The sequence below is a fragment of the Calypte anna genome, chromosome 3, assembly GCF_003957555.1.
Source record: "Calypte anna isolate BGI_N300 chromosome 3, bCalAnn1_v1.p, whole genome shotgun sequence".
Classification (NCBI taxonomy): domain Eukaryota; kingdom Metazoa; phylum Chordata; class Aves; order Apodiformes; family Trochilidae; genus Calypte; species Calypte anna.
The window spans coordinates 51,177,634-51,248,750 of NC_044246.1; the positions used below are offsets into that span (position 1 = coordinate 51,177,634).

Below are 71,117 nucleotides of genomic sequence, written 5' to 3' on the forward strand. Positions count from 1 at the left end.
GAGAGGAAGCAGTAAGACACAGATAAGGAAACATTCTGAAGCAGCAAGGTATGCAAACCAGAAGTGAGAAGTATTAAAAAATTATAAGGCACATAAAATCCAAGACATATTTTGTTGTAGATAATAGGGTGCAGGCAGCTGAACTGGGGTACAAAATTTGTGACTTGGAACTGACTGGAAAGAAGGAAAGTGGTGTAAGCCAAGAGAAGTCTCCATGAATTTGAATCAGCATGATTTAGCTGATGAAACTTGGGATTTCCTATTTTTCCTAAACAGCTGTGGTTATTGAATGAAATATTGTCAGCTATACCGTTCCTATTCCTTTGTGTCTTCACATGAGAAGGAAAAACAAAACAAAACAAATGCTTAGGACTGTGCAAGGAAAAGATCACACACACACACACACACACAAACCAACCCAAAAAAACAAAAGAACAAAAAAAACCAAAAACAAACCAAACCAAAAACGGAAACCACTCTGGGTGTGGGGACCAGCATATAACCCAGGTCAGGATTGCTCTGAGCACTGTCTGTGCCCATTCTGTCCATGAACGCTTGAGTGAGGCAGGAGTGAGCCCCTTATGCAAGGCAGGTGAGAGTTGCCTTCTCTGTGCTTGAGGAGGCACACGGGGTCTCTGGACACTACTTCCCCTCTGTAAGCAGAGAAGGGCTGTTACCCTCCACTCTTCTTGTTCCTGGTAAAGTGACAGCCCTGCTCTCAGGCCGTGTTACAGCATTTGCCTTCCGGCAGTCTCTGAAGATCCTCAGGTCGCTGAGCCCTAAAGGCCTCCACGCTCCACAGGACACCCTCCTAACGAAGAAAGCGGAGTGACCTGGGTAGCTGGAGCTCCCTTCCTGCTCAGGAAAGGCATTGGTCGCGCGATGAGACCTGCACACTGCGGTTTTGACATGAGGTTGTGCACAAACACGCAACTCTGATCACCGCACGGGGCTCGGCGCTGAGGTTACGGCAGCACCGACCCCTGGCGATGCGCAACGCCGTCCACCGAGAGGCCTCAGCTAGGCCCGGGCAGAGGCAGTTGCCATGGCAACGTACGGTACGCAGCAAGACCCAACCCTCCCCCCCGCCCCATCCCGCCCCTCAACGGACGCGGACGCCCTCCAGGGGCGGTGCAGTGCGTGCGTGCGTGACGTGCTGCGCCACTCCAGGCAGGGATTGGGCGCTGAGCGCGCACGCGCAGCGGCGCTTGGCGGGAGTCGGCAGCATGGCGGTGGAGCCGCCGCGGGATGCGGTGTGGCCGGAGGGCGCGGGGACCGAGGCGGGATTCGTGCGCGCCGTCCTCTCGCTGCCCGAGAAGCCCGACACCACCGTGCGCTTCTTCGAGCGTGGCGACTACTACACAGTGCACGGACCCGACGCGCTTCTGGCTGCCCGCGAGCTTTTCCGCACCCGCGCCGTCATCCGCCAGCTGGCGGGAGCACCGGGTGGGTTGCGGGGCCCTGAGGGGCGGCGGGGGATAGCGCTGCCGGAGCGGGCGGCGGGTTGGACTCGCCCTCCCCACCCTGCCGGAGCCGCGCTGAGGATGGAAGGGCTGTGTTGGGCCTCCGGTGTGCGGAGGGGAGCGGGGGAAGGCGGGAGCGGGAGGGGCGGGTGGCGGTGAACAGCAGTGGCGTCTGTAGCGGCGAGGCGCTTGCTTCCAGGGGGTCATTGGGGTCGGGAGGCTGAGTGCTTCCGCGGTCAGTCGTGGCGTTGCTTTACATCGGCTCCCCGCAGCGTATTTTTCAGCGCTGGGGATCTCGTCAGGGCGAGAGAGTGTGAGGGGGGCTCTAGGGCACGGTGTGAGTCCGGGCAGGGCACTAGGCTGCTGGAGCCGGCAGACTAAGGGTGAAGGCAGGGATTAGGGGTTGCTTTTCCCTGCATTGGTGAGTGTGGGAAGCGGGGCAAGAAGAGGTCTTCGGGTTTAATGCTTGCTCTGCTTCATTGCTTCGAAGCAAAGCACAATTGAATGCAAATCGTTATTTTTCAGCCTCTTGCAGCTCTGCAGAGATAATTGGCAGCCATGCTGAGTATGATGCATGTGACAGATGTAGGTGTACAAATGTAGGAACGTATCTACTGGCATGGAGCTGAGTGTACACATAAGCTGTGACTTTACATAAGTTCTTACTGCAGGACTGTCAGATGTGGATAGGTATTTGAGCCCAACATGCTGCAGAAGCTAACAACACTTAATGATTTTCCAGAGTACTAGCAGATTTCCCTTTGTGAAAATGATTGCATGACATCTGTGACAACTGAGGGTTGGGCTCATACAATTCTGTAGTGCGGGCACTAATAACTTAATGCTTGACTACTGATGGCCTGCAGAAATAAATAATATTGAGTTATATATTGCTTAAGGTTTCTCTTCTGTCCACCCCCTGTTGCTTCTTATTTATCTCTTGGTATGATATGGTGGAGCTTGCAGATGCTGATTTGTGAAGAGGAGAGAAAATGAAAAAATCCTATTTAATGTAAACCCATAAGATCTTATGGATATAAAAGTTTGCTGTTTGACATCTTTAATGTAAAGGGAGGAAGAGATTCAAATGTCATCAAGGTGTGCTACTGAAAGGAGGGATGTCATAATCCCTGTCTATTGCTTGTGACTTATATGTCATCCAGCTCTCATGTATCTGACACCAGTGTGGGTTAATTTGACTTGTCAGTCTGGCAGAGAGCTTGATATACTCACCCAACACCTCAATTTGTTCAGTAGTGGAATTACCTTATTCTGTGAATAGGTTGGTGCAAAGGGTGGCACAGGAGGTGGGGAGATAAACATGGTATTATTCCTCTTAGCAGCTGCATGGAATTACGTTTGTTCAACTGCCTGCACTCTTGCAGGAACAGAAGCAAGAAATACTAGGAAGGTTCTAAGGCTTTAATGTGAACTTTCCAACTTTTTTTGAGAATGTTTTTTTTTATAGCATATATTGGGTAAGAGAGAAATGTCTTGGCGGGTGTGTCATGTCATCTTGTGAGTGCAAATAGGAGGACAGTCTGTTCTGTCAACAGGCCTTCTTGAAGGCTGTTCCTGGGGATTTTGATGACAGAAAATAAACTTCATGAACAGTACCTCGTAATTTTCTTTCTTTTTTTGTAGGAGCTCAGAAGCTTGAGAGTGTTGTGCTTAGTAAAATGAACTTTGAGTCTTTTGTGAGAGATCTGCTTCTGGTTCGTCATTACAGAGTTGAAGTTTACAAGAACAAAGCAGGGAGTAAATCTATCAAAGAAAATGACTGGTATTTAGCATACAAGGTACACTTTTCAACCTTTTTCTGTAATTATGACATTGCAGTAAGGAAAAAAAAAACAATAAAACCCCAAACTATAAATCTTTCTTGAGACCCTCAGGTAGAAGTTGTGGGATTTTCGAGGACTGACATTGGTGGTAAATTGTAAATCTATGGTAAATCAATTGATGATGGTAAATTATGCAGTGCAGTCTGTTGTATATCTCTGTATTTTCAACTGCTCTAAGGCTGGAAGAGTGTGTTCCGTATCTTTGCCATATGCTGAGAAATAAAGGAAACCTGAAGTAGTTCCCTTTGTGAGATGATTTGTAAATTTTAATGGTTAAAAAAATAGAATACCTGTATGTTTCATAGTAATGGACTGTTCAATACTTTATTTTATCTGTTGTTGTCCTCTTTAAAGACAAAAAAAGTATGTGTGTATGCAGGTTTTTTAATATTTCTTTTCTAAATAGGGTTCTCCAGGAAATCTTGCCCAGTTTGAGGAAGTCCTCTTTGCCAACAGTGATATGTCAACAGCCATTGGGGTTGTGGGAATTAAGCTCTCTACTGCTAATGGACAAAGAGTAGTAGGTGTGGGGTATGTCGACACTACTCTGAGAAAACTGGGTGTCTGTGAGTTTCCAGATAATGATCAGTTCTCAAACCTTGAAGCTCTACTGGTTCAGCTGGGACCGAAGGAGTGCGTGCTACCAGGAGGAGAGACTGCAGGAGAGATGGGAAAATTACGACAAGTAAGGGAACCATTGTGACTTACAGTTGGACAAAACTGTCTAAAAAGCTGTGGTCTCGTTTATTAGCTAAACCCCATATTTTATGGAAAAATGGAGGAGTGATACATTAGCCATTTACTCAAGTTTTGATTTACACATACAAAATGTATTGTCCGATGACTCGTTTGCATGTTAATCAGCAAAAGTAGTTCTAAGAGTAAAATCTTGTCTGACATTCTTTACTCTGTAAGCTAGCAATAAATAAATATCTCTTCAGGGTTTATTTCTGCATGTTGAACATCTTCCCCTGGATACTGAAAGGAATTGATACCTGTGTGTGTTTATGGACAACAGGTTATTCAGAGGAGTGGAATCCTGATTACAGACAGGAAGAAGGCAGATTTCACAACAAAAGATATTGTTCAGGATCTCAATCACTTGTTAAAATCAAAAAAAGAAGAAATGAATAGTGCAGCATTACCAGAGATGGAAAAGCAGGTGAGCACAGAGCAGTGTAATGTGCTTCTATGTTTTTTGGAGTGATATTAGTACCTGTTGTGAACTGATGTCCTCTACCCTTGCTTGTTCTGTTTTATGCTGGATTTCCACACTTAGGGAAAAATATATTTTACAACCCATGGTATATTAAGCTACATTCCTGCTGAAGTGTTTAGCAGTTCTGCTTAGCTTGAGTTGGTGTTAAAATTGGATTCCAGGGGTCCTAGAAAGAAATGAGAAAACCTTTTACTTACCTCTTTTAAAGTACTAAACTCTGGTAAGATAACAGATTGTGGAAAAGGAGTTCTTCCAGTTCATAGTCTTATCTAGCCTGAGGGCTGAAATACAATACTTTGATTATTTTGCATTACAAGAGAATTAGTATTTGAAAACTTACGTAATGTTTATGATATTTTTGTGGTTTATATGGTCTTATGGCTCAAGCATATGATTTAGTGCCTTTGTGTGAACAGAGCATGTTTCTTCTTAGCTGCAGATAAGGGTCATTTTCTTGAGATAAACATGTTTTAATTTTTTTTTTTAATGCCCTTCACTGCTGATGCTCACTGCATTTGTAAGGTACAGAGTTATTCTCCCTTAATGCCTGATTTCATAACAGGTTAAAGTTGTTTGAAATGTGTAGCAGCTGAACAAGTCTGTCATGTCTCTTCCTCTCCTGTGTTGGCACTAGTATTTATAAGGCCATGCAGTGAGTCAGATCAGATCCTTGTTCTGGCTGAAAACTAACCCTGAAACCATGCCCTGAGATGATCCATGATATCTCAATTTTTTTGCAATAACATGTTTGTGTTCCTAAGCCAGAAACATCCTGATAACAGCTTTAGAAAACTAGCAAGCCATGTACTTTAAATTTTGTTTATGGGATTATGCAAATGTTCAATTAGTTGTTCTTGCACCTACCTAGAAAGATGTGGCAGTGTTATCGAGTGTCCCTATGAAAATGGAGTCTTGTCAAACAGAATGAATTTCTCATAGCCTGTCTGGAGTAGGTGTGGCTCAGTGTCTTCCTTGATAGTGATTTTTTAGGGGCATTTATCAAATACTCCTGAATTCAGAAGTGTTTCTAACTAGAATGTGGTGTGTGTTACTTTTTTTTTAATTTCAGGTTGCTGTTTCATCTTTGTCAGCCATTATCAAATTTTTAGAGTTGCTTTCAGATGAGTCTAATTTTGGACAATTTGAACTGACTACTTTTGATCTTAGTCAATACATGGTTCTTGATAATGCAGCTGTTCAAGCCCTCAATCTCTTTCAGGTAAGTATTTTGCAATATACTTAGCTGCTTGATAAGTAGTCTGACCAGTCACAACTCCCCAGATCCTAATTAGTGACAGGGAATGAAGCAAATAGTGTATGTCTTCTCAGGCTTCATGGAGATACTCTAGGAAGTTCAACACTGTCTTAGCTACATCCCTTTAGAAGTCCTTGCAGGTGTTAAATGCTTTGTGATATGAAAGCTGTCACAAAGCTGTTTTGAGCTTTGGAATAAGGGGTTTGCCTTGTAGGAGGAAGCTGTTTTGTAGCCTGCATGGTGAGCTGTCTGTGGGGAGGCTTTAGGGCAGGCACTAAAGCAAAGGTAAAATATTTTTTTGATTTGATATGCTCTCTGAGATATGTAGGTAAAGTTCTTCTAGTGCAGCAGATGAAGTTGACTGTATGAAGCTGTAGGCTTCCAAGTTAGGTGTGCTGATGTCGGTTGTTTGTGTATAATGTACTTACTCTGACACTTTTTAGGATTCAGAAGTTTTTCATATCTCAGATTGTTCAGAACACTGAAAATAGGCACATCCGCTTTTTAGAGATGAGGTTTTCCAGGCATTAAATGTGGCACTGTACCTTCTCACTGCATTAATTTCCCTGTTGTGGTGGTGCTACTTCTACATCCCAGTGTTTACAGGCATTCAAACTTGCTCCTGGTTGAATGCTTGCCTGCTGTTATAATTGCTGGTGTTCTTGGCTAGAGAGGGTTGAGATTTTTATTTCAAAGGTAAGAGTTGGACCAAACTTTTTTGCTGTATTTCAGTTTAAGCAAGGTCTTTCCTTCCGTGCTGTTTGTGCAAAAACCAAAAAACCTAAGAAAAATGCCCAAAAGGCTGTCTTAAGTCCAGTTAATATTAAACCTGACAATTGCAGATAGTAAGCTATGATCTGAACAAAGTTTAGAAATATTTCTAGTACTCCAGGGATGATCTGGGCAAGCTTGAGAGAATTTGGAGAACTGTTCTCTCCAATTACCTCATTCTTTTGTGTTCACATCCCTTCCCCACAGCACTCCCCAAAGATCTCCAGCCCTTGAACCCAAGTCCTATTTCTTACTGCTTCTTTTGGTGGACAGGACCTCTATTTTTGACCTTTAAAAGGGTGAACTAGCAAATATCTATGTATATATTAACTTTCCCTAGTCAAAGGGCAGCCTGCCCAGTGACTAGGTGCATTTCTAATTTTTCTGTTCAGTCAGGAGTAGTTCCAAAATAGCCATACCTGTCCTTGTTTGTCATATTCCAGAAACTAGAATGTAACTGCTTTAATACTGTGCTGTTTAATTTGCTTTTTTTGATGGGTGCCAAGTTGAATACAGGAAAAAATACCAACCTTTCCTTGGTAGCAAAGTTGAGTGCCATTCAATGGGTGTCTTTAAACCTCACAAACTTTTCCTCTTTTTTCTTTTTCTCTCCAGAGTTCAGTGGAAAATGCTAATGCTGCACAGTCTCTAGCTGGTTTATTAAATAAATGCAGAACCCCTCAAGGGCAAAGACTAGTTAATCAGTGGATCAAACAACCACTTATGGACAAAAATAGAATTGAAGAAAGGTAAGTGTTACTTGTGTAATAGATGTACACAAGTTGGTAGCTATTTTATAGAAGGCTTCTTCTCAAGCACAATATATCACAGTCAAGAAATAAGGGTAGTGATCTTTTGCTATCCTGTAGCAAATTGTAGTTAGTGCAGAAAGTGTTTTAGATAAAATTTGACTGATTACTATTGGATTTAATGCTTTTTACAGTTATGACATTATAAAGGGGGGGTATGATATGTTTAGATGGTCAAAGGATTGATGCTAGAGGCCAAGGCAGCGTAGCAGCAACTTAACTATTACACTGTAGACGCTCAAGCTGTATAATATTTTTGTCACTTTGTTTACCCATGCCAAAAGAACCTTTACGAAATCCCATAACAACAACAAAAAGCCCTCCAGATAATCAATCAGTACTGACCTTTTCATATTTCAAGAAAAAATTATCTTTGGTTGCAGTGGGGCACTCTTACTATGCCTTGTCGAGATACTGTGGTCCAAATATGCGTGGTCTTTCCTACTACTTCCTGTTACCATGCATCTATCCTGCTGATAAACAGCAGCACTGGTTGATACGAAACCTTAGAGAAACTGGCAGATCTTTGCTGAGGACATACTGCTAAGTCATTCAGAAAGGAAAACTGCAAAGTCTATATGCCTACAGAGTGCCTGTGTATCTCTTGATTATGTTCACTGTGCAAACAAAACTCAGGCTAAATGTAGCTCTTTTCAAATAATCTAAAAACAAACTTCATGCAGCTCAAGTGTATGGCATTGCAAAATGTTATGTTAAAATGTGTATTAAAGTTCAGAAAACTGAATTTAACTTTGATACCTTCTTTATGGCTCGTATTTTAAATAAAGCATTGCAGGTATGTCTTATCTGCTGTTGGGCTTTAGCACAGATCACTGCTACTAACAAAAAAGAAATTTTGGCTTGGGCAAATTGGTGTTCAAAGAAATTATGCAAACAGTAGTTCACTCTATAGATTTCTGGAGAATTACTTCCTCTGCTTCTCCAATAAAATTTTCTATTCTATACATTTGCAAAATGGTGCCTAGTAACTTGATAACCTAGAAATGTTATTACTGTTACACTTAAATATTTGTCCCCAGCTTTATTGAGTACTTAATGTTACTGTTATGTTAGTTTTAAAATTTTGAAACTTAATACTCCCGTTTTTAGTTTTCTTTTGTCAAAGTGAACACTGGAAATTTTAACTTTTGTATCAGACTTACTTGCTCATTATTTTACATTAGAATTCCTGTAAGTTTGGAGGAGGGACAGTGTTTTAGTTCTAATGATGCAGGTAAATTATAAGCAGAAAATGTAACTTGACCTGTTTTGTAAAGCCTTATGATCATCACTGCATTTTGTGTTGCAATTCTGAATGGCTAATGTCGATAGCATTTTGGAAAAGCTGTGTTTAAATGAGGAGGAGTATAATACAATGGAGTTAAGCTCTTAGTGAAGCTTGTAAAGGTCGGTGTAGCCAAGTGATACAAGGTTGAAAGTGGTCCATTGGTAAGCTCCTGTGTCTTGCCCAGCCACAGAATCATCAGGGTTGCAATTTGTTAACAGTAGCTTGTTTTAATCTGTACTTACAGACACTGAAATACTAGTAATGCTTTTCAGTTTATTTGGCAGTGCGCATCTTGCTTTCTCGTACTGCTTTGGTGAATATAATCCTTTGGTTTTGGAATAAAAGCAAGGTATGTTACTAGTATACTGGTGGTGTGCCATCTTCCCCATCTTAAAGCTCTGCAGAGTGTGTAGGACTGCCCTTTTAAAATCCAGTGGAACAAGCATAATTAGGGAAGCTGTTAGAGAGACTGATGAGACATACTGACAAATTCAAGTATCTTTGGAAAGATGTGCTGTTGCCAAGTTTTCTATAAGCTCAACTATATATTGTGGCTGTTTAAGAATTACTAATTACAATTTAGAGCATATAGATTGAGAAGGAAATATCTAGACTTACTTTATTTTACTGTTCATAGAATAGCAGAGCTTCCATTGTTAATATGGGTTACTGATTATTTCTAAGTTTGAAGTATTTAACACTAAGCAGTGCTAACTTCTTGCCAAACTAGGCTAAACTAACCAGGTTGGACTGATGTTAGATGACAGTATTTTAGAGTAAGCCTGCTGTTTTGCTTATTCACGAGGTATTTAACTTTTATTCCCACAGTGTTGAATTGGGTGTCAGTTTATTTAAAAAAACTTTCAAATTAGACTCTTGCAAGCCTCAGCTAAGACCTGTAGGTGGTGCAAATCATCTTCTGGAACTAAATGGATCATCTTGCACTAGTGTGTAATCTGCACTGTGTTAACATGTATGGATAAATAGAACACTGTGTTATGTCACTAGTCCATGTTAACCATAGATACAGTAACAACCAAATTAATTTACATGGTATATGTGCTTCAGATAAAATAATGTTAGCATACTGGAACAGCTCCTAGTGAAATCTAAGAAGACAGGGGTTCCTGATACTTGTCTATCTTGAAAGATATGGGGTTCTGCCCACGTCTGGCTGGTTTTCCATCATTAAAAAGGTAATTATTAGTCATAAGTATAAAAGATACAGCCTTACTTCTCCCATGTGGTGTGTACAGAAGTCACCTACAGAAGGTTCTTGCTCCTTGCCTTATAGTCAGCAAGCTTTTGAAATGAAAATGAAGTTGCAGAGACACGAAGTGCAAATCTATTATGTGACATAATTGACTGTAATACGTCAAGCAACTTCAGTTTGTAGTGTTTGTTTTTGAGATACTGAAAAGTCTGAGAAATGTGGCAGAATATACTATAGTGCTTGTTACAACCTGAGAAGGGAACACATGCTGAATATGTTTAATTTTTTTCAGTTTTGGGGGAAAGCTCTATCTGACACTTGTGCATAGCACTAATAGAAAATTCCGGTTGACTTTTTTTAGTCCTTTGTGCATTCTGTGGCCAAGCCCCTCAGACTTCTCTGTCCTATAATAGTAAAGGTGCAGGGGTCTCGGAGTACAGGGACAGCAAGGTGGAGGGGGCTTACAGTGGACACCTGCAGCACACCTGCCCAGTCAAGATGAAGAGGTGGACAAAGCCACCCTGAGACTGCAGGAAGAAACATAATTGTAGGCCCTGGCTCTTGGAAGATTCGAGCCACCCTGGCACCTGCTGGAGTGAAGCATGGTACTTGCTTTTAGCATGTTCTGGCAGATAAGTCAGATAAATGGGAGTCAGCAGTGTGATTTTGACAGCAGCAAAGACAGACCACACACTGGGCTCCAGCTGTAAGAATAGTTTGAGGAACATGATTTTTCACATCTGCTTGGTAGTGATGTGGCTCTGTCTTGGGTACTTCAATCCAGTGTGGGTCTGTGGGTCTTTGTGTTACAGGCAGATGGAAAAAACAGGAATCAGTCCAGTGGAAAGGCACAGAGCAGGATTGTGGGCTGCAGCACATGGAGTATGAGGAGACATGGAGGGAGCTGAGTTTGTAGCCTGGAGAAGATTACTGATGGGCAGACCTCACTGCTGGTTTCATCAGCCACATGGGTGGGAGCTATAGGGAAGGTGAAGTTGAGTGCTTTCTTGCAGAGGCACAGCAAAAAACCAGACACAAGCTGCAACAAAGGCCTTTGTAATGGTCATACTGTGGAATGTGTGCTCAGAGAAATAGAGGGTTCTCTGTTCTTTTTCAGTATTAGATGGAAATTAGCCCTGTTTTGAGTGAGGGCTGGAACTAGAGGCTTTGAGTTCCCTTCCACCAGAAGTTGTTTTATGGCAGAGTTCTAATCTTTTTCCTTTTTTCCTAACTTGCAGCTGTCCCTTCAAAGCATTGCAGATAGGCTCTGTTGTTTCTGTCATTGTGGTTACCAGCTCTGGAAAAACTTTCTGTACTTCTCCAAGTTCAGGTCAGAACTTCTCCACAGCAACTAACTGATACCAGGCAGTTAAATTAGTAGGTGGTAACCTGCATCCTCAGTAAGGGAGAGGAAAATGTGGCCATCTTGGCTTTATCAAAATGCACTTTAAAGGCTGAGAGTGCCCCTGATGCCTGTAAAGAAGCTTCTGCAATACCAGTTGAATCTGAAGACAGAAATGTGATTCCTTATTGTCATGCAGATTATGATGCAATAAATATTTCTTGTGATAGAAGTTGTCATTCCAGTGACATGAAAGTAGTGTTGGATTCCCAGTAAGCCTTTACAAATGTTAGAAGAATGTGGCCTTTGTCCCCTAGAGAATGTTTGGAGCTTGAAGCTGTCAATGCTGCTGTAACCCTTTCCCTGCCCTTCACCTATGCTTTCTATCTTCAGATCTATAGATCCCCTGTATTTTCATTTGGTATTACTTGTAAAACTGAAGTTGATAGTGCTGTCTAGAAACCTTAAACAAAAACAAAAGCTTTACTAAGTCTAGCACATATTACACAAGTCATCCTTAGGAGGGATCCCAGGTGCTTGAAACCCATTACAAAGTTTAGATTCTTGTGTTGCAAGAGACCTATTTTGAGTTTTCTTATTCAAAGAGAGAACAGGGGGATGTAAATAAGAACTGAAAAACATAACCCTGAAAAAAAGCTCCTTTCATGACATCTTCAGGTGCAGGAAAGACAATGTTGCTGTTAGAGCTAGAGAAGTGCCTAAAAGCTGTGTGTATTCTGCCATTTAGCTAAGTAATTTGTCTTAAAGGTCAAGAATCAGCAATCAGCATTGCAAATCTATAAATTGTAGGTGGCAGTCAGTGGTGCAGCACTGGAGCAGATATTGATAGTATCTTCTGGATATATCTCACTACATACTGATAAGTCCTCACTTGGTGCAAAATAAAGAGCATTAAGATTTTAATCAGTTTCTTAATCTGAATTTTGAGGTTTAAGTGAAATAAAAATTAAACTAAAATTTGGTTGGAGCTGTCAAGCCAGTTTTTAGATTTTTATATTACAAATAATCAAATTGCTCTTTGCTGAGCAATACATGAGCATACATGAATATGTAGCTGCCATACTGCTCTTTTGCACTCAGCCTGCCAAAAGGAGGTGGATGGCAATTGCTGCAGTAGTTAAATTTTATGTAGAATCTGTGCTTAATTATTCAGGATTTTTAAAAAATCACAACTATAAGCTACTGAAGTTTCCAGTCAAAGAGTGAATGATATACTTTGTGACCACATGAAAACTTTCACTGTGTGCAAAGCTCTCTGTGTTGTCACAGTGTCCTTCATGGTTACTGTTTTGAACGTTGTATACAAGAATATGGTATATTTTTAATGCAAGAACAGTGACCATACTATTTCAAGTCAGTTTAATTTATAATCACAAACACTGGAAAGGTGTCATATTAGAAAACTGCTAAGGAAGCTCTTTCAAGATACTTTCGTCTTGACATGTAATTTAATTTTATTTAGCATGTATAAGGGTTGTGAAAGTATTTTGTTTCATTTACATGCAGATTTGAGTTTCTTCTTTGTACAGACTGGATGCAAATAAAGAAATATTTTTGTACAGTAGAGAAATAGAACTTGTTCAGTATGCTCTTAGTCTTCACAAGTTTAAGGAAATACACAGGTTAGCAATTTAAAAGAATATTAATGTTGGAGTGTAACGAACATCTTTATTTTAATGTGTGGAAACTTAGAAGGAATAAAACACTTCAAAAATATAAATAATGTAAATATCTTTTCTCAGCTGTCTTTTGTCTTTGAAGGCCATGCAGTAGATTTTGTTTTATCACTGGATCCCAAAATGCAATATTTAACTAAAAATGAAGATTGGCACAAAACCTCAGCATTATGCTGAGAAGGAGTTTGAGCTGCTTTCCATCTTTGGTTTCTCTGGAAGATTTTGGATTGGGGCAGTTTCACTGTATCTAGTTTATAAACTTGCCCATGACTGCACAGTACTTGATGAGCTCTTGCTCTGTTGTCTCTGTTCTTTTTTAAAACATGAAAAATGGGTGTTTATTAGCTCTTCTTAAAAAGTGGGCATTTGTCTTCCAGAAGCCTGAATACTGTGTTGATAGAATGACAATATTCAGACAAAGTATTGTGAAACTGGTTGTTCTTGTCTTTATTTAAATTAGGTTATTTTTTCCTCCATGTCACTGCCACTTGCTCATACTAGCTGCTTTGTAGGTAGGATTTCCTTGGTCTTCAGCAATTGGAATTCAGTATGGACGTTTTTGTTTGTTTTGGACTCTTAGGCATTGTGCAGCAGGCTGTGACACCAAGTTCTTTCATAATTGGGTAGCACAATAACAGGATAGAAGTGTAGTCATGCTTCCCTGACTGATTTGTCACCAGCTCCATTGTTAATGGCACTAGCACTAGTGTTTGTTGTAGCTACTTTGTTCATATTTTGTTGGGGAATTTAGTTTGCTAAAATAATCAAGGGTGTAATGTTGTGTAGCATCCAATCCAGTAAAACTAGGCAGTTGCCAAAAGAAGCAATCCCAATGTTCAGCTGTTGCTGCTCCTTTTTTTCTGTCGCATAGCTACAGAAGGATTTCATTTGGCTTGTTTATCTGATGAAAACTAATCCATGAAAAAGATAGGATAATTGGCATCTGAAAAGAATCCTTTTGCTCCTCTGCAGCTGATCCATGACCTTCTATCTTAATAAATTATGATAAAATGAGAAGATTAACATTTTCCTAGGTGCATATCAAGTAATATCAAAAGTTGGTTCTTCAGATTTAATGATCTCACTTGTCAGAGGATTTTTTTCTCTTGGTATCTGGACATTTTAAAAATTTAAGCTAATTAATTTGTCTTCTGAGTTGGTTTACCAAAAATACTTACAGGAGGGTGAATTTGATATCTGCCTATCCTCTAATTGGAAAAGTGTCTAAAGCTGTGCAATGGAACTGCTCACTACTATTGCTCAATAAACCCACTGCCTTTCTGACAAATTCACTACAAAGATGCAAATTCACTGTGAAGATGAGTGTTTTTAGCAGACCATGGAAATTTGATGAAAAATACCGTATGCACGAAAAAAAATTAATAAAGTCTCTTGTAACACTGAGGAGACCAAAAACATGTCTGTGATGAAGTGCTTAGGATATACTTATAGAATTTTATTCTGTGAAATATCCTCTTATTACTTGAGTTTTCCTTGAGGGTAAGAAACTGTTTAGTCCAGCAAGATTGTGGAGGTTTCTGAGGTGGGAGAGAACTTGCTGTGTTAAACATACTACTTTGAAAAACAAACTTTGCTGATGGATCTTTGGTATATTTTCTCTTCAGTGAGCATGCATGTTTAAAAGTTTGGAACAGTTTTTATCATTTTGTGAAGCAGCAGGTTGCTATAAGGTTTTTTTCCCCTTTTTTCTTTCCCAGCCTTTTCTGTGAAGCTGATTGATTTTTTTAAGGGTGATATTTTTGTTACTGCTTAACTGATAATGAGGAGGAAGGATGAACGAAATATAAATAGTGCTGTTATGTAAAACTCTAGCCTGAATGACAGTTCTCAGTAATAATTAAAAAGTAAACTTTATACTCTTCTTTGGGAAACATAGCTTTTGAGACACATAAGTGAAGTTCTATTTTACTTTTCTATACTTTGCACAGCTGACTGTAACTATAAGTGATAACGTATTATACCCAGGGTGTGGAATTAAAAGCTAGTGGGTTTTAGTTTTGACTGTAATTGGGTTTATCATATCTGTGTATGAAAGTTTCTGTAGTACAAATATAAGACAGGACAATACTTTTTGCTTTAAGTATTTTAATATTTTCAGGACCCAAGCCTTGTAGAGCAGAGCTGGTTTGCCATGGGACTGTGGAGTTTTCCCTGCTAAAAGTGAGCCATCAGCAGGAACCAGTAAAAGGGGGATTATGGTAGGCCTGTTTGGGTCGCTGCTGCAGGGCATGGGTGGACTTCAGTCCTATATGAAGGGAAGCAGTGGGGCTCTCTACAAGGTGTAGTCATCCACTGCCTGTAGAAATGCTACAGAAGTTTCCTCTCCTTATTGCTCTGTGGCTCTTGGCTGTGTGAAGAGAGCCCTGTGGTTCTTTGCTTTGATGTACTTTTTAGTTAGAGGAGGGAAAGCAGAGCACTGCTTGTGTGTTGCTGCTTTTATTGCATATGCTTCAGAATTATGTCAGGTACTCTCTGTTCCTCAGGGAATAAAAACTGCTGTTTCAGCAGTCTGCTTCAGGAGCAAGATCCTAAGTGGTATCTCACTGGTGAGGATAAGACCTAAGATTTTATTTTTCTGCTGAAGTATTGTTTTCTTACTTACCTTGCCTAATCTACTTGGGTTGGAAAATGTTTAAACACTTGTACAAATTATTTGTAACCTATTTCAGAATATATGAGACTGCAGTATCTCTGGGAAAAAACCCAACACATTATATTGGAGTCAGTGGTGCTTTTTCTGATTATCTTGTTTTGTTTTTTATTCTGACCTCATTAGCTTGCAGCCTCACAGTCTGTACTAACTGTTCCAATGTTACATGATTGCTATAGAAAATACTATTTTGTACCCAGTACCCTGCTATAATCTCAGGACTTTAATTTACTGTCTCTAGGCTTTGACAAAAGACTGAAATGGTAAATACACCTAAGGCTGGGAAAAAGACTGTTACTTCCCTGATACATACTAACTATGTATTATGTAAATGTAACTGATGTAGGGGAGTAAATGCTGATTATTTGGAAGAATGCATTTATTGAATTTAAACATTTGTAAGTGAATTGTTCAGAGGTTGCAAATCTCTAGTATTGTTTTCATGGTAGGACAGTTTGGGGACTAACCAGGAAAATTAGAAAAGGCAGGTGACATGTTTGAGTATGTCTTTCTCTTACCTTGCTTTATCTTCCAGTTTAAACAGCAGGGAGCCTGATGTGGAACACCTTTGTCCAGCTGCTTAATGGCACCCTTTGTGTACCCACTGCTCTGAAAGTATATGCAATGTGATTCCTGTGGCTCCTCTAGGCTCTAAACTGCCCTTCAAGCCTAATGCTTTGTGTTACAAGAGACTACATCAATAGAGGTGCAAGAAATAGTCAGCATCCTTTTGGCTGCTTCAAGTTATACATTTGAGATTAGAAGACAGTAGTAGTCAGTTCAGTCAAAAAACCTGCCCTGTAATGGTGGAATGAAGGCCAGTTTCTAGTGCTGAGTATATCCAAAGGCATCAGATACTTGCCTGGAGATCCCTTGATTTAGTTCACTTCTGTCTTGAAAGAGAAAGTATGGTAGGGTGGAGAAGCAATACTACCTCACAGCTTTTGTAGTGCCAGTTTCTGCCATTTTCTGTCTTTGTGGAATTGTGGCTGTAGGGCATGATTTTCCTAGGCAGCATAAGCTAACATTAAGATACAGCTCATCTTGTTCACAGCTGGAAGAGCCACCCCAAAGGGAGGTAATTCTGGGGAGCCTGATGGGTGGAAAGCTAACACAGCCACAGCAAAGAAAGATGTGTGTTAAAAGAAGGAGGCTGCAACTGAGACCATCATCTTCAGTGTTAACCTGAGGTGTCTGTAGCTACCTTTATCAGGCTGCCAATTTTAGTTCCACCATGCTCTTGAAAGCTGAGCAGTTGTTAAGCTGTACCAAAGAGCCACATCATATTTGGTCTCCATTACTTTTTTGTTTGTGCAGAAGAGAAGTATTGAAACTCTGGGCCCAGAACTGTGAATCATTGCAAACTCTTCTAAGAAGCTTGGAACATTATTGGAGCACAAGGATCTCTCTAATTTTCGTGGAATGTTGTCTTTAAGAATGTGAACATTCCAGGTGGATTGTAAGATGCATCACTGTGGGGGTTTTTGTTTGCTGTTTCTGTTAATTACCCTATTATACAATATATCTTAATTTCTAGAATCCTGCAATTTCACAGCCCCCACTGTAGTGCTCTTTAGATTCAGAGTTGAGGATGTATATATAATGTTACTACTTTGCAGTCATCTTGAAATTTTTGTTATTTAATCAAGCTGTAACAAGAAACACAGGTTGCAGGTTTGGGCAAGAGCTGGTGAGAAAAGAAACTTGAGCCATTTAGTGTGAAGGGGAATACATGTGAACATGCGTGGTGCTTTTTTTGGCAGAGAAGAAAGCAGCTTTGCTTACCTAGGCACAAGGTTATTGCAGAGGCCCCTTGGGATCAGCTGAGGTGTCTGTTTCTATACTACAGGTCCTTGTGCATGCACACATATTTGGGAGAGCTGAAAGTGATCTTACTCAGACATAAGATTTTGGACCCTAAAAATATTGTAGGGCCAAATTGTAGCAGTTTCATTAAAAAAACAGCAGGGTTTCACTGACTTGCTTATTCTCTCATATGTAGGATGTGGCAGAGAGCATGTGCATAACTCATCCAGAGAGCAATGTTTGGAGTGGCTGATGAAATACAAATCTGGATTCAGGTCTTTTGTCTTCGAAGTACTGGAAGAATGGGTGCTTATGGTGTGTCCCCTGCAAAGCTGCTCTTGCTGCTTGGGTCGATGCTGCCATCAGCTGGAGGCTTGCTGCCAGAATCAGTGCAACTTCTGTCTGCACTCTGTGTCCGGTGTAAGCCGAGTGTGTAAACTAGGTGGGGGGCTGAAATGATCAGTGACCTATGGTCTGTGAGTGAAGTAAAGTTACTTTTGATGGTATCTCTCTCTCTAAGGCTGCTCATTCCTTATTCCTCAGGTTTTGTGTTTTTATTTCAAATCATTTGCAAAGATTGCCCCAGTTTCATAATAAAATCTTGTGTGCATTCCTAAGCACTTCCAAAAGCATGTGTGGGTTGTTTAGGCCTTTTATGTTGTTATTTCTTTGTGCTTGACTGAGAAATTTTGGGTGCTGTTTTTGTAAATTTATGTAACAACTTTGATTGTATTAGGCAAAAGTACCTTGGATGGTCAGTATGATTTTTATGCCGCTAAGATGTGGGCTGTAGTAAAATCCTCCTCACTGTCAGGCTTCAAATAACTGATTTAGGTTCCTGTGTGCCCATCATAGGGGCCTGTCTTAATACTTCAAAGCTTATTGGGTTTCTTTGTCATGAGAAGAACTTTGCAAATTTAAGGTAATGCTTACTGAGGATGGATTTTCATTGATTTTTGTGATAGAGATGATGATTTCTAGCAAAAAATTGGATCACTGGGTAGAAGGTTATAAAGGAACTTGGTGCAGTGCCTTTCTTATTTCTGGATGGAAAAAAAAAATGCTGGTATTATTCAACTACAGCTCTAATGGGGTCTAACTCCAGCATTATTAAAATCCCAAGTGCTTTGTGTGGAAAACCCAACTAGAACAGTTGACATGGTGGCTTGGCTTTGCCCTGCCTTCCTTTTTGAGAGGTGGCACATGAGTCTGTTGATTATTACTTTTTTCTGGTGATTCCTGTAGGATTAGAAAAGAATACTTTCTCAGTTTCATATGTCTGGGTAATGCATGTCCAGGAAGGGTTTACCTCAGCAATGTTTTCGTCCTGCTAAAATCTGTATACAGACCAGATTTGATTAATGTTTTCCTCTTAACTTAAACTTCTATACTTACCTCTGTAAAAGCCTAGAAATACAATTAAACCCACCTGATAACCCCTGTGTTATGGCAGTATTGAGCACAATAACCTTAAAATTGTGATGAAAAATACTGCATAGATGTAGCAAAGGAAGAAGCAATTTTTCTTACGTCAGATGAGATGTAAAACTCGGTAAGACAGAAGCATTGTGATGAGACTTGGGAAAGTGTGTTCCATTTACTGGATTGAAAACAGATTTTTGTAGTATTTTTTTGATGTGGAGTGTTAGTCTTTCATGTGTTAATGGTATGTCCAGGAGTTGCTTCTTACCAACAATAAAACATAGGAAAGGATGAAATGCTTTTGTTTAGATTCCAGAATATCCAACAGAAACTTGGAGATAGGTCACATTTTTTCTTCTCACTTGAAGAGCACACCTAGGTTTACTTGTTTATTACACAGAATGCAAAACTGGCAAATACCTAGGGTTTTGAATAGCAAGTTCAAGAAAACTACTTGTGTTGGTTTTCATTTACATTAACTGAAACTTTATTTGCTGTTTTTGTGGTTTAATTTCCAAATTAAAATAAGTGTCTTGAAACAAAGATTTTGTTTGTGCTCTAGTGTGGTTTCATTAGTAAGAATTCCTGTTTCTGTTACCTTGTCTTACATCTGTAGTGGAAAGTTGTACCTTATTTTCCTTTCCCTTTTGGCTGTGTTGCCTGATGTTGTCAGCTGTTGTTTGATCACATTTTCTTGGATTTTTAAGTTGGTTTTTCTTCTGGTGTGTGTGTTTTTGTTTTGTTTGTTTTTTCCCATTAGGAAAGCTTTATATTAAAACTAACCTGTTGTTTGATTTCATTGTTACTTCTGAGCTTTGGGCATGTCTTAGAGTTGAAAGCTTTTAACATGAAGCCCTTTCTGTTCAGCAGCCTTTCATATTCTTACCATGGAAACTGTTACACAGCATGTGGCATGAACACAAACTTGTCAGCCTTTTAATTGTGATTGTCAAATGTATGGGGGAGGGGGAAAATAGATCAGTAGTAGGAAGGTCATGAGATGTTAGCCTAATTAGCATGATTTGGGCAGAAGAAAATTGTGTCATGTTGATTTGAGAACTCCGTGAACTTGTCATTGTTGTGGACAAAGGATTAAAAAAAACCCAGAATAAATTAGAGCTTTCAAAATGCTTTTGACAAGTTCTTCTCCAACAGGCTGTTGAGCCAGCTGAGGGAGCTAAAAATGACCAAGTTGCTTGGTTCTTGTGAAGAGGAACGAGTTGTCAGATACTGCCCCTACTGTCTGTAAGTTCTGACAGGGCTTGAAGATACTTTGAGGGGAGGATCTTCAGAGGGTATTTTTTCCTTCTGTAATCCCCTGGGGATAGTAAGGCAGGCATTTGACTTACATTTAAGCTGTTTAATTGTATTGGGTGTCTTTGTTAGGTTGTGTTGGGTTTTTTTTTTTTCATTTGTTTTTTGGTACTAAAAAACCATCTGGTCTTTAAAGAGTGTGTTTGGTCACTAGTTGCTGCTTGTGTTTTTGAGAAAGTTTTGTGATGCGAGTCTTAAGTCAGGTCTGCTAGCTAAATTGTGGGGATTTTTAGTAAAGATAGCAAGGTATTTGCTGTGACAGAAAAATTTAAATATTGTTATTCCTCCAGAATATTTAAAAGAAGCATGAAAGCTAGAAATTCTGCTCAGAAATACTAACAGGGATCAGAATTGGAAATCATTTGACTGTTACGATACTACTTACATGAGTCTTCTCTGCATTCCTGTTGTAGGTATCTTAAGTAAATTCCTGTCTACTTCTCACAAGCTGTGCATACTTGCTGAAACTTTAATGTATCTTTTTGAGATTCTCTATATTTCCTATCCTTTTTTGGTAATAAAACACCATTATGGGTCAGCGATGCATATTTTTAAGCAGATTTATTAAGGCAATCATTGAATGGATATCTGTAGAGTTGGGATTCTTGTCCTTTTATTCAGTGTAATACAGAAGGTTCACTAGAGTGCTGTGGACAACACTTTCTGCAACAGAGGGACATTCCTTTTCTTGCATTACTTTGACAAAGACTTTGTTTCTTGACTGCTAATTAGCTTAACTGCTAATTAGCTATGTACTGTTTCAAGTGTTTAGCGCTCTCTGCAGAACATTGCATGTAGAGATTACTACTTTCAAAATGACCAAAAAAAAGTAATTTCCAATGCTGTTTGCAAATATTCTTGTTATTGAAATGAAGTTAACACCCCTGCCAAAGCCAAGATACTGATAGATAGCGTGTTAATGTGACTAACCAGAAATCAACACAGTTTAACATGTGGAGGTCTATGAAGGGAACAGAATTCCTTTATTCCTGAAGTGTGACCAAAGAACGCTGAACTCTGGCATTTCAAAATGAACAGTATCTAAGTTTTTTTCTTTTAACTGCAAGTGCAAAGTAATGCAAAATATGTGAAGATGACAACATCAGCTGGTGCAAAAAAGAAAGCAAGAAATGTATGAAAGCTCTCTTACATTCTACTGAGAAAAATGTAATTTAGTGCTCTGTCACTTCTCATAGAGATTTATGCTTGCTGCCAGCACTTAAAGAATATTAATTTCACATTTAAAAAAAATATACAACCACCAAAATGTCAAGGAGCAGCAGCTTAAGCATGCTGGAGAGAAGACCAGCTGGGAGTAAGTGGTGACAACAGGGCAAGCAGAGTCAGTGCCCTCATTGATAATGGCACAGTTTTCCAGTATCTGCATGATGCAACCAGAGTACATGTGTTGACAGTAAGTAGCTGCAGCCAGCAGTCTGCAGGCAAATCCACAGTGATAATCTGAAGTGAGGTAAGGAAGTCAAGTCAACAGCTCACAGTCTGGATCGGTGGGATACATGGCCAGGCATAGCTGAATATAGTTCGGGTGAAAATCAAGGACAGGCGCAGCTCGAATGCATCTCTTGACTGAAGATGAGGAGGCCCCAGACAAGGCTTCTTACACCTCTTTCTTATACAGCTCTTCACAGTCTTTTTAATGGTAGGATTTGCCTTTTGGAATCCCTAGTGCCTGAAACCAGTGGCAAAGTCTGGGGCAAAGAAGGTGCAGCCTTATTAGAGGAGGATCAGGCCAGCAAACATTTAAACAAATTGGATACACACAAGTCTGTGGGACCCAAGGAATACACCCAAAAGCACTAAGGTAGATGGACAAAGTCATCGTGGACCTGTCTTGGTTGTCTGAGAAAGGTCATGAGGGTTGGAGGAGTCTTCTGAAGATGGGAGTGGCATTAGCTTTCTTCCAGTCCTCAAAAAGGGCAAAAAGTCCAGGGAGTAACAGGTTGGTCAGCCTCATCTTCATCCTTAAGAAGGTGACTGAGCAAATAATCCTATAGAACATAGCTAAATGCACTAATGGAAGGATTGTGATTGGAAGTAATTGACATGGATTTACAAAGAGGAAATCATGCCTGATGGACCTCATAGCCTTCTACAATAAAAGGATGAGGTTTTTGGGTAATGGGAGACCAGTGAATATTGTTTATCTTTGCTTCAGCAGGCTTTTGTCAGTGTCTCCCATCACATCTGATGAATTACAGACTAGTTAAGTAGACAGTGTGCTGGACTGGAAACTAGCTGAAACCTCAGTATTGTGTTTGTGGGCATCAAGTCCGGTTACTAATGAAGTATCCCAGGAGTTGATGCCGGAGCTGTCCTTAGAGATACCCAGAATGTGACTGGACAGAGTCCTGGGCAGCTGACTCTAGCTGAGCCTTCTTTAAGTCAAAGCAGTTGGAGTAGTCAGTGTGCAGTGGTGCCTTTCAACCTCAAGGATTAGCATTCTGTGATCCAGGGTTGAACAGCTGCACAGTATCAGTGTTGACTCAGGCAGCTGAATTTTGCCAAAAGCAGTTTTTTTCCTACACTGTGGGCTTTTCCTACTTAGACTTAGTTCTTTCATAGACTGCTGGATGACTTCTTTTATGGTGCAGAGGAAAGATTAATCTCAAAGTAGATTCTGAGCTTGGACATCTCTACAGAAGAGATGTTGGCATTTGTGCTTGGAACATTTTCACTCTGGTGCTGTTTATTAGATACCCCAAATCTTAATTACAGAAGCATGACATAGGCTAAATACCCTTGCTTCCTCAGTTCATGCATTGTCCTGGTTTCATTGTTCTTTTATCAATAAAGTTGGCTGATGAATACGGCTATGGAGAAAGGATATATAGAACTTGCCAGATAAATGTTTTCATTTCATTAGTGACATAAAAGAATTACAGACCATGCCATGCTAATCATTGTTATGAACTTCTCATTTAGGTTGAATTTGGTTGAAGCTTTTGTAGTGGATCCAGAGCTACGTCAGTGCCTTCAAGAAGATCTCTTGCGTCGCTTCCCAGATCTTAACCGTCAGGCAAAGAAATTTCAGAGACAAGCAGCAAACCTACAAGACTGTTACCGAATGTATCAAGCTATTAATCAACTGCCTAATGTGGTACAAGCACTAGAAAAACATGAAGGTAATGCCTCCGCTGTCTATTTTCGATGTTTTACTCTATATTGATAGTGCATAGACTTCCAGAGTTTACTTTGTACATGTTTACTTTTGATGTAGAAATAAAGCTTAAAAGACATTCAAATTTGAAATGAGATTAATTTCTGAAATACTGAAAAATAAACCTAGCCAAATCTTTACATAAAAAAGCTTTCCAGTTAGTGTGTAGCTGAAATACTTCAACTGTTGATGGTCTGGTAGTCTGAGCAGAGTCTAATTCAACATACTCTTCCATGACATGGATGAAGAGCATGTGTACACACATCAAGTTTGTTGATGATACAAAACTGGAAAGAGTGGCTGATGCACTAGAAGGCTGGGTTGCTATTCAGGGGGACCTGGACAGGCTGGAGTGTTGGGCAGAGGGGAACCTAATGAAGTTCAACACAGGCAAGTGTAGGTCCTGCACCTGGCAGGGAATAACCCCATGCACCAGTACAGGTTAAGGTTGACCTGCTGGAAAGTAGCTCTGTGAAGAAGGACATCGGAGTCCTGGTGGGTAACAAGGTAACCATGAGCCAGCAGTGTACCCTTGTGGACAGCAATACCAGTGGCATCCTGGGGTGCATTAAGAGGAGTGTGGCCAGCAGGTTGAGGGAGGTCATCCTCCTCCTCTACACTGCCCTAGTGAGGTCACATCTGGAATACTGTGTTCAGTTCTGAGCTCCTGAGTACAAGAAAGACAAGGAACTACTGGACAGAGTCCAGCAGAGGGCTATGAGGCTGATTACCAGGTTGGAGCATCTCTCCTATAAGAGAAGGCTGAGGGACCTGTGTCTTCTTACTAATATTTATAAATATCTAGAAGGCAGGTGTCAAGAGGCTCTTCTTAGTAGTGCCCAGTGACAGGATGAGGTATAAAAGGCTCAAACTGGAACACGGGAAGTTCAATTTGAACATGAGGGAAAACTTTGTTACTTTAGAAGGTGACAGAGCACTGGAAAAGGCTGAGGAGAGGTTGTCGAGTCTCCTTCTTTGGAGACATTCAAAACCTGCCTGGACATGATGCAACCTGTTCTGGGTGAACCTGCTATAGCACAGGGTTTGGTCTGGTTGACCTTCAGAGGTCCCTTCCAAGCCCTAGCACTCTGATTAGTGTCAGTAAAACAGAGGAATGATTCAATGCATCAATAGCAGTCCTGCTACTTTCTGACACCTGTTAGAAAGTGTGTTTTTGTAGAACCCCATTAATTTGTTAATCTCTTTGCATAAAGCAAGCACCAAGCCCCATTTTCTCTGACAGTAATATTACTCAGTATCTTATGCTTTTCTGTAGTGTAGTTTCATGACTTTCAGTAATGAAACTTACCTTCTAAATTATTAAGATTAAGTTAATGTTTGGTTGCTGGCTGTGTTATTTCCAAAACCAGTAGAGACCTAAAACTGAGAAGGAACTGGCAGATACAAGTGTATTTTTTCTAAGAGCTGTGCAATGTTTTAACTGCCTCTGTCGTGTCCCTTTGGCTTTTTCAGTCTTGTTATCTTAGCATGGAGCTCTTGTTTTTCTATCTTAAACTGAGATACTAGTTTGAAATGCTCACTTCCTGTCTTTCCTTCTTTTTCTATTTGTTTTAATTTGGATCAGCATAGTTTCTGTGCCATAATGTTGGTGTAGGAAAACAATTTTTAGAAGCTTTGAGGAGCAAGCTGTGTAAGGCAAACTGCTAAGCTCACCATATGGAAAATTAATAGACCGCAGAAGGTTCTTGCTGTTTTACTCATTAATCATTTGGCCTTTGTAGGGCATTTATCAGCTATGTATCTAAGGTAACTTACAATAAATGCAATGTATTATTTTTATTTGTACTCCTTTGCCCTTGCTTGAAGTACAGCAATGGTCTGGTAATTTTGAGTCTGTCTGTGTGTGACAGATTCCAACTGGATTGATAATTTTCCTGTTTAAGTCTGTACAAAATCTTTTAGCTCGTCAAGAGGTTGGAGATCAAAATAAGTTTTTTAACAATTCTGAGTATTCTGAGTTTGAAGCTTGAGAGCTTCATTTTTTCATGAATGGATATGGGGAGATAAAGCAATTCACTGTGAAGTGATCAGCAGTGATTGACTTTCAGTATGAAGCATTTCTTTGTTGAGGTGCTTGTTTTCATGGATAATGAAAACTGAGGAGAGGGTAGTGAGTGAAGATGACTTTTTTATTCTTTACACATAAAAGCCTTCATAAGACTGGAAAGGACTCTGAGTCATCACGTCATTTTGCTATTGCTGGCAAAAGAGACCAGTTGTTCATTACTCAAATTGCTGAGGCATAAAATCTAAGTACTTTAAAAATGTCTGTCTTCATGAAGCTGCTCAAGCATTTGCCTGCTCATCTCGGACAGACACTTTTAGTTTTAACCCCATATGCATGTATGTAAATATGCAGAATACAGGAATTGTATGCTGGCTTCCAAGTATATTTTTACTATATTGTATAAAGTGGCTTAAATATCCCCTTTCTGCTTTTGGAAACCTCTTACTGCATTTTCCAATACTGTTCTTTCCTTGACAGTTGCACTAGCGTGTTAGAATTATGCTGTAATTAAACTTGGCTGTTTGCCATCTGTTGTCATTTGCAGCTGATTATTCCCCTACTCATAATGGGAATCAGTTTATGTATCAATAAATGCATTATCTTACTGTTAAACTTTACTTCATTTCTATTAGCCCACTTTTCAAGGTCAGTTATGTTCCTGATCTATTTCTTTCCAATTTAGTCTGCTCATAGCTTCTACACTGCATAATTAGTGAACTTTATAAGTGGCCTTCTTTTGCATATTCATACCATTAATTCACATATCTTAAAAAGATAGATGCTTTTATGAGTGTTGGAGGAGCTGTATTGCTGATGTCCTTCTAGCTCATTCATCTTTTGCAAGTCTGTGATGTCTTTTTTATCTGCCTTCTGATCATTGTATTATTTGTGAATACTGCAACTTAGCATCCCATGTGACACCATATTGAAAGTTTTGGAAGATTCCAGCTTCAATCTACAGATTTTCCTTAGTCTTAGGCAGTCAATTATCTCAGATGCTGCACATATGATTCACCTCCACTAAACCTGTACTGTATTTTATCCTGGTTTGCGTTACGTTCATTGTTCTTTCCTCATCCTTTTTTCTAAGAACTTTTGTACCATAAAAATAACTGGTTTAAGTATATTTAGTCATCGAGATTTGCCTGTGTTCCCCTGATACAATAATGTCAGTTTTCATATTTCTTTTTACTGCCAAACTAATTTCCAGAATGCCTGGAAACTACTGCCTCAGGGGTGGAAGTATAGCCCCACCATTTGCCACAGACAGCTCCATACTGCAGTGGAGAAGGGTGAAATTCCAGACCATCTGCAATATCCATTGAGGATATTGTTGTATGGGGTAATACTGCTGAAGAAGTCTTTGAAAAAGGCAGGAGGGTAATCTGCATACTACAGAAAGCTGGTTTTTTCTATAAAGAGAAACAAGGTCAAGGGATCTGCCAGAGGCATCCATTTCCTGGATGGCAAGATGGGCACCTGCACATTCCTATGGATGTGGTCAGCAAAATTGCAACCATGTCTTCACCCACTGATAAGAAAGAGACACAGACCTTCTTGGGCACAGTGGGGTTTTGGAGGATGCACATTCCTGGGTACACTCAGGTTGTAAAACCCCTTTATGAAGTCATCCGAGAGAAAAATGGTTTTACATGGGGCCCTGAACTACAACAGACCTTTGAGCAGGTAAAGTGAGAGACAGTCCATGCAGTGGCCCTGGGACCTGTCTGAACAGGACAGGAGATCAAAAATGTGCTCTGCACTGCAGCCGGTGGTAATGGTTCCATCCTCTGGCAAAAAGCACCCGATGGGATTTGAGGTCAACCACGAGGGATTTGGAGTTGGCAGTATGAAGGTTCAGAGGCCAATGACAATCCAACTGAAAGAAATGCTGACTGCTTATGAAGGATTTCAAGCTGCTTCAGAAGTGATTGGTACAGAGGCAATGCTCCTCCTGGAGGTGCATCTGCCAGTTCTGAATTGGATGTTTAAGGGGAGGATCTGATCTACACACCATGCCACTGATGCCACCTGGAGTAAGTGGATTGCCTTGATAACACAGCGAGGTTGAACAGGGAGCCCTGAGCATCCAGGCATTGTAGAGGTGATTACTAACTGGTCAGAAAGTAAAGATTTTGGAATGCCACCAGATGAGAGGGTGAACCATGCTGAGGAAGCCCTTTACATGTAATGAACTTTCAGATAATGAGAAGAAATTTGCTCTCTTCACCAATGGATCCTTTTGCTCTCTTCACCAATGGATCCTGCCATTTTGTAGGAAGACAATGGGTGGAAGCTGCAGTTTGGAGGCCTACACGACACATCACTCAAGCAGTTCTGCGGGATGAATCCAAGCAGTTTGCAGAAGTAAAAGCCATCCAGCTGGCCCTGGACATTGCTCAAAGGGAAAAGTGGCCAGTGCTCTACACTGGCTCATGGATGGCAGCAAATGCCCTGTGGGGGTGACTGAAGGTATGGAAACACCCTGTGCTACCAGTTGTCCCTGTTTGGGCTGCCACTCTGTGTCAAGGTATCACTGCCTGGTTAAGGGACACTAAAGGTAAGGGCACAGTACATGGACACCACGTACCTAAGAGTGGGGCCAGTGAAGAACAATGGCAAAACCATCAGGTGAACCGGGCAGCTAAAGTGTTTCAAACAGGTTTAGGCTGGGAGCACAGAAGTGAACTGTTCTTAGCTCGCTGGGCCCATGACACTTCAGGTCACCAAGGGCGAGATGCAACGTACCAATGGGCCCCTGATCCAGGGGTGGATTTAACTTTAGACATTATTTCGCAGGTTACTGATGTCTGTGGTGTATGTGCAGCAATCAGCCAACCTAAATGGTTAAAACCTTTGTGGCACAGGGGATGTTGGTGTAAATACAAGTGTGGTGGGGCCTGGCAGACTGATCACGTCACAGTCCCTCAGACTCACCAGGGTAAGCGCTCTGTGCTCACAATGGTTGAAGCAAGCACTGGGTGGTCAGAAATGTTCTTGTGCCTCATGGCACTGCCTGTGGTACTGTTCTGGGGCTTGAGAGGCAAGTGTTGTGGCAGCATGGTAGCCCACAGAGGATGGAGTCAGATATAGGGACTCATTTCAAAAAATGCCTCATAGACAATTGGGCTAAAGAGCATGGAGCAGAGTGGATATACCATATTCCGTGTTATGCACCAGCCTCTGGAAAAATGGAATACTACAATGGCTTGCCGAAAAGCACCCTGAAAGCTGTGGGTGGCAGGACCTTAAAAAATTGGGATAGACATTTGGCAGAAGCCACCTGGCTAGTTAACACCAGGGGATCTATCAGTTGAGCCGATCCTGCTCAATCAGACCCTTTACATAGAGTGGGTGGGGATAAAATCCCTGTTGTGAATGAAAAGAACCTGTTGGGAAAAATTGTTTGGATCTCTCCTGCTTTGGGCAAAGATAAACCCATCTGTGGGCTTGTTTCTGCTCAAGGTCCATGACAAACTTTGTGGATTATGCAGGAAGATGGGGAAGTCCATTGTGTACCGCAGAGGAACTTAACTCTAGTTGAGAGTATTTAGTTTCACTTTGTACAGATTTATTTTTTATATAATAGTAATTAGTTGTATTAAGTGGGTTTTTCCCCAGGATAATGCAGTGGTGTCCAAGAGTCTCAGGAAGAGTCTGCAGCACATGAGGGCATGAACCCCGAGAGACCCTGTGCCTTCTGTGTTGCTTTGAGAAACTGCCATGATGAGGATCTGCAGCCTGGACTTAACAAAAATCTTGTTTAAAGACAGGGCATCGCCGGGTGAATGAGTATGGAGAGAAAGGGAATGGAATAAGGGGTAGAATGTCACCATTTGAACAGGAGGAAGTAAAGCTTTGAGAGGGGTGGAACGCTAAGGGAGGGATTTATTCCCTCTCATTTCCTGCCCATACTCTATGAAGATGGGCAAAGTCAGCAGCTTCTTGCTCTTTTCTTTCCACTTGCTGCTGGCTGGGCCGCTGGCCCTTACAACCAGCTCACCATGTGCTCATTGGAGCCCATATCTGTCGGGTTGTGTTATATATATATTTCTATTATTTGTCACTTTATCCCTTATGTTATTTCCTTTCCCTTGTGTTAGTAAATCTGTATCTAGTTATTTTCAGTTTCCAACTGAGCCTCTACTCTTTATTCCCCTTTTATCTTCCCTTTTTTTTTTTTTTGGGCGGGGCGTGGGGAATAGAGAGGAATTCTGTCTTCGGTTTCATGGTCTCCCCAAACTGCTAAGCTATGACATCCATAGTACTGGAGTCTTTTTGAGGCATTTTGTGTAAATCATGTAGTTAATAATGCAAATAATTCTGCAATTAAATCGTAATTTGAAGTCACTGCAAGGATGTAAACATTCATTTACTGACAGAGCATTTTCACAGCTGGCTGCTGGGTAGATGCTTATTTGCAGGCCTGAAGAAAATACTTCTTTTACAAAACTGTCAATACCTGTTCAATCTGTATTAACTGCAAACTGCATTTTTCTTTCAAAATGTACAGCATTGTAAGGATTTCCAGCCAGCATGTGTGCTATGCAATTATAGTTCATGCTGCAGACTGCTAGCAAAATACATTGGAAGAAACATTTAATTTTGATGATTTCATGTATAGTGGTAAGATCAGTAACTATAAAGATCTGGTTAGAGTAGGTGGTCTTTTCTTTTTTAGGGAAAACCAAAACACATACACCTCAATTTCTACTTACATCCATATAGAAACCTGCCAAATCCTAAACCAATATAAGATCTACCAGTTTGTTTTTTTTTGTTTTTTGTTTTTTTTTGAATTAAGAGAAATTAAAAGCTCTGAGCATGCATGATTAGACCTCCTCTTTATATCTGGAAAATTGCTGTTGAATACTTCTTTTACCAAACCATTTCAGTGTTTTATGTAGAAGAATAGATAATGTTCAGACAGCATATTTACTTTCAAACTGTTGGTTTTTTGTACTTCTATGCATAATGGAAGGGACTTAATACTACCAGATATGAACTAAGATGACAGAACAGACACAGACTTAATCAGAATAGAAATCAGATAACACCAGTCTTAGAAAAAGGTAATGTGTGTGTCAGTGAAATAGTAAAAACTAATATTAACAAAAATTAACCAACTATATTGTTGTGCTGTTTATCTTGGATAAGTGAATTCTGGTAAAATTTTGGCATTTTGTGATTGTTAATTTTTTTTTTGTTTTCTCTTAACAGGACCTCACCAGATGTTGTTGTTGGCAGTGTTTATAACACCTCTTAATGATATCTACTCTGACTTCTCAAAGTTTCTGGAAATGATAGAAACAACGTTGGACATGGATAAGGTATGGGTTGGTGTGTGGGAGGGAGTTTTCTTACCAGTTAAGTTTCTTATTGAGCCTTGCAGTTTGCTTTACTCTTAATTTAATTGATCATCTGTAATAAGTAATGATAGTTTATGAAGACTGTTATTAGTATAGCCATTGAATATCAAAAGGATATTCACCCTCTGCCTGTAATCATCTCGCCAAGGAAAAAATGCTTTGGGTACATGGATGCTGTGGACCTGAAACTATACAGTTTTTACATATTTGTCTGCTTCTGTGGAATTCGTTAGACAGGGTTATATTTGGTGGAATTAAGTCTTCGTAACAGTTTGCCTCTCTGAAAAATTACTGACCTAGGTATAAAGACAGACATTACAGTCTACTATAAAAACATTTCTCAGTAGAAAGAAAAATACTACAATTATCATAGCCTTGCATCTACACTTTCATAACAAATATTCCTGATGATAGGACTATGCTTGCAAAGCATTTTTTTCAAATTAAAAGAACATTGGAAGGAATGTTCCTTTTCCTTAAATCTGTATTGAAAAGGAGAAGGGATGATTATAAATGATTGATTTATTTTTTAGTGTAAAACACTTAGGATACAAGCAAAAACTGTAACTGTTGTTTAACTGGGTGAGACAATGCCAAGGTTTTTGGTGAGTTTTGTAGGTAATTTTTCCTACTTCATTGGTTAGGGAATTGTTGAGATGCATTTTGAAATGTGCGTGCTTGGTTAGAAATGTGTTTATTGTTCCCTTTTCAATAAGATGTTTCAATCATTTTGGGAAACCTGGGAGGCTGACTGCAGAAATACGAGATCCACCTAACCATGTTCCAGGCATGGTAGTAAGAGAGGAAGGTGTTGAACTTAGGATTTTGATTTAAGATTTCGAACATTCATATTTTTCTTGAAAGGCAGAAAGACTCCTGTATATGTATTCATCAACTGTAGCGAAATAAGGCAACCAGGTGCCACTAATTGCCAGGGAGTGAGCATGAGCTTGTGTCAAGCCCACCTGTGCCTAATTAGGGTGGGCCCCCAATGGGCATGAGCAGGACCAGGGGGCCAATAAAAGCGCGCAGGCAGCCGGCTAAGCACGTAACTACACACCCCGAGCAATGCTGAGGGTCGCGGGTTCGATACTTCTCAAAGCCTCACCCTGCTGGCGATGAGCTCCAGTGGAGCAGTAAAGGTAGTGCAGTGCTGAAAGCAGCACTTAAAGCCAAGCATGCCAAGATTGTGAGTTCCAGTGTGAGCTGAGTTTGTGTCTTAGACCTTACCTTTTATTGGCCCCCTGGTCCTGCTCATGCGCAGTGGGGGCCCGCTCTAATCAGGCACAGGTGGGCTTGACACAAGCTCATGCTCACTCCCTGGCAATTAGTGGCACCTGGTTGCCTCATTTCACTACAATCAACTGTGTTTTACTGTTTAAGGAGAGATTGACATGTTGCTGTAATTTGTGATATTTGCTATGGAAGAAGTATCTTTAAACTAGTTACAGAACATCTGTTCATTTAGTTTGTATGCCTTGGGACTGTGGTTTATTTAAAACTAACAGCTCCTCTAAGCTTTCACCCTTCATAGTCCATCTCTTCGAGTTTCTTTTTGGCTTTTACTTTACAAATGTTTTGTTGTCCATCTAAATAGAGTAACAAGTCAGTTATTTTTAATCAAGTCCTAGAGAATCCAGTATGTCAGATTTGTGGGGTTTTATTTCCCTGCTGTTTACTGCATTAATTTAAATTTTGAACATTCTTTTCAGAGTAGCCCTGAGCAAAAACTTGCATTAAAAAAATGCAGTATGCTTAGTAGAACAAAAGGGAATGTGTAGCTGCTTCTTAGCCATATTGCATTAAGGGATTTGATTTCATTACAACCCTTTGCATGACTCTTTTCAGTTAAAGGTTACATTGAGAGTGAAGATGGTAGCAAGATTGTTCAGACCAGTCTGTTGCATGTCTGATGCATTCCTTAATCTTTGAAGCAAATTTAACATTTGGATTTAATTTAATTAGATTTAAATTCACTTTAGCAATTGGTATATTAGTCGAATGTCAAAATGGTGCTGAGCATTTTAATTTTTCTTTTGTGGAGATGAGAGGGGAGTCAGTGGAGTTCACTAGTATTTCCTTCCATTTTTCTGTTGAGGGATGGCCTTACTTGACCATAACTGGCAACAGATTTGTTAGGTACAAAGCACCAAGAACTTCAAATACCACATCTCTGTTTATGCTTGTCCTGCCAGATTGTTGGCAGTGAGGGCTGTGGAAGTGAAAAGCAAAAGTTTTACCTATTCATAACTGAGTTACTGCTGTAGGAGGAGCACATCCTGAGAGGAACATTGGAGGCTAATATATTTGTGAGTGCCTGATGTTTTTGTGTGCTTAGTAGCACTGTTTTTTGGTATTTTTAGTAAACCATAATGATTTTAATTCTTTAGCAGTTTAGCTGAACTTTTTAAAGGATATTTTTCACTTGATCACACTTGACTTTCACTTGGAGAGTGCATTCAAGTGAAGGAGTTCTGTTTGTCAATTGCTAAGGGTTACTGCACAAGATCTGAATGAGGAAGGAACTTCCCCATAGAAATTGGGGAGAGTAATGCAATATACTAGAAGCTGTCGTCAAACCTGGATCTTTAAAATTTTTAAATTTTTAAATTTAGATTTTTAGGCTGAGATAATGGCTGCTAGATGTCCTAAAGAGCAGTATCTACACCTAGAAAAGCCACCAGGCACTTATGCTCGTGCTGGGTACCTGGTGTGCTGCAGACTGGTTCTTGGGCTTCTGCAGTTCCTAACTCAGACTATTAATGTAAATAGAAGGTGAAGTAATTTTACTTTAATGCTTCTGTTATGAAACTTCACAGCAGTTTAGGATTTACTTCTTGCACAGTGGCAGCTTTTAGGTTCATTTGTCACTACACATCTGTTGAAGCTGTAATGAAGTTAGCAGTAAGCACATGAAACTAACTCCATAACTCCTGGACTGAGCAGTGGGTGGGGTAGTAAAATCATGTTTTTATAGATTATAAGGTGTAGATTTTGATGTATAATTTTCAGATTATAAGACATGTATGGATCTTTGCTTGCAGGGAAATGAAAGCATGTCTGCAGTGAGGAGGCCCCAAAGGGTGGAAACAGGGCATAGTTTTGGTTCTGGACAGCATCTCTGAGATTGCAATCCAGGTGAAGGCTGGAAGCAACAGCCCATCTGGGTTCCCTGCTGGGGCTGCCAGAGCACTGTGGCTCCTTGGCAGTGTTGCCTTCCTTATCTTGAGTTTATGGAATTTCTTCAGTTTATTGCAGGCTTTAAATAATTCTTGGAAGCTGTGAAAGAAAATTACTTTTCACTTGACTGTCAACGTGAGTTGTCTCATGAAGTCATTCGTGACAAAGGCTGGCATGGTGGCATTTGCATCCCAGCCTTTCCAGTTTCTCTTCAGATACAGGATTTTGCCCTACAAAATCAGGATGGTCTTTCCTGCTGTATGCTCTGTTGTGGATGTTTGTTACTGTTCTTTTTGCAGAATTAAGGGAATGGAAGGAGCCAGGCTTTATACAGGGTATGAATTTGCTCATACCCTTTTCTTAATGCATGCAAGTGTCAAGGTGGTCTTTTAAAATCTTGTAATCCATTATTTTATGGTGTCCACATCTCTGGTTAAGCAACTGGAGACCTTTGCCACTGCAGTGTTTGCATACAGCACTACTGGAACCAAAATGTCAGGCTGAGTGAAATGCCTTGCAGTGTTAATAATTACAATTACAAAGAGAACAGATACAAACACTTCAGTTTTCCATGATCCAGCTTCTGTGGAAGATCAAATTATCTGTTTGGAGAAGATCATTCTCAGAGTAAAGTGGCAATCCTTTGGATATACATAACGATAACTCAGTTTCTTCATATGATAGACTTGTCCCCCTATTCCAAATTAAAATTGTGTAAGCCCTGTTGCATTCATCTCCAGGTTTTTGTAATTTTGAGATCTTTGTTCCAAGTTGCGGCAAAAGCTGGGAGTCTTCAGTCTTAACACTTTTAAAATTCTTTTGATGCATTGCATATTTCAAGTGGTTCTTGTGCTTAGTACAACAAGGTGTATGCAGTGGTTCTTGCAGTTATTGTTCCTGTTGCTCCATGCTTTCTGGAGTGATACTTTCATTGTCTGGAAGGGAGTAAAAGAACCATAAACCTCCCTTTCTCTTGCTAGCATATACTTGTGAGTAAATGTGAAATTTTATGTAAACCACACTCTTGCTTTAGTGTGTTTTGCAAAGTATTTGGAGCTGCTTTGTGTTAAACATTGCAGGTAATTCATAGCTAAAGGAAGCTTCACAGAAGTGGTTTCCTCCTTTAATTAGATGAAATATGTTACTAATATAAAATCCGGTGTTTAGTTTCCATTTTGGACAACAGAGCAAATATTCTGGTGGTTATGGAAGTTTCTATATCATAAATCAGGTTTGTGCTTGCAAATTAAACTTGAGTCTTGTAAGGTCATCAGAAACACCTGTCAGTGCAAGGGTGGGGAAGAAAGAAAAAGATGAAATGCAATTTACTTCATTTGTGCCTCTGAAAATGTAGCTTGGGAGGAAATAAGTATGCTTTTCAACTCAAAATAGCTGGGTTGAAATTGGGTGGGATTTTTTATGATACGGTGTAGTCTCCTTCTCTAACTTCTTACTTGTAGTTTTAAGCAGGAATTACTTTTTCAGAAACATCTATTTCCAAGGACTTCTTTCAAAACATCCCATTCTTGTACATTCTGTCTTGATTAATTTTATAAATCAGGGCTTGAATACAGGTTATGTATTCTATGTACATAAAATTTAGGTGGCCCTTACTTCCCTTGTTTTCCTGCCTACTTCTTAGTTATTTGTATGCAAAGAAGTGTGCAGACAACTTCATTTCAAAATAAAGGAGTCTGTTAAATTGTTATATTTTGTTTGTATAAAATACATTATTTGAGAAAACAAATATTTGAGATGTATTTGGTTTGTAGTTGAATCAGATAACAATATTACAAACAGCATTGTATTACAAAATTATATATATATAAGTATCTATACATATGTAGGTAAATTGAATAAATGGTGATGTAAATTCATGTCACTGTGTATGATCTATATAAGGAGATGTATTTTTTTGCCCATATTCATATAAATTTTTTCTTGTATTTTCCCTAGGTGGAGAATCATGAATTTCTTGTAAAGGCTTCTTTTGATCCTAATTTGACAGAATTAAGAGAGAAGATGAATGAACTGGAAGAAAAAATGCAGTCCTTTTTAAAAAATGCAGCTAAAGAACTAGGTAGGGTATTAAACTACCTTGGATTACTCCCTTGCTTGTTAAATGTTTTGAGATCAAGTGTTGAAAACTGGTATAAAGGAGCTAAGGGATTTTCTACTGTTTATTACTAGTTTGGGGTGTCTTCAGTTGTCACAGTACAATCTATTGAATGCTGAGTCATTTTTGGATTTTGACTTGTCTTTTTTTTTTTTAAGGATGGAATTACAGTAATTTCAGAAATTACCATGTATGTTGGAACATCTTGCCAAATTAATTTTGTAGAACTGTAGCTTATCTGACTCTTGGCTAAGCCTTTTAATGTCTTTCAGCACGTGTTGCATCTTTTCTCTTTTTTTAATTCCTATGTGCATAATCCTGAGTGTCCACTGAGGACACAGTAATTTTGTTTTGAAGTTCTTTGCAAATGTAATCTGTAAGCAAATAAGACACTTAAAGAATTAATTACTCATTGTAAAAAAGGATCACTTTGCTGTGCTCACATCATTAATGCAGAATATCCTTGCAGTGTGCTATGAGCATTTTTCACATTGCTGGATAATCTCTGGGAGTACAATATCACGAACCTGATTGGAATATGCAATTTTAGAGCATATGAAAGTAAGACCAGAGAATGAATTAGTAAACTTATATTAGGTCTGGGTATTTTTCATACCTGTACAGAACCTAAGTAAGCTTACTGAATAGTTTATCTAAAAGGCTACATCATACAAACTGGGGATTAGTGAGCAGAAATATCAGAGACTGCAGGATTTTTATAACAAAGTTGTTCTTGAGTTTTTTTGTGTTTGTGGTTTTTTCGTTTTTACGTTTGGCTGTTTTTTTTCCATTTTAATCTGAAAGGTTTGGAAGCTGGCAAGAGTATCAAACTGGAGACAAATTCACAATTTGGATATCACTTCCGAATAACTTGCAAGGAGGAAAAAGTTCTCCGTAACAACCCAAAATATACAATTATCGATACACAGAAGAATGGTGTAAAATTTACTAACAGGTATGAGATCATCTTTGTAATTTTTCAAGCCTGTTGTGAAAGAAAAAAATTGTTCCTTTCTGCATTACTATGCCAATAAACTGATTTCCCTACATCCTGAATGGCTGAATTTTCACCTTTTTAATCTGCTTACAGATTGGCGTTGAACAAGACTGGCATGAAGGAGAAGCAGTCATACAGTTTCTGTTAAAAGCTACATTCTCCATTAATTTTTCCAATTGTTAGGTATTTTTGGTCCTTTGAGTTGGGCTAGTTTCTCTGGTTTACCTGCACCCTGTAGCATAACTGCAATGACAATCAGTGTTTATACAGACACTTTCATAAGCTGCAACAAGAAAAGAGCTATTTTATATTTATCACCAAATATGACATAGGGCAGTTTTGGTTATTACCTTTTCCTTATTCCAAACAACAGTGTAATTTCTGTTTATCCTTTGTATTAGACTTCATTCTGTGGCTGTATAGATGAAGCAATTTAAAGATTTCAATACTCAGGCTAATTGCATTGATGCTGTTTCAGTGTCTCCCTTTCTGGACAACAGGTGTGTCGTAGGTCAGCCACGCTGATTTTTTAGCTCTCCTAGAGCAAGGACTGTATCAGTCACCACGCACTTTTTCTGTAAGTCATTATTTTTACACAGAGCAAACAAAGTAAAAAGTTCCATATGCAGAATCAGGTAATAACTTAGGTTGGAGGGAAGGTCACTTGAGGTTAACACCTCACTTAAAGGAGAGACACCTTGGAAATCAGATCCTCACTCAAAGTTAGATGAAGGAGCTCAAGACCTTGCCCAGATGCCCATCCTCCAACCATCCTTCACAGCCTGGTGGGGCACAAGTTCCAGTGCTGAACCACTCCTTGCAAAAATCTCCTTAGGCAGATCTAATGAAAATTTTCCTTGGAGAAGCTTGGATTTTTAGTATCTCTTTCTTTTGCTTTGCATCTCGTAAGAAGAGTCTGGCTTATCCCAGCCTGGACAGGCATCTCTCAGCCTGTTCTTATATGCCATCTGCTCCAGGTGCAAATCTGTGGTGGCCATCTCCTCCAGGTTTGATCTTACTTACACTGGGAAGACAAAACCAGACAGGACTGCAAATGTGGTCTCCTAAGTGCTCAGGAGAGGGCAAGAATAATTTCCTTGGACATGCCGGTTATGCTCTTGACTTTCTGCCCCAGGGGCACACTACTGGTTCATGTTTAGCTGCTTATCTGCTGGATTCCCCAACTTTTTATGAACAGTCTGCACTGTTGCATGGAATTATTTCATCCCAGGTGCAGGATTTGCACTTGTCTGTATTGAAATTCTTGTCAACCTCTTTCTGTAGGATGTATCTATGATTGTAGATATCCCAGTGAACAGCAACTTTGTCCTCCAGTGTACTGGCAGCTCCCTTTAATGAGCTCACAATGTTAATATATTGTTCACAACCTTGCTCAGACTGCATTCAGTACCCTCATTCAGGTTGTTAATCAAGGCATCAGCTGTGGTATCAAACCTAAGGAATGCTGCTAATAATTAGCCACTAATTGGACTAAATCCCCTCACTGTCAATGGCAGGTCCAGGAGAGTCTTGAAGTCTCCTGCATGCGTTATATACAGAAGGGTAAAAATAGCAGAGATTAATAATGTTGCACAGTCTGTTTCAGACAAATCATGTTGCTAGCACTTTATGTGTAACAGTTCCTGCTTAGTTTCCAAGAAGTGAGTTTATTCAGAGAGCTCTTGATTGATAGACATGTATGAGGAGCACTGCCTGCTGGCAAGGTTGGTTTCAAACCAGTGTTATTATTAGTGGTGATTGTTTCTGTTAATCACTCACTTTAATAAGTAATAAATCCTTTGCTTAGAAGAGGGGGGCAAACCTCTTAGTTCAGACCAACCAATATGTTGATGTGTTTTGCACTGTTTTACTTAAATGAAAAAAGTGTAAACCTTAATTGTATTTTGTTTTAACATTTATGCAGAGGATACTTTTTCAAAACATCCCTGAAATTTAAAACTTTATTGGTTCTAAATTTATGTTATGAATCTAAACATGATGATAAAGTTAGGGTTTTCTGTAATTGAGAAGATGGTACCTAGAAACTCTGCTGTGTCATCTGTTACTTTCCCTTAGGGAAGAAGCCCATGGATCACTAGAAAAACAGACTTCTCTGTGCTTAGTTATGTTATAGTTGCTTTGGTAGATGGTACAGAAAGCAACAAGGCTGATTTCTGCTTTAAGTGTGGGTGCACTACTTGGGTGTGTTTCATATTGAGTCCTGCAGACTCTGTTCCATGTTCAGAGTTGAGCTTAGGAAGAATAAACACTTTTTTAAGATCTTGATTTCAACTTACCTTATTCTGGAGGCTAGAACATGTTCTTGGTGACAGTGGTTCACTGAGGTTTTTACTGAACGAAAGAAGTCAATTCCTTCAGCTCTGATAAGCCTGCTGTAGGACTCTGGGCTAATTAGTTTCTTAGCAGCAGTTCTCCTCTGCCAGTTCTGTAATGTGCCACATCTTGCTGCAAAATGGCCATAAATTCAGCCTTAAGAACAATTCCTTAATTTGTAGCATGTCTATACAAAACAACTAGTGTAAGATTTTTAAGACTGAGGAGAGAACATCACAGAACATCACAGCTTCTGTGTTTTGTTCACAGCAAACTGAGCTCTGTCAATGATGAATATACAAAGAGCAGAGAAGAGTATGAAGAGGCTCAGGATGCAATTGTTAAGGAAATCATTAATATTGCTTCAGGTGAGTATGTCAGTCTTGATGTGTATCACGTTCTGGAATTCTGGGAGGACTTGCAGTTATTTGTGGGTCCTTCTATAGAGAAGAATTGTAATGTTCCCCAAGGAATTAGCGTGGAAAATAAGGTCTGGCTTTTAGACAGTTGTTGAAAGTTTAAAATATGTTACCTTTTGTAGTCAGAGCCTTTCCTGGCATTGCTACAAATATGCAGTGGTGGGATATATGCAAATACTAATCCCATAAAAGGGACAAAAATATGTCCACAAAAGCCATATGCCCATGTCCTCCACCTGCCTCCCTGACTGTGAGCATCCACACCAAAACAGCAGACAATGTAAAGGACAACAGAGAACTGAGGTAATGGGACCTGAGTTCTGCGAAGGATGATGAAGAAAGAATGTTGGTATGCAATGTAAGATCAAGTTAGGCATTGCTTGTATGGTACAATAAAGAAATTACTGTTTTCCTAATCAATTTACATATATTTTACTCCAAGAGGGCCTTCTTAAAGCACATTCTTTACTACCTCTCACCAAAGGGAGAAGAGATATGGAAGAGTTTGGGCTAGAGGATTCTCTAAATATTGTCTCTCCCCAAGGCACTAGTTCCAGCAGAACAAATCTTAGTTGAGAGAAGTGGAAAGTGAAAATTCTAATTCATATTAAGCTCAGGGTAAATGTATTAAAGAGAAAAAGGCACTTTTTGGTCTGATGCATTTAATATATTTGAGTGCGTATTAAGCTGTGGTGGAAGTCTTCAAAAGCTTTGACCTGCTGTCATGATAAGGAATTTGCCAGTGTATTAGAACATCAATAGCTTATTAGATTTTTTTTTTTTAGTGTCCTGGTAATTTTCAGGTGGTGTTTTTTGTGTTAAGCATATTAAAATTGAGTATTTATGTGGAAAGCTAATTATTATGTAGCAAGATTAGCTTCACTATGTCATCTGTAAATGCCTAGAATGCTTTAAAAAGTCCTGTGCTACTGCTTACAGCTTCTGTGGTGTGCAGTCATGGACTTAGAAGTATATATGTGTATTTAAAAAAGCATTTTACTTCCCCAAGTGGTGGCAATTTAATGAAGAAGAGTGGATTCTGTGTGTAATTCTTGAATGAAAGTTACTTAAAGTCCTCTTAATGATCTCTACCTACCTGTTTACGGGTAGGACACTTTCTGCAGGTCACTGCTCACCTCTTCTGATACATGCATCCCATTTGCAGGTTTTAAGTGCCTTGACTCTGCAGACTCATTTCTGTCCTTCATCCCTTTCACTGAAAAAAAATCAAAACATAAAAACTGGTTCTGAGGATTCTGGGTTACCTGGTGTGGTTGCCTGTTATCACAGACACTGTGTCTTACAGACCTTTCCATACTCTCATTCACACAAACAGAAGTGGTTGCTGTGTCTGAATTGTCAGTGCTTTTTCTCTATTGTCTTTACTTTTGTGAACATCAAAATACAGTGTATTACTGAGGAAGAAAATTTACTAGATTTCCAGCCGCCGTGCCTTTGTGAACACTTCCTTTCCCATAATTAAATCAGCTGTTTCTCATTTTCCAATGTCAGGATAAAGCAATCAACATGGCCTCACTTGTTCCTAATCTGAGAAGTCTCCATTGTAGTTAAAGCATGGAAACTTTAGAATTACATCTTAGACTCACAGAAAGTGACTGTTGTCTTGAACAAAATCTATTTTTAATGAGAATAATTAATTTAATGAGCTCAGTGTAAGCCTTAAGTTATCTTTTCAGCAAGAACAAAAACCTACTGTTCTGAATGTGTATCTCCAATCCAACCCAGGGTATGCAGAACCGATACAGACGATGAATGATGTGATAGCTCAATTAGATGCAATTGTCAGCTTTGCTCACGTGTCAAATGGAGCACCAGTGCCCTATGTGCGTCCTCTCATTCTGGAAAAGGGACAAGGAAGGATTTTGCTGAAAGGTGCCAGACATCCTTGCATTGAAGTGCAAGATGAGGTGGCCTTCATCCCCAATGACATTACATTTGAGAAGGGCAAGCAGATGTTCCACATTGTTACTGGTAATGTTTCTGTTCTCTTTCGTAATTTGTCATGTATGTTTTAAATGTGTTGAGTATTTCCTGTAATAATTTCTTTAAAAAAAAAGCCCAACAATTAACAAACCAACAGACCAATAAAACTGTCAACAAAGGGTGATCAGCCTAGCAAGTTAATCAATCATGTTTCTCTTTGGGGATAAGATTTAGCTCTGAAAAAGAAGGGAGGATATTTGTCAGATACTGTTATTTATTATGTTAAGGAAGCGTCTACAGTGTTGTGAGATGCTTCTTTTGATTGTGGATATTTTACATACTTAAGCCCATACAGACATATTTGTTGTCTTCCAAACTAATAGTAATGGAATTGGCTCTTCTGATTGTAGATACAGGGCACTTTTTGGGAAGGTGTTCACTTTAGAAATAGTTATTTGGGAAGGAGAGGGAGACTGCTGGAACAGCAGGAAGTAAGAAATTTGGCCTGCCTTAATATATGTATTTTTTGCCTTAGTGAATGTAACTCCACAAGACAGGCAACCCCACGAGCTGAGGAACCTAAACTTGCTTAAATGATTTAGAAAATTCTACTAGGCATCAACTGTGGCTAAATAGAAATCTTTTGTAGGCAAGATTTTAAGCAATCTCTCTGTTTACAGGTTTTTTGTTTGTTTGTTTATTGTTAAAGTCAATTTTAAAAGCAAAATGTTTTATGACTACCCTTTATTCCATATTCTTTGGTGTAATTAAGATAATTTTACAACACTGGAAAGAAAGTATTTCTAGTGTTTATGCATTAAATTTAATTTTGATATCAATCCAGATATGCTTGGCATATATTGTGAGTGGCAAAGATATGAAATTAGAGAAGGATTAATGAGCACTTGCAACATAATCAAGAAGAAAAACAAAAACTCTGAATCAGTGCTTGGAAACATGCATGTTTTTCTGCTTAGCAAAAGCATAAAATTGGTTTTAATTATAAGTTTTCTGGAAAATACTTTTTATTTCATTTGTAGTTCAGATAAAATTACTTCTTAATATCTGTTTTTGCTGACTCAGAACCCCTTTAGATTTTCACTTAAATCCACCATTAGCTTGTACCCAGTGTGTAACCTAATTAATTTTTACAGGCAAACTATAATTGTTGTTTGAGGTGAATTATTTTCATTTTTAAGCAGCAACATTGATGACTTTTTTAGATGACTGCTTATACTTCTGGAAAGTCCCAAAATTTAGGAACCTTTAACACTCTCCAGTCACCTTTCTTTTGAAAAAACAGCAGTCAATAAGACATGTGAGCAAGCCTTAGTAGTAGTGGAACTATTTGTTGCACCTGTTAGACAAGTTAGGCAAGTCTCCCACTCTTTCCTGGCAGGAGAATAATAAGTTTAAGCATTCTTTGTTTTGGTTTAGAACCTGTTCTCCTTTAAAAGAAGTGTTGACTTGTAAAAGACAATGGGTTTTAATTAATTTTCACAATTTCTTCTTTAGGTCCCAACATGGGGGGAAAATCAACGTACATCCGACAGACAGGTGTGATTGTCCTTATGGCCCAAATTGGCTGTTTTGTACCTTGTGATTCAGCAGAAGTAACTATAGTGGATTGTATCCTGGCTCGAGTGGGAGCTGGAGACAGTCAGCTGAAAGGTGTGTCTACTTTTATGGCTGAAATGATAGAAACTGCATCAATACTTCGGTAAGTCTTCCTTGGTTTTGGTCACTGGGATGAGAGGTGCTCTAAGTTGCATTTAGGATTTCCACTCATGTAGGATCTCAGTGCAGAGTCTCGAGTGCTTTCTAGAGCAGGCTCACAATTTTGGGAAGCTTCTGTTTATTCAAGTGGTCCTGTAGAGCTGCTACTAATAGACCAAAGTCTAAATGGGTCAAAGTAACTAATTTGAAATTATCTGCATGATGCTGTTTGTGCATCTTGTTCATATGTTGTTACCTAAATAGGAAAGGTCTTTTGCCTCTTTTATGCTGTGCTTTTACAACATAGTGTGTAGTACTCCAATATCCAGAGTTCATGCTGCTCTTTAATATTACAACATGCTCTTCTCTTTTTAGGGCAGCATCTGAAAACTCCTTGATAATCATTGATGAGCTGGGAAGAGGAACTTCGACGTATGATGGCTTTGGCTTAGCATGGGCTATTTCAGAATATATTGCTAGCAAAATCTGTGCTTTCTGTATGTTTGCTACACATTTTCATGAACTAACAGCTCTTGCTGACCAAGTTCCAACAGTAAATAACCTACACGTTACTGCTCTGACCAGTGATGACACACTGACGATGCTTTATCGTGTCAAGGAAGGTAAGATTGTGTAAATGGTGGTTAACAGAGTAAACTTGATGTTGCACTGAGAGAGGAAGGAATGGAAATTAATGGAAAAGACAGATATTTTATATGTCAAATTTCGGTCTTAGGTTTTAGAGCAGACAAGTTGTTCTCTGTCCATAGAGAGTGTGTATAACAGAAGCTCGCTCTACATGTGAACACAGTTGGTGATGGTGATGATGATTCTATATGAGTTCTGGGTTATTTCTGCCACTCAAGTCAATGGTTTTGAGGCCTTTCTCTAATGGCATCTTAGTAAAACAAAATGTAGCCTGTTGTTTTGTTAGTATAAGAAAAGTGAGATGCATTTAATTAAAATCCTTTATTGGGTCCAGTTATTGCTTTTGGTATTACATTAGACTATTTTTAATTGAGCATAAATTTCATTTGTTACTGCAATAAGTGGTTTCTTCTGCTTCTCTGTGTCCCCAGTTATTTGTTCTTGCTCCTTTGATCAGGAGCTTATTTTAAGCTAGAAAAAGATCTGTGTAACTGTAGCTTACAAAGTGGTCGTTCGTGACATTCTAATTGTAAACTACAGTGATTTTTGTTGCTTCTGCAAGAGCATTTCAGTCAGATTGCCTATTTCTGGACTGAGATTATGAATTTAAACTGTGAGCAGAGTACTCTTAAGCTGTATTTTCACTTAAAGTTCCTTAATTTCTGTATTCTGAGTTTCACGGTGAAGGAATGGCTTAGATGATGCTCAGATGGATAAAACGTGGATACTGTAGAACACTGGCTATATTGAATCAGATCAACAATTTATTGTGTGCAGTAGTTTTGTCTTAAAGAAGGAATAACTATTTGAGAAATTAGGCTATTATCTTTACTAAGATAATTACCAAGTATCATCCATCCTTATTAAGGCCAAGGAGCTATTCCATGTCTCACATCTCAAGTCCTGGTGACTGATGTTTATATCTTTTTAGTTTAGGATTTAGTCTTACATGTGCAGTTGCTGAGTTTGATTCCTGATTTTAAAGACTTCTGTCACTTTGACACAATACCAAGTACTCGCTTTCACTTGCCTAATTCCTCTGAACAGCTCTGCCTTTCATGCTTAGTGCATATTCTGAATGTGTTGCCTTGGAACTCTCTCTGGTATTTTCTGATTTCTTCAGCTAAGCCAAGACTTCTGAGTTCATTCCTTCTGACATAGTGGTCTGAAATAAATGTCATATATTGTCCAATTATTAAATTTTACTGTTATGCTTTCAAAGATATTTTTATAATAGGCAGAGGCTATCACCATGCTATTAAGTATCTTTAGATAGCTGGTAAACGCATTTTTATTGTAGCCAGATCTGAGCCTCACTCAAATGGTACCATGCTAGTTTTATTCTTACATGCTATTAATTGTCTATTTTTCACTCATTTCCTCTGGTTTTAAATCCATGGCATGACTTCATCTGTTGCCCTTTGATTTACTTGTGTAGTCTCTTCTAATTCTGTATTCCCCTATGGCTACAGCTTTGCAGTTGGCTTCCGGATACTTTACTATCAAGGCAGGAGACTGTTCTAATAAGGGGAGCCAAAGGATGACCAGAAGTACTGCTCTTCTCTGGCTTAACTCAGAATCTTCTTAGAGGTGGTCAGAAAAATCTCAGGCAACCATGGTCTTGTTTCTCTTAACTCTGTGTCCTTTTCTTTTGAGACCTTTATTTCTTAGAAATGGCTTCTCCTTTTTTGGTTCACTTTTCCTAGGCAGTGTCCAGGCTTCTGCTTCCAACGTGCTGTGGCCCTGGTAACCAGCCTGTTCAAGAGAGAGGCAATGTCTATGGTTCTTCGGTAGACTGCCATTTCCCACCTTCTCCAGCATGTTAAGCTCCTTTCACCAAGTGACTCAGAGCCCTCTGAGTGTTTTGCTCAAATCAGTGCTTAAAATATGACTTAGGGTGTATGGGAACTGAAAAGAAGTATAGTCATAAATTGCTGCAAGCATCCATTGAAACTCGAGTATTTTCAGTGTAGTGAGAGCTGACAGTGTACAGCATCTTCAAACAAGCCATCTTTAGGTGCCTTATTGGGAAGTAATGTACACTAAATATAAGCCTTCTATCTTCTAGTGTTTAAATTCTTTGAAATCACAACTTTTATAATAAAATGGGGTTCTTCCCCCTCATTCCCTCTTCAGTCCCTACCTTCTTTTTTTTCTAACCTGTATTATCGCAACAGTCTGGGTCCTTGTGAAAACTCCAGGAGCCTGGTTTCAAATTTTTCTTCAACCGGCTTTGCCATTTTAGTCATACATAGCTTTTCTTTGTCACGCAGTATCCTTTTCATTTGATCCATTTTCTTTGAAGTGCTATTGAGCACAGAGGTACAATAGCTTGTATTTATCTACTTAAACCTCTGTCAGATGAGATAAAACACTATGAAATCTTCATCTTAAAGTGGTCTCAAATTGGATGCCTTTCATGTAGGTTTTTGCATTTAGAGTTTTGCTCTTTCCTTTCTGGCTGAGTTATGTTGTTCAGTTAAGGATTTAAGTATAGGCTACAGATACAGCTGTGTTTTGAAACAAATGACAGGTTTCACATCACCTGAAATACATAACTAAGCATTAGTAAATGTATAATCCTTTGAGGATTCTCTCAACAGAGGCCTGAATTAGCTTTGTATCTGGAGAGTTGTGTGTTTTTAATATAAAGTCTAGAAAGTCAAGAAAACTAATTTCCACTTAAAAATCTTAGTTTCCTTTAAGAAACCTGAGAGATTACAAGGTAAATAAAACTGAAAAAAAAATCTAAATGCTGAGTTTTCGTTTACCTTTTTTTCAGTTACCCGGTAGTTAATAGATGATGAGTTATCATTTTATATGTATAACTCATAACATGTATAACTCAACTCATACATTGATAACTGCTTTCTGGAAACCAGAAATAAAAGGATATAGTAATGTTTGAGGGTGGTTTCAGGTTTATGGTGATAAATGAATGGAGCTGGCAGATTGTAATGGAGGGTTTTTGACGCTGAAGTCAAAATTATGTCATCTGACTATGCATAATTGACATATTGTGAGAACTTTTTCTTTGTTTACCATTTATTATAAACAGTATATTAATTGAAGTAAGTGTAAGGTTAAAGTTGAAAGGTTTTTATATGATTAAAGAGTTTCCCTGGAGACTAGGGAGTTATGTGGTACTGATGTAAAGCAGGAGGAAGACTGAGAATGCAACATTCTAAGTATATTTTTTTATCTATATATCCACATATATATATATACATATGTATTCTTGTAAATATAGAAAAATGTGCAATATATGCAAAAAATATAAACGGTGCAAATTACCGTCTTCTACAGACTGTGCTGAAGTACTTTAAAAACTGTTGAATTTCATTCAAGTACTAGAGGGAATTTTTTTCTGCCTGAAGAGTTTTAACTTCCTTTCTGAAGCATTTTGGAGCTGTGCAATTACTGATCTAAGAGAGCCTAATTAAGTAAAAGCATGTTCCTTAGTTCATGTTATCATGTATAGTCCAAAAGGTAAGTCAGAAAATGTTGGGAGAACCAAATGTTGTCACACACTTAATTCTCCAGAACAGCTGTTACAAGCTTGTTCATATAATCTCTACATAGCTGTGCTACCTCTTGAGAATTCTTCTCTGGTTGTTTTTCTTTGCATCCAGGTGTCTGTGATCAGAGTTTTGGAATTCATGTAGCAGAGTTGGCAGCTTTCCCAAAACATGTTATAGAAAGTGCAAGAGAGAAAGCATTGGAGCTGGAGGAGTTTCAAAACATTGGCAAGTCCACCAAATCTGAAGGAGAACCACCAACCAAGAAATTCTACAGAGAAAGAGAGGTTTGCTGTCAGAAATGCTTTTTTTCTTAAGTTTGTGAAACTGGAATCACCCAAGAGAAGTAGTTTTAGGATCCAGATTCCACCAAAGCTCGAGAATAATTAACTATAATCTCATTTTTCCATTAAAAAATGTTCTGGCTATGAAGTCCACTAGGAGTTGAAATGATATTCAAGGATGGTGGATTTTGGCTTAGATTAATTCCAAGTTAACATAAGCAAGCATATATCTAAAAACCTGGCAATGAGGATGAAACTATTTTTTTCTTAATAATGATCAGCAGTTAGTATGATTGGCATTGTATTGATCATAAAAGGGACCTTGTCTCTAGCTGTTCTGTAGGGTTTTCTTCATGCCATTAAACCTGGCCCACGAATCCCTTTGTGTTCATGGCTCTTGGCTACTTAGTTTATATGCAATATTTCTTCCAACTTAAGCTGTAGCTTTTATATTACTTGTTGTTTAGATTATTCTTGGATCTGCAGATGGGTTGCACATAGTTTTGTGCCCCCTTATTTGAGGGCAGATTAGTGCTTATTTCTTGAACCTGGCCACGAACAGGTTCAGATCTGCTCAGATCAGAGAAAAGCCAAGTACACAGCTTTCTCCTTTGTGCTCTTCCATGTCCTGTCAGTGCTAAGATACATATTGAAGGGTGTGACAGTTTGGACCTGGAATGTCTGATTTACAGCTGTCATAAATTTCTTCCCGGTTCACACATGAAAATTTTTGCTTGTTTCTCTCCACTTAAATGTCTCTACTGCAGAAATCCTGAATACTGTTCATTGAAATGTTTGTTCTTCTTATTCAATTCATAGTGTTTAGAAGTTTCACTTTGCCTGTTTGTGTAAAAGCATATGCATAAAGCTTAATTTTCATCTGTTCACCATGGTGATGGCCACTCTCCAGTTGCTTAGTTACAATTTGTTCTTTCCTTTGCATATTGAAACACTGGGTTTGATTTTTTTTTTCAGTTCCTCTGAAAAGTAATGTTTGGGTAATATTGCCACTCCTCTGCTTTTGTTGCTAACCATCCTCAGGTTATGTGGTTGTATACTGGAATTAAATGTGAAACACATAGAAACTCTCAATGTTAAATATTGTATTTTTAGTGATTAGTTTATGCTTTTTGCTGTTGGACTGAAAGAGAGAAGAACTGATACCAGTGTAACTGGATTGAGAACGTGGTATTAAGTGCAAAAGTAATGGAGGTTTTTCCCTTCAAAAAGTTTCTGGTGCTAAATAATACTTTGTATCTTTGGAATAATTTGAAGAGATTCTGCTTGCAATCTAAATATCCTTTCTGTTTCTTCTAATATTTTAGGAAGGTGAGAAGATAATTCAGGATTTTCTTTGTCAAGTGAAAGTATTACCCCTAGCAGATATGTCAGAAGAAGACATCAAAATCAAGCTAAAAGAGCTGAGAAACAGCGTGTTGGAAAAGAACAACAGCTTTGTGAATGAAATAATTTCCCGAACGAAAGTTACATCATGAAAGGTGTGAAAACAGGATACAGCTCCTGAAGTGTTTTTTGCATTGCAAAAACTATCATTTTTTTGTCTTGTAGCTTTTATACCTTGTTAATTATACCGATTTATGTAGGTTTTTTTTTTTCTTGGACTGTAATTATTTTGTAGGCAATTCTGAGCACATTCTGTGCCAGATTGATTTAGCTGTGATTATTGAGTTATTTTGGAAGTTTTCAATAAAATGTGTTTTCAGTAATGAAAGACTGACTGACTTTGTAAACAAAACACGTTATGTTTTACCAGGAGAGTGTGCTGGAAAGTGTAACAACTCAGATGGCATACAGCTACCACAGCCTCAAAAGCTCATACACAAAACCTTTGTCCAGTACCATGATTCTTCTGTTTTGTATGATGCAATTAAATTAGTTAATCCAGTGAAGTTTTGGTGATGCTATGTTAGAAAATATAGTGAGAAAAAGCATCTAATCTAAATGATTTGTTGCAGAAGTTTTGCAAGTATGGGTTTGAGGGTGACTTTGGTTTTGGTGTTTTGGTTTTTTTCTGTGTGATTGGTAATGCTTGAGTCAAATGTACCTCAGGCCTACTCTTCATGCCTGAGTGGTTGTATCTCATGTGTTCTTTGGTAAGCATGTGTTCTGTAATGTAAGCAGAGGCTGGGGTGAAGTTACAGTTTAACTGGAACTTTCAAGTTCGTCATAGTTTGTGAGGTCCATTTACAAGGAAAGAATGTGTAGATATTTTATCTAATGTCCTTGTTGAACTGAGACATTTTGAAAGCACAGAGATACAAATTTATACAGTCCTTGAAATCAAGCATTTTAAATAGTAGCTCTAGAACACTTATTTTTAAAACTGTCAGTGTTGAAAGATTATTGGGAAAAGGTGTTTATCACTTGAGATTATAGGAATAAAATCATGCTGAAGATGCCATGCAAACTCTTCCTGTTTTCAGAGATAGCATCAGTGGGTGTGTGCTGGGGGCAGCAGTGCTGTGTTTAAGCTGTGCTGTCGCTCTGCGTCAGGAGTTAATGTGTTGCAGTGATCTGCATTTAAGCATTACAACAATAGTCATAAAAGAGGTGTGGTGTTCAGCTTGCTGTTGGTTAACATTTGTGTGTAGCTGGAACAGAATTTGGACACACTCGAGGTATACACTTCTCAACAGAAGAAAATAAAGGCTTGCTTGAAAGGTTTGGGTTCTGCTTAATACCTTTTTGATCTTTAAACTAGAATGCATTCTACTTAAAGACAAAAGCAGACTTAGATGGACCAATAGCACGGTTGGTACATGTATTCATGAAAAGTATGTGAGTGGAAAAATCTGTTACATAAAGTAATGAAAAATACATCTGCTTTTGCAAATTCAATTGGTTCAAGCACAAGCTATCAAAAAATTCAGTATTATAAAATGGACAGTTAGAATCACTTTAGAGCATCAGATACAGCACTGGCACATCATTTGTACTGGATCAAACTGCTTTAACTGTTGCCAGAAACAGGTAGTTCTAAGGGCCTGGAATGGTGAGTACTTACAGCCTCGTTCTACATAGGCTGAGATTCCTGGTCTGGTTAAAGATACCCCTTGCTTGGCCTTGTCCTTAACTACATGAACAGGCATAAAACTATCATCAATATTTTTCACTTCCAGGAACTTTGATGTTGCCTTGAAGCTGTGAAGACTTTCAGTGTCTTCAGCACTCTTAGCCAAGGAATTCCTCACTGAGGTGCCACCTGCAAGAGGGACTTCTTCACTTTGAACCAGATTCCTGGTTCAATTCTTCCTGTTTCTGGTTTTTTTTCCACTCTGGAAATGGTGCATCAGTACAGCATGTCAGCAGTATGCTGAGAAAAAGCTGATTTTATTTGTTGGATGCTGATGCAGCTGCTCCAGTATAACCAGATTTGCCCATCTCTTGAGGGGGGAATGCTTGTGCGCATTATTTGGGAGTGATGGGGTAACCTGACTGGACCAGCTACAGGCAGCACCTTCTCTATGCCTCAAAAGGGAGTTATGCATCTACAGCAACAAGGACTCAGTTTTTCTTATGCCCTTCAACACTCAGAAGGAAGAAAAGTGCAAATCAATGGGATTTTAACACCCCTCTTTTCAACTATTTTCTACACTACACTTCCCCCTGCCTCCCACCCCCAAGTGCACTGCTGTTGCCGGATGTAGACAAGAGAGGATCAGGCAGAGTTTAGTCTCCATATGTCAGTGCCTCTTGCAAACTGGGTTACAGTGTGATTTCATGTGAGCTGGTTTAAGTTTAGCTTTTGTTCAGTAACATCCCTATGGGACGGGAGCCATTCCAGAACTTGTCTGGATATCACAGGGCTGTGTCAAGAATGCAGATTATCAAAGAACAAAACGAGCAGTAATGGTCAGCCTTGAATAAAGATGCAAGTTTCTCTTTGAGACAGTTTGGCACTGAATGCTTACTGCAGGTGAGGTCTTTTTAGTCTGTGCACTTGGCTGTTCACCTGCAGGGCTCTTTAATAATGCATTAGATGGGGTGAAAGGAAAGAGCAGAAATGAACAGACACTGAAGGAACTATTTTCTAGTGATAACTTTACTGTACAGCTCTTAGTGATCAGGAGCACCTGGTAACCAACCTGATGAAAACATGCTGGGTTGTGGTCAAAAGCAGGCGAGTTGGTTGGTGGTCAGTAGGCTGCAGTTACTTGTGGGTGATCCCTTAGGGATCAAGATAGTTTGTGAATCCAGGGAGAGCAGCCTGTCAGCTCTGGGACTCAGCTCTGCCTATTGCTACTTGCAGCTGTGCAAGCTCATCTCAAGTGAAAAATTCAGTCAGTAAGAGGCTCTGTACTTCAGCTCCAGTGAAGGAAGGAGATGGTTTTGGAATCAGAAGCAGCAGGAACATGACCAGGATGTATCCTTGCCCACTGGCAGGTGCACTGAATTTGGCTTGGGAATGTCAGACCTCCAAAGGACCTTCAGATGCCTGCTCAAGGGAAGCAGTCCTGTTGCTGGCCTGAGCTTTGAAAGTAGTGACAATGGATGTAGGTGTTTCAGGTTGGTAACTACACTGTAAGCAACTGGGAAGCCTGCATGATAGCTCAAAGCTTTGCTGGAGGACATGCTGCCTTTGCAGCTTAGATGAAGTCTAGGATCTCATGAGCAGTTTGGTCTGATTTGGTGGAAGATGAGGTTGACAGTTTAAACTCTATTTTCTGGCACTTAATGAAATTAATTTCAAACACATGACCAGTACATAAGCTGGGAGATTTCTGTGTCTACAATACAATGTTCTGCAATGTGACAGATTTGAGAAATCAAGGGAGAGCAGTTGTTGCTTCGCATCCAAAGTAGCGTGAGGTCACGCATCAAACGCTGTGTCTAGCTGACTGGGAACAAGGAAAGCAAATGGCTGGAGGAGCCTGAAGCCTTAAAAGACAGAAATATGCTGTCATCTCTGAGTTGGCTGCAACACTTGCAGGTAGAACTTGCCTCTTCATGGTGCCTGTTTGCAGTTGTCTCAGGTGTTCTTGTTCCTTGCCCAGCTTTGCAGTCACTTTTACCACCCTGTTGTCTTTCCCTACTTTGCCAGGTGCCTCGCTTGTTCCTGTATACAGGGGAGCACCTTGCATTGCTACATTTAATGTATGTGTGTGTGATAGCTTAGCTATCAGCAATGCTTTGTAACCTTTGCGTGGGATGGGATAAAGGTAGTTACATCACTGCATGTGCTGCTTTGCCAGTCAAGTTGAGAGGGAGCAGCCTCTGCTGTCAAAGAGGGAAATAACAATTTCTGATTATTTGCAGTGGCTGCTAGGACTTAACCACCTGGCATGGTATGCCCTGACCAGCTGCCATGGCCATAGCTAAAGGACAAAATACCATAAATCAGATGGCAAATTGTGTCTGCTCAGCAACTGGGGCGTGTGGCTCTTTTTCTAGAGGTGAAAAAATGTATTTACATTTTCGCTGTCATGGGAGTAGGTGTCCCAGTGCCTGGGTTGAGATGCTGGATGCTTGTGGCAGTTTCCAAAAGGATGTGATTGCTCTGTCACTGTAGGGATGGTTGGAGACCTGAAAACAGCTGTGCTAATCTGAGGGAAAAGCTGAGAATAAATAGCCTGTGCCTATGAGAACAGTTCTGCTGCTGGTCTACGTGGTCCTGCTGTGTACTGCAAGTCCTTGCTTGTCAGATAGTTGCTGTAGGAGCCCTGGTCCCTTACACAAGTTCTCCTTTTTCCACAAGAGCTCCTGGGGATGGTATTTGAGTGATCCTATGGCCACTCACATTTTTTTTCTAGTAATAATAAAGTCATCTGAGACCACAACCACATGTTTGAGCAGGCAGTAGGCTGTCAGCACTGTAAAACACTTGTATGGCTGGGTAGCTTACTTAAGATATTCAGCCTTTTGAGGGAGGAGAGTGGTCTTCTCCAAACACTGCCAATGCTGGATGCTGCTTTGCAGCTCTGGGTACAGCAAAGCCAAATCACAGTTCAGCAAAGCAGCAGCTAGAGCAGAGCTAAACAAGCTCTAGCAGACCTGAGCCTTATTCCTAGTCATCTGATGGTACATTTTCACTTGTAGTAGCATTTTAATGGCTTTTTAAAATTTTTCTTCCCCAGGAAGGAAATAAATTACCAAAAGGGAATTTTTGCAGAAGTCCCATTTCTGTGCTGCAGGGTCTGGATTTCAAGCACAGTGTATTATGATGCAACACTGGTTATGAGAAAACTGCAGTGTTTAACTTTCTGCTGTAGAGAGATGACAGCTCTCTGTAATCTTTGTAAGAGATGTGCTTTTCCAGTGTGATTCAGAAGAGGTGCATATGTAAATGTTTTTCTTTTCCTGAGATTAGGCTGGCTGTTGATTTTTGACTCATGGATTCATGCTAATGCTGTTGTGCACTGCGTAGTTTTCAACGGCTTAATCTCTTGAGTGTGGTTTGTAGATAAAAGTGTAGATATCTTACTGGAAAGATCTTAACCATTAGTGTTGCAAAATTCAGTTTTACTGTAGGTTTTGTTTGTTTGGTTGGTTTTTTTTATGATATTGGAGCCATGCAGCAAGAACTGCCCTCCATCAGTGGCTAGATGCTAATTTATTCTGTGCATGAGAGACAAGAAAACCATTCAAGATTTCACTGTACTTCCCATGTATCCTAAGGAATGCAGTTAGGAGCTTTCTTTTTTTGTTTGCCCTGTGTAAGGTAACCTGAGGTGTAACCTGGTGAGGTGTCAAGCTGCTTGAAGATTTTTTATGTGGACAAGAGGGTTTTTTGGGGAGTACAATTACCAGTTCAGTAATCTTATGTTTGTAGATGGCTCCTAAAAACTTCCTCTTTGGCTCTTCCAGGAGGACAAGGTGGCATATGAGGTGTGCCTGGTATGAACCACAGAGCTGCTGCATCCACCCCAGGAGCTGTGGGTACAGCACCCAGCCAGTCTCCCTGCAGGGAGGGTTCTGGCCACCAATGTATTGCATAGTGGCCACTGTGCTGTCTGCCCAGTGATAGTGTCTGGATGCTCCAGGACATCACAGGAATGGAGCAAACTCATCAGAAGGGAGCCAGGAGTAACTGGTTCAGCTAATGCTTTAGGGAGAAGTAGAGTCACTTGATTTTTTTTCTTTAAATTTAGGTTTCTACACCTGCCAGCACACTCACCACTACATTTTTACAGATCTTGAAGGCACTGTGTAGCATGGTCCCTGGAATCAGCCTGCCACTTGCTTGGCACAGAGCTCATCTTCAAGCCAACAGAGATTTGGACATGTCTCCTGGTTCAGGTTTAATCAGAGGGGATTGTAAATATGGGACAACACAACATGTTTGCATCAGGGTGGCTCTGAAGCAAATGTGAGCAAACAAAGTGGGTTGCTCTGGGGGGATGTGCAGAAGTAGCTTAATTTCATCCTTCAGCGTTCTCCTCTCATAAGGCTGAATTTCTGTGGATGCACAGGAGTTACACCCCTAGCTCCTACTGTGGTTTGGAAGACCTTTAACAGGAAATTTTGATTTTTTCCTGCCTTAAACAGTCCACTAGACAAGACCCTCTTGGTTAATTGAAAGAAATGTTAAAAGAAGGAGGTCAGTAGTTAAATAAGCCTGTGAAGCATGCACAACCATAGGGCTCTTGACCTCTTAACAAAATCCTCACTGTAATTTACTGTAAATGCAAGCAATGTGAGCAAATAGGGCAGAGAGCAGGAGGGAGATCCTGCAAGCCAAGGTGCATGGAGAACAGGTCTCAGAAGCTCCTGACAGAGGCAATGCTGGCACAGAGAACCTGTAACCATCCATCTTAATTAAATTACATATTGATCTCCCACTCGAATCTAACAAATCCCACTGCTTCAGAATTGTAAGCCAGACGCAATAACACAGCAGTGGCTTTGACAAATGTATAGATAAACCATTTCTTGTCCTTTGCTGCTCTTCACAGAGTCAGAGGAGGTGGCATGTTGTAGCAGTCACATAACTGAATGTCTGGTTAAGTGGAAATTAATAATTCTTTGTGTCCTAAGGCTGTGATGCTTCATCTAAACATACTGTGCAGGTGGGACTGACCAGCTACACACACTGCACGATGCAATGAAACCTCCTTCTTTTGTATTTTTTACCCATGTGTCCTGGTTTGGGCCAGCACAGAGCTAATTTTCTGTCTTGTAATTTTGCTTTCAGCTAAGTCTTTTCTAAGTATCTGTACTTGGTGAAATGAACAGCAAGTTTCTCAGACAGTGTGTGCTTCTAGGACTGATAACACTCAATGTTTATAGTTATGGCTAGAGACTGGTATGCAGAGCCAAGGACACTGCTCAGCTCTGAGGAACATCTGATGCTCCAGAAAGAGAAAGGGAGTAAAGGGGTCACACCTGCAACCATCCTTTAGGGAGGAACAGACAAGACAGGTGACAAAAATTGACCAAACAGATTGTTCTACCCCATACATGTCATACCTGGCATAAATTTGAGGGACCGCAAGGTAAAACCCCAAATTTGAGGGACCACGAGGGTCAAACCCCTTTACTTCTTTGCTTCTTCCTGCTTGCTTTGGCATCTTGCAGCCTTGGTGGTGATGCAAGTGTTACGGGGGAAGAGGAACATGATTTTTTTCTGTATACTTGTATATATTTAATTCTTTCTTTGTTTATATTTAATTATTTTTCCTATTTATCATTACTGTTTCATTGAAACTGTGTAGTTTAGCTTCCAACCCATAAGTCTCTCTCCCTTATGCTCTCTCCTTTCTTTATTAGGGACGGGAGGGAGATTAATAGAGATTAATAAAGAGCATCTGTCATTCATTTAATTGTTGGCTCAACCTTAAACCATGACACCATGCTTGCTGGAGCTGTTTTCCCCATCTACTGCCTGTGAAGAGCTGCACTGTTGGTGCTGGATGGTAAACTTGGTTTTCTTGTGCTCAGTCTCTGCTCCTCTGCACCAGGAAACCTTGTTGCAGCAAAGCTCAGCAGCCAAGGGATTCACCAACGCTGGCTGTGTTTTTTGCTGACCTGTTTCACATCTTTCCAGGTTGCCTTCCTCTGCTGGCACAAGGCTGCTGTGCTGGGGCTGCCCAGAGGAAAGTGAGCTTTTAGCTGCCAGTCCAACTTGGGTCCATCTGTGCAGCCAGGGCCTGGGTACCAAGTCTGGGAAGGCACCTCCTCACATCTCTTCAAATTAGCCCTGAGTGCTCTCAGGTGTATTTTTTCACCTCCAGACATCCATCTTACCATCTAAACAAGGATAACAACAATCCCTGCTTCCAATTGCTCAGCTCCTGATCAGGTCCTGGAGCATTAAAAAAAAAAAAAAAAAAAAAAAAAGAAAAGAAAAGATAAATAGTGCTAAAAATAGCTTTTGTGCTCTGCAAAGGGGAGCTCAGCTCCAGTACAGCTGATCACTTGCATGACTTGGGGATGGGTGACAGAAACAGCTGGGGCTGACTCTACTGGGGTAGTATAAATACAAACCAGCAGCTTCTGGCTTTGACTGCAGTGAAACACACTGCAGGAAATGGCTGCTTGTCTTTAAAATTGCGGCAGCTCTGTAAAAAGAGCTGGGCTTCAGGGCTTCAATTTGTTGGCTGGGAAAGTCAACGAAGGTGGTGAGGGTTCTAGAGCATAAGTCTTATGAGGAGCACCTGAGGGAATTGGGATTGTTTATTCTGGAGCAAAGGAGACTGTAGAGAGGTGAGGGTTGGTCTGCCAGGTAATGAGCTACAGAACAAAAGGAAATGGCTTCAAGTTGTGCCAGAGGAGCTTTAGACTGGGTATTAAGAAAAATGTCTTTACTGAAAGGTTTGTGTGAAGAGACTGTCCAGGGAACTGGTGGAGTCACTGTCTCTGGAGGTATTTACAAGATGTGTAGATGTAGTACTCAGGGAGATGGTTTAGTGGTGCTCTTGGTAACTGTTGGACTTCATGATCTTGAAGGTCTTTTCCAAACAAGATAATTCCATGATTTTACCTGTGGTTTGTGTCCCGTAGCTCTGTTAATATTCACTGATGTATTATAATTCTGCCTAAGTATGACTTTGATCCAAATGAGGAAACTGATTTTCAAAAATGGATCACAACACATCTGGTCTATAGGGAAAAGGAGAGTAAAAGCAGCCTCTATAACCATTATTCAGGGTGGTTTTAGGAAATCTTCCCAGTGCTGCAGTATCACCTGCCTTGCCTAGCTTTGAGGTGGGACTCGATACCTTTGGTTACCAAAGCAATGGGTGCTCTTCTTTGCTTCTCCTGAAGTTAAGTGTGTAGCTTTGTGTTCTATCAAATATGTGTGCAAAGGAATGACCTGAATTCCTCTTTTTTTAGCACTGTGGAATCTTAGAATCTGATAGAGAAACAGGGAGGTGAGGATATCTCATCTGAGAGAGGTGCATGCCCAAATTGCAGTGCATAAATGGAGCAGCACAGTGTTCTCACTTTATGCTGCATTGTTGACTCAGTTTTGCTGCAATGGGAGTTAGTGACAAAACTCATATCAATTTCAACAGAGCAGGATGAGGTCAATGCACATCCATGTGCTATTTTAATTTTTACTTCCCCATGTACTGAAAATACAAGCTCTGGAGCCTTTTGAGGCTTGAACCCAAAGGCTGAGGTGTGGGGCTGCAGCATCCCTGCCTAGGCTTTTGCTGCAGGGGACTGGTGGGTGGAAAACCAGGCAAAACCCAGCCTAAGAGAAGTAATGAGTCCCAGCTTAAGCATACCCCAAAAGTCAGTAGTCCCCATTTAACATGGACTGAGGGGCCAAAACTGGAAAAACTGTTTGGGAAGACACTGGTCTTTATCCAGTTCAGAGTGAGAAGTATATGAATCCAAAGAGGGATTGTTGCTGATGTCCTGAAAGGAGACAGGCTCTTCACCTCCATCCAAAGCAGAACCAGTCCCTGCTGTGGGTGACAGCACCTTTAATTAAAACCACTTGGGTGTCACACTTGCCTCTGTACTCAACCCTTTTCTGGGGAGAGCAGTAGCTATTTGACTTTGTATTTTTAGCAGCTTGCAGCTCTATGCATTCTCCAGCTAGAAGTGCCCATTGATATTACATTACAGTGTCAATAACTGAACTTGCTGCAGCAAATTCAGCAGCAGGGCAAGAAAATCCACATGGATTTGTTACTCTGTTCTCCCTGTGGACCATTTTAATTGCTGCAGAGAAAAGCTTTGTGCTTTGAATCAAGCCCTGCACCACTCAAAAGGCACAATACTGCATACTCGGAGTCTCTCCTCACATTTGCAGTGTCCACAGAATCATAGAATGGTTTAGGTTGGAAGAGGCCTCCAAGATAATCCAGTTCAACCTTTGACCACCTTGTAGGTGCTTCGAAAACATTCACAACAATTTCCTGCCCACACAAGAAAGCACTGAACCAGGCAGAGACAAGCTCTCTGAAGTATGATGCTGACTGGTAGCTCTCAGAGCTGCAGATATTGTGTATTAAACATTGATGAGGTACTGGAAAGATACCAGTGGGTATAGGGCTGTTGTTAATAACACTCAGTTGCAATTCCTGGAGTTTTAAAAGACTTTAGAGCAATAATGATTGACAACACTGAATGATGCAGTGGACGTATCCTCTCATGGCTATGTGGGGTGCTACCAGCTCTGCCTTGGGTGTCTCAAAGTTGGCTCTGGTGCTGGGAAACTTTCCTTCATCCCTGGATACTTCTGGGTACCAACAGTAGCTTAGAACGATTTGCTTTGCAGAGGCCTAGAGTTTTCCTCCTAGCAGGTTATGGAGACTCTCCACATCATGGCACCAGATTTTCACCAGCAGTGGGAAAAGTGGAGATGGTGTCTGCCATTGAGAGAAGAACTGACAGGCAAAGTGCTGCTGCAAACTGCAGTGTCACCCTGAACACCATGGTCCTGCCAATGCACCAGCCCTCCTCACCTCTTGTTGAGCTAAGACAATTTCTTTAAAACCCTTAATCAAATTATGTTTTTTAAAAAAATTGCTTCCAAGTGTCCTCTGCTTGAGTTGTTATGTATTTATTTGCTTGAAGGGCAGCCAGGAACACTTCTTTGGGCACCAGTGCCAGACCATCCTCTGCTTGTAGATGGATAGGATGCCATTAGTGCTCTGGTTACTGCCTCAGGGCTGGTTATGGAACTGAAATGGAGCTGAGCAGGGTTGTGGCTGCTCTGCAAAGCTCTCAGGCATCTCAGCTGTGTGACCCATACCTGGGGCCCTGCAGTGCTGCAGAGGATGCAGGTGTTCAGGATCCTCTGCTCAGGGTTTGGGTTCTGAGGTGGCCTGCAGGTCTGATCAGAGTGGGGGGTCAGGAAAGGGAGAGATGGCTAAAACATCCCAGGCAATGTGCTGTGGTGCTCCTGGCCCGAGGCTCTGCTGGAGAAGCCCTGACAGAAGGGCTGCTGAGAGGCACCTCAGAGTCCCCATATCCAGCCCAAATCCCCACAGAGGAACCCAGGTGTTACCAGATTTGGTTTAAAGGAAGTCAGAAGCTGCGCTGGCACATGTACAAATGCCCAGGGATGCTTGGCCCCTGTGTATCCCTGTGCAGGGATGCATATGACCCCTGTGCATCACAGTGTATGATGAGCACATGTTACCAGCTCCCACCACAGCATCAGCTGCTACCTCTACTTGCACAAAGCTCTATTTTCTGCTGTGGAGGTGCAGAGCCCTTTCTGTGTGAGCCCTCTCTGAAAGTACTCAGTGGCCACACAGGTCTTCAGTGTCTGTGCAGAAAAGCAAGCAAAAGCACACATGACACCAGGCAGAATTTTGCACTGTTGATTTTCCCCCGTGATTTTGGGAAAGAAACTGATATGCTTTAGTAAGAAAGTGGTTATAATTTTTGTAGCAACTTCCAGCACTATCTATCTGTTCATGGACTCAGATTTTTATATATTTTTACAGCAAAGCGTTGTAGATGAAAATGCATTCAAGTTGGGATGTCGCATAAAAAACTATTGAAAAGTTAGCCTGTTGACTTTTCAGTGCTTAGGTACAAAGGGAAAGTGAAGTAAATCCTAGAACAGCTTTCAGAAGTACTGAGGGATGCAGCTTTCTTTTCACTGGCAGTTTCAAAACCTAGAGCTATGGGTTTTTTTAACCTGCTTTGATAAACGGATGTTTTGTTAAAGTCTCACTGAGCTGAGCCATTTTCTGACCCCTATGTCCTAATTCTGACAACTTTGTGACAAGAGGACTTATTCCTGTCAGCTTTATACAGGGCAACATCTGCTTTTCAGCTCTTTCATTTGCTTTTAATAATACTCTTAAGTCTTCAGTGCTGTGGCCTGCTATCTGGTTTTACCAGCTTTGTGTGCACAAGGAAGCCAGGCTGTCTGGCTGCTCCAGCCCCCATGGATGCTCCAGAAGCCAAGCAGGGAGCCCTGCTCCACTTGCAGCTGTGTGTAGCACCAGGTTTGTCAAAAGATTTGGAAAATCCCAAATACTCTATTTCTGTTGAAGCCAAGGTGCTTGAGTTATACAGAGCTGGGACTCTCATCCTCATAATCTTCAAGGGGAACCACACAGCAAAATGTGCTGCCTAAACCATTGATCTGAGCTTCAAGGATCTGCTGTTAATTCCTGCATAGTTCTGTGTTAGGATGGACAAGTTCTTGACTCTCTGATCTCTGAGTTTCTGCATATACAATCATAGAGTCATTTCAGTTGAAAAAAAGCCTGCTTTAAGAACATTGAGTAACATATATGAAATGAGGATTTTAAAAGCTTCTCATTCAGTGGCTTGAGGATAAGCTTATGGCTTGGAAATCACAGGCACTAGCAGTACCAGTGACAGAAGGAGGTAAAGACTAAGAGTATCCATTTCATCCACAGGCTCCTCCTTACTGGTAATGTTTGAGGAGTTAGAAAAAAACCGATTGCCTTTCAGATGGAAAGTCAGTAAAAATTATGCTTGAGGTTTCATTTTTTTTTCTCTATAGAGCTGCAGATACAGACTATAACTGCCTGCAAATTATCTTTAATATAAGGTAATTTCTGCTTAAACCATCTTGCAGATCTCAAAGATATGCTAACATTTGCCATCATCTGCTAGATTTACATAGGAATATATAATTTATTCTTTAATATCACAGCTGATGGTCCTGAGAGGTTGTTTAATTATGCCTACATTTTGGAATATGAGAGATAAAAATAAATATTGGCACAAATCAAGATTTTACTTGCAGTCATGAAGAGCTGAGAGCAAATGTTCAGTATCATTATATGGGTATGAACAATCTCATTCAACATTGGTTGGGTCCTCTACAACTGATGATTTGCAGAGATTTAGTGGGTGTTTCTCTCCCTGTATATTTCAGAATAATAGCTTTGATTTTGCATTGTTAGTTCAGTTGATGTAATGAAATACAGAGTTGCAGCTCCTGGCACAGCTCTGGCCAGGGATGCAGGAGGAGACATCAGACCCTGCCTGACTAGAGTGGGAGTGAGCTAGGGAGAGCAGAAAGCATGTGGATAAACCAAAGTCACCCCTTCACATTACCTCAGAGAAGATGCCCTGGGTTTGGTCTCTCCATTAATTTCATCACTTATATGATCATGTCAAAGTCAAGCTGCTGTAGTGTGTTAGTTTTCCTTCCCTGGACACCACAGGCTAGCAGAAATCCCTCATTTGAAAGACTACCAGATTCCCACATAGTTTCCACTGAGAGTAGAAACTTCACTATGTGAGGGAGTCTTTCTGAGTGACTTGGAGTCTCTTGTCCCATGCAGGTCCCCCAGGAAGGGGCATGGATGGCCACTGGTCAGTCCCTGGCTCAGGGAGGACAGAGAGCTTATCTCCAATGCAGAGAGAAGATCTGAGGGACAGCACAGAACCTGAGGGACAGCCAGAAGGACACTTTTACTGCTCTATCAGTACCCAAGTGCCTCTAGTGCATATGCGTGGCCTGGATATAGTGTGTGACAGGAGATCAAACCATTCTGAAAGCAAAGAGCTCCAATTAGATGGCTCCTCTTATCAAAGCAAACATAAGTGAATCAGTTACAGATGCATTTGATCCATTCCGCTGGGGTTTTGTTATTACTTTCTCTTGTTTGCCAGAGCATAAGGAGGTCAGATCAATGTCCTTGCTTAAGTGTTATTGCACATGTGTTATTTTGCCAACTGATTGACATTTAGGTTGTGGACATCTGGTCATAAAACACACATCCATCTGTGTACCTGCAGCAGTTGGGGTCAGAGAATGGAGCTGTTTCTCTTTCTTCAGCACTCATGATGAAAGAGAACACATATCCCCAATAATGTGCCATTGCTCCAGGATGGAATCACTCAGGAAGCCATCTCTCTTGGTGTTAACATGATGTGTTGTGTTATTTTATGCAGAAGATAGCACAGGAAATTAGATTTCTCTGCAAGCACATCTCTCCCTGGGCACATAAATGTGTTGCTTCAAGTTCTGCTCACTTAGCTTGCCATTAAAACACAGTAATGCTATGAAGGGAAGCAGTCTGTGAATCTTGGAGGTGAGAATTGCAGCCAACTCTTCTCTATTTTGATGGCATTTAATATCTTTTTTACATGGTCTCTGTCACGTTCTCTGACACGTTCTCTCTCTTCTGGAAAGGGTTCTAAGCACCAGGAACCTCACATCTCTGTTGCAGGATGACTGGCAGCCTCATGTTTAATAGCTGTGGTTACTGACACTCAAATATCAAGCAGTTCCAAAATAAAGGGTTTCATCACAGCATTAAAAACCTCCCACACAAACAAATTTGAATGACTGGATGGTGACAATCTAAATATAAATCTAGACTTTGAAAACAAAAAACCAAAACTGATTTCACTCACATTATACACCTTCATCTGACTTTGAAGAGGAGTTAGCGGGCACATCTGACAGCAAAATAAAGTTACATATTTCTTGTGGGAGTTCATTTCCTACAAAAAATTTCTAAGTGCCTTGTTTCCTTGGCACTCAGCTATTTAAACCTGCAATCCTAATAGGGTATGCACTGGTTTTAATTATCTCCATTGACAGTATTTTGTCCTTTGAAGGAGTCACTTGGGGAGTGGAGAGGGGAGGTTTAGTGCAAATGTGAGGGCTGGATTGATTTTTAGATCCAGTGCAGTTATCACCTCAGCTGCAGAGGTTTTGGTCACCAGTTTCAGCAGGTCACAAGATCTCACACTGCTTTTGGGAGAATAAAGCAGTAGGAAGGAAATAGGAGACCTGGAGGCAGACAGAAGAATAAGTGGGACAAAAGATCAATTGAACCTGACAAAGGCAAAAAGACAAACAGGGACCATGGTGAGGGCTTTAATAGCTTCTACAACACATTTCAAGGTTATTTCAGGTGAAACCTTTTTTTGGCTCAGTCATTTAAATCACTTCATTTCTACCAAAATAACTGGTTATGTGACTGAACTGGATTTTAACCTTTATTTAATCTCCCTGCATAAATGTAATAGTTGCACAACATGCACTTTCTGGGTAAGGTATAGGCTTGTGAAAGAAATGATGGTGTGTTCCTGGATATGTGCCCAACTGGCCCTGGATGTAGAACGGGAAGGAAATTCAGACCCAGGAAAATGAAACACCAGTACTCTTAATCCAAAAAGTCTGCAGCTCATTGGCTGGAAATACTGAAAACTGTATGCAATTAAAACCCCAAATCATGCTGTATAAGGTCTAATGAGTTGCCTGTAACTGCCTCATCAGGTCTGTATCAAGCCTTCCTGCAGGGTTTTATCCATCATGCTTGCTCCTCTTGAAACTAAAGCTATGTCTCCTGCTGCACCTCAGTGAGCTGGGAGCAGGATGGGGGTATTTGAAGTGCATGTGTTCCCATAGTGGGAGACACTGGAAAGGAGGGAAGCTGGTGTGGCACAGCAGTGACAGGTTGGTGGACAGCCTGCATACCAGTACATGTGTGTAGCTGGATCCTGGTGAGACACCTGGGAGCTTGAGACAAGTCCATCATCCCTGTAATATAATCACCTTGTAGAGGAACACAATAAAAATAAAATGAAAATAGAAATAAACATAAAAATAGCCTCCATCCTGCTGCAGTAAGTGCCTGAAACAAGAGAAGTCAGGGCCTAGCCAGCCAGTTGTCTTCTTCCTGTCTTGTGATATACACCAAGGATGGATGCTTTCACAGTGGCCTTTTGCCTATGCCAGGATGAGTCCCTTGAGAAATCTCAGGAGCACTTGAGGGAGCTGCCAGAACTGCCCATCCAGGTGAGTTTTCTCTTCCCCTTATTTGTTTTGCTGTCCTCTTGGAGTGCAGAACTCAGTACTGGTTTTCCCCCTCAGTTGATGAGTTGAGACAGATGGTGGTTCCTCCAGGAACTGAATATGTTTGCAAACAAGGAAGGTACCAGAACAGTAACATCAAAATGGAGTGCTGTAGAAAGTATAATTGTCATTTTTTAAAAAAAGGTATTTTCTGTAAATGTGAATATTGATCAGATTAGTAGGGTTATATCTCTAGGGAAAAATCTCCATCACACAATAGAGATTTATGGTTGGAATTTTGAAGAAATTGAAATCTTCTGAAAATCTTAACTTCTTGGAAGGATGTGAAGCCTTGAATAAATCACAGGGGAACTGGTACCCCCAGCTGCAGCATCTTTGAGGACCTCTAGCATCAGTGGAGTCAGTGCTGAGAAGCCAACAGCTTTCCTTTCCCCTGCGTGGCCCAGCATAATTTCTTGTGACTGCAACTCCTCAGCCCTTAGCCAGGAAAATAATTTTTGTGCCTTTAAGAAAGCAGGGGCTGTCAAACCAGTGCTTGCAAGTTGTGTGCTTGGCTGGGAGGCTGCAGCAGCTGGTGCCATCCAGAGAATGCACCCAGCACCAGCTCTCTCTGGGATTTGCTTTAATGGGGTAGGGAAATGGGGACCTGGGTTTTGGCTGAGTTTATAAACCAGAAAGGTTTGCACTTCAGGTCCTTTTGTGTAGCCAGACTACCAACCCTCCATGTTTGGTGCAGTGACTGTTTGCATTGAGATTGATTCTTAAAGCACCTTGCTAGTCAATACCAAAATTTCCAGGATTCATCTTAATACCTCAGACAGATGGATCCTATTGATTGGAATGGAAGCTGGGGAGAGAGGATATAATGGTAGCTCTTTATAACTGTGTATAGAGCAAACACTTTCCACCTGCTGCCTGCTTTACTGTAAAGCAAAAGAACAGGTCAGTTGCAAACTTTAAGAGCTGACCATCAAGTACATTAAGACGTATGTCAGAGTAGTTACTATCCTCCCCAGCTCTGCTCAGCCATCAGCATCTGGGCACCTCTGGGGTATTCTCTTACAGCTCCAAGCAGCACATTTTGGAGAGGATTTCTTAGCCACATGGTGCTCCATACTCAGAAAAGGAGAGTACTTTCATACACATCCCAGGCAACATTTTTCTCCGCTTTATTTCAAAGGTCTTTATAATATCATAATTGCAACAGTCCAAACATCACCTGGAATTTTACATACTCCCAGATGTACAGAATTCATACTCGGTAACGGATCATAGCATTAAAACCAAGCAGGAATGTTCCCCTAACACCACCAGTGGGTTCTTCCATGGTCTCAGTACCAGCTCTCCACATCCTCTGCCAACACCTCTGTACCACTTTGCAACATGGCATCAACCATCTCTGCCTCTCTGGTCCAGAATGATGCTTCTGTGAACAAAGAGGTGCCAAGCCCAAAATATCAATTTTTGTTTGCAAACTGTATCTAATGTACCAGTAGAAATGTGATCTGTATTTCATTGGCTTAGTGTATGGCTTTTAGTCATCTTCATTCAAAGATCTTTTTTTGAAAAAATCCTGAGCTGACATAAAAAAAAGGGACCAAATGTGCCATTTTCAGGCACCCCAGCCTGCCAGCTGATGCTCTCCTGAACCCAAACTTCTCCTGACGCCAGGGAAGCATCTGGATGCTCCAGACAGAGGCAGTTCTGCTCACAGCTTTTGCATGTCAAGGTCAGCCATCACATGGATTGAATGATCATGACATCCTGTGGGTAGGCTGTGAATAATGAGCTACACCCTTTTGATCATTAAAACAGAAAATGCTCTCTGTACTCTCTGTATTTTCTGGTGATTTTAGACCAGAAGGCAGCACTGCCAATGATTTACACCATTTCCCTGACAGTATTTTCACCGGTTGCAAAGCAGGGACTGGTGGTGGGATGGATACCACGCTGGGAAAAGCTTGGCTGGAGGAGGCAGTTGTAGGCTGCATGACATTCAGCTCCTCTCCAAAATATAGAGACATTCTGTGACATGTACATTTTCTGCAGGGGTCTGGACCATTATTCATGGTCTCTGGCCCACTGGTATGCTCAAATTTGGGGATGGAAGCAACTCTACCCCTGAATGCTATTCAGACCATGACATTCCCTGAAGTATATTTTGTTTTCATAGAGATAAAGAAAATACAAGCCTTGACAACCTCAGTGCTGCCAGGAATGGAAGTTTTCCATCAGGATGCAGTTGCATTGAGCACTAGAAATGAATGCTATGGGAATTTTGTGCCACATGCCTAAGATTTAGGATTCAATTGTATATTTTAGCATTTTAGTTTCTCTTCAGAGCACCCCTTTTTGCTTTACTGTACTTGTAGGATGGTAAGATGATTTTTCCCTCTTTTACTGCTAAAGATCTCTGAACAAATATAACCAGACTTGATAATGGATTAATCTTGTAATATTTATATATGCTGTCATCATATAGAAAGGCTTAACAAATTATAGAATCATAGAATGGTTAGGGTTGGAAGGGACCTTAAAGATGATGAGGATTAACACCCTTGCCTGGGCAGGGACACCTCCCATTAGACCAGGTTGCACAAGGTCTCTTACACCTTAGCTTTAAACACTGCCAGGGAAGGGCCATCAACAATCCTGTTCCAGTATCTTACTACCCTCATGGTGAAGAATTTTTTCCTAATATCTAACCTAAATCTAACCTCTTTCAGTTTAAAACCATTGCCCCTTGTCCTACCACTACCCTCTCTGGTGAAAAGCCCCTCCCCACTTTTCCTGTACGCCCCTTCATGTACTGGAAGGCTGCTGTGACGTCTCCCCAGAGCCAGGCTGAATAGCCCCAAGTCTCTCACTCTGTCTTCATAGCAGAGGTGCTCCAGCCCTCTGATTGTCTTTGTGGCCCTTCTCTTGACCCTCTCCAGTAGATCTCTATCTTTCCTGTGCTGGGGGCTCCAAAGCTGCATGCAGTATTCCATGTGGGATCTCACAAGAGCAGAGGGTCAGAATCCCCTCCCTCTCCCTGCTGGCTGCGCTGCTTTTGATGCAGCCCAGGATGCTATTGGCCTTCTGGGCTGTGAGCACTCACTGGCAGATCATGTCGAGCTTCTCATCTACTAACACCCCCAAGTCCTTTTCTTCAGGGCTGCTCTCTGTGCATTCTCCCCCAGCCTCTATTTGTACCTGGGTTGCACCGACACAGAATCACAGAATCATCTGGGTTGGAAAGAACCCCTGAGATCATCAGGTCCAACCCCTGATCCACTGCCACTGTGGTTCTCAGACCATGGCACTGAGTGCCACATCAGCCTCTTATCAAAAACCTCCAGGGACAGAGAATCCACCACCTCCCTGGGCAGTCCATTCCAATGCCTGATCACTCTCTCTGTAAAGAATTTTTTCCTAATATCTCACCTAAACCTCCCCTGGCAGAGCTTAAGTCCATGCCCTCTTGTCCTACTGATGGCTGCCTGGGAGAAGAGACCAACCCCCGCATGGCAACACCCTCCTTCAAGGGAGTTGTAGAGAGTGATGAGGTCTCCCCTGAGCCTCCTCCAGACTGAACGGCCCCAGCTCCCTCAGCCCTTCCTCACAGGACTTGTGCTGGGTCCCTTCACAGCCTCCTTGCTCTTCTCTGGACCTGCTCCAGCACCTCAATCTCCTTCCTGAACTGAGGGGCCCAGAACTGGACACAGTACTCAAGGGGTGGCCTCACCAGTGGTGAGTACAGGAGCAGAATCCCTTCCCTGGACCTGTTGGCCACACTGTTCCTGATCCAGGCCAGGATGCCATTGGCCTTCTTGGCCACCTGGGCACACTGCTGGCTCATGTTCAGCTTCCTGTCAATCCAGACTCCCAGGTCCCTTTCTGCCTGGCTGCTCTCAGCCACCTTGTGCCCAGCCTGGAGCTCCCCATGGGGTTGTTGTGGCCAAAGTGCAGGACCCAGCACTTGGCCGTGTTGAACCTCATCCCGTTGGAATCAGCCCAACTCTCCAGTCTGTCCAGGTCCCTCTGCAGAGCCCTCCTGCCTTCCAGCTGATCCACACTCCCCCCAGCTTGGTGTCATCTGTGAATTTGCTGATGTGGAGGATTTGTTGCTTGGCCATGTTGAACTTGAAGGCAGATAGAATCTGATGCAGAAGCTGAATGCAAAATGAGTCAATAACAGCACCTATGTCCCAAATGTTCCAGCTTAGGGAACAATCCAGGGTTCAAAGGTGGATGGAAACTGTCTAGCACTGGCTATGGCACTGAGCTGTGCTTCTCAGGAGTGGCTTGGTATAACATCAGTCTCTCTTTTTATTTTATTATACCTTGACAATTCAGACAGCAATGCTGTTAGCCCTGATTCAAGGGCAGGAGCAGATGGGTATGATGCCTGAAGACAAAGCCCATCCTCAGTGGTTGCAGTGGGCTGAGGTGATGGCAAACCATGTCCTGAGGCACCCTGAAGAGAACAGCCTATTAGTGCCCAGCCCAGATGCTTTAACAGTCCCAGCAGAAACTCCCATCATCAGAACCAACCTTCAAAATAACATCTTTGGGTACCAAGAGACAGTAAATGATCCTTGATGCTGTAGCTATTTACCAGTGGTCTTTTGGATACAAGTAGTCAGTAGTGAGAAGAGCTCTATTATTTATGCTTCTTTGCCTGAATTAGAATCCCATTACCACACCCTTAGTTTGCAATTGCCAAACAGGTAGAAAATATTCAATTTTTAAAGATTTGTACATATGTTTGTACATATGTTTGTGTGTTTGCAGCAGTCCAGTAGTCTTAGTTTTAATCCCTTTAGAAACTCTGCTAAAGGGAATGAATGTACTAGACTTTTTACAATTTTTTACAATTTGCAGCCTTTCAAAAAACTTAAATGAATTAGATAAAATGGGCAAATAAAACAGGAAGGACTTTTTACATAAAACTTTATCTTTAGCATCTTCCACTGAGTTGATATCAAGGATTTTTGTTAGTAGTAAAAATATTCAGCCTGCTAATTCCAACCATGACAAGTGTTTTGTACTCATAATTCAGATTTTACAGAACAACTCTTAAAATAAAAAATTTGAGAAAAATGTTTTATTTTGGTCCATTTGGGAACATTTGCTGGTCAATTTGGTGGTGGTAATATTTCAGACGGTTGCAATCAATGCAATTGGGAAAGTGATACCAACCAGAAACCAGCACAGAACAAGACACTCATTTTGTAATTCACTGTTAGTGAACTACAGAAGTAAACTAGTACAAAAGACAGTGGAATTACATTAATTATTGATGTTTGTAGGAGATAATAATGCCAACTCCACTAAAGAGAGCTGTGCGCCTTTAAAAAGAAATAAAATTAAGCAGCAATACCTTTGAGTACATATATAATCACTGAAGTCTTCTTAAGATGGCTTGAAATTTGGAACTGTACAGCCTATGGATGTTGGCTATAAGCAAAAATTCTTGAACATATTTCAGGGAATATCACTGAGACAAAATTAGGAAATCATAGTCACTAAGAAAACACCTGGTGTTTGAATAGCACATTGTCAGAAATACAAGTATTTTTTTCCAAGTTGTTCTTTGTGTATTGTTATAAGCATCAATATTGCATTGGCACACTGACTTTCTTAATTTGTGAAGTACAGAGGGATTACAAAATACATCTCTATTTTTTCAGTGGTCTGATAAAGCCTCACCTGCTGGGGGGGTCCTACTCCTGGGAAGACTTGGGATGATGATGTTACACGATTTCAAACCCACCTACACCCTCATGCCCAGTGCTTCCTCACACTGAGCCCAGGCACAACATGGCATGGGGGACGGAGGGGCCAGAAGAGTGGGAATCAGCACCTATGATGCACCCATCACTGGAAGGGATTAGCATGGCAGCTTTGGGAGTAGTAGGCTGTGTGATTGTCTTCCCCAAATCAGCCTTTGATGGTGTTCACCTCCTGGCTTAAGTGTGGGTGGTGAGTGGTGTGTGGTTGCTCTCTCTTCCCTCTTTGTCTGACAAAACATCTTTCTTCATGCTCCAGGTGATGTAGCTGAGCCTGTGATGCACCAAGAGAAGCATGCACCAATGTCTCAC

General features: G+C 40.5%; 1 protein-coding gene across 1 annotated transcript; it reads left to right on the plus strand.

The window, feature by feature from the left end:
- The first annotated feature begins 1,113 nt into the window (after window positions 1-1,113).
- MSH2 (mutS homolog 2) lies at window positions 1,114-49,578 on the plus strand. The gene is made up of 16 exons (XM_030448526.1): window positions 1,114-1,446; window positions 3,108-3,262; window positions 3,714-3,992; window positions 4,326-4,469; window positions 5,596-5,745; window positions 7,168-7,301; window positions 23,058-23,257; window positions 30,542-30,651; window positions 35,827-35,950; window positions 36,791-36,941; window positions 39,588-39,685; window positions 41,483-41,728; window positions 43,196-43,400; window positions 43,772-44,019; window positions 47,677-47,849; window positions 49,172-49,578. Exons 1-16 carry the CDS (start codon window positions 1,227-1,229, stop codon window positions 49,340-49,342), a joined length of 2,808 nt encoding a protein of 935 aa, XP_030304386.1. The 5' UTR covers window positions 1,114-1,226; the 3' UTR covers window positions 49,343-49,578.
- The last annotated feature ends 21,539 nt before the right edge of the window (window positions 49,579-71,117 follow it).

Bases quoted from the DNA above. Each gene is read 5' to 3' on its own strand.
- MSH2 (XM_030448526.1), top strand. From the start codon at position 1,227: ATGGCGGTGGAGCCGCCGCGGGATGCGGTGTGGCCGGAGGGCGCGGGG. The intron at 1,447-3,107 runs GTGGGTTGCGGG...CTTTTTTTGTAG, and splicing joins CCAGCTGGCGGGAGCACCGG to GAGCTCAGAAGCTTGAGAGT. The intron at 36,942-39,587 runs GTATGAGATCAT...TTTTGTTCACAG, and splicing joins GGTGTAAAATTTACTAACAG to CAAACTGAGCTCTGTCAATG.